The following is a 60948-nucleotide window of genomic DNA, read 5'->3' on the forward strand; positions in this document are numbered from 1 at the left end:
GGCTCCCAGCACCGCACAGCCACGTCGTACAGAGCACCAGCGCCCCACCTTGGAGACTGTGGAGGAGGACAGAGGGCTCTCTGGGTTCTCAGCTCCTGCCAGCCAACCTTACTCCACACACCAAGCTCCAGCAGGAGCCCACCCCAGCTCCCTGAACCTGGAATGGGTAAGTGCAATGCCCTGATCCCTGAAGCCCCAGGTCCCACTCAATTCCCCAATGGGAAACAGAAAGCAAAAGCAAATATGGGGATAAAGAGTGGACACCCTCTCACCATCAATCATATAGGGTTGACCCAAGGAGAAGAAAGGTGATATAAGAGGATTACCCTTCACTGTCATTCCCCAGTCAGGCCTACTGGGCTGTGGCTGGTCTCCCGGCTCTGCTCTGGAGATCGCAGGTACTGGGCCCTCCTCTGCACACTGAACCTCCATAGGTACTTGATCATCCAGCATCAGGCTCTGGGGAAATAGTTGTCAGATCCCAGGATCCCGACATCAAAGTCTGCAGAGAAAAGCCTCAGCCCACTCCAAGTGTACATTCTAATCTTGACCGTGCTCCTGCTGCTGCCTACAAACTTTTATTCCCTTGGGGTCTCCCTATGTGTTCCCTGCAGGACCTCTCGGCACTCCTTGAGGCCTTAACTTCACCCATCTTACTCTCACGCAGCCTGAGTATCAGAGTGAAGACTTGAATTCAGACTTAGTCACTCCAAAGCCCACACTCCTGATTAACCTCTCCCTGGTCTTATCTCCTATGAGCATCAAGGCTGATGGTCCCTCAATATCCCAGTCCAGGCTTCAAGATCCTACCTTCCTTCATTCTTTCTATCTCAGAGGGAAAGAAGTCTCTCCTACATATACCCACCCTTCCCTTCATTCATTCAGAAAATATTATTTAGCCCAAGTGCACGGGTCACTATGGGGGATACTGTAGGGAGTTCAGGATAAGTAAGCATGAACCACTTCACCACTGCCTCAAAATATCTGCAATACTGTCCCAAAGATGTCATAAAAACAAATTGGAATGTGTTAAGTGACCCAAGAAAACTTCAACTAAACTACCACTGACACTGATGAAATCAAGAGGGGCTTCCTAGAAAAAGAGTCCCTCATGGATGAACAGGACTTGAACTATATGGGCATTGGTAGTCCAGGCAAAGAGGACTGAGTATGCCAAGATACACAAGAAAGCATAGTGCAGAATAAGGCATATGTGTGTCTGAGACTCTTGAGCCATGAAGAAGAGAAACAAAACATAAAATCTTAGGGGGAAAAAAACAGACAGCTCAAAGTAAGGTCTATAACCTATTATGTGAACTGGGAAAACACAGGCTATGTCACCAAATAAATGAGATTCAATTTTCTCATTTATAGAATGTAATACTTGCTATTGAGTAATCTCCTTTCTCTACTATCTTATCTCCCTCTGTTATTCTCTATACTACAGAGCCAGAGTAACCTGCAAAATTACTCTAAAAAGCAAAGCAAGCACGGAGACCCCATCTTTAAAGTACCCACTGAATCTCTGCAGCCTTGGGACCAATCCAAACTCCATAGGTCCTTCTATGATCTCACCCTTCCTTATTTCCCCACTAAGTCCCTCCACAGCCCAACTCAGGGACATGCTGATAAACATGCCATTCCCAAGCACCTTGAGGCACTCTCACACCACAGAGACTTTGCACCTGCTGTCCCCTTCCCCAGGAAGCTGACTCCTACTAACCCTTCAGGACTCAACGTAGTAGGGAGTTTTCCTCAACTCCTACCGCACCTATTGTGGCCCTGTATGCTGCTTCTTTCTCTTTCCTTCCTCATTCGGCTATGTATCTCAGGGCCTGTGTATAAGAGGACTTCTTGGTCCCCTTTTGGCACAAAAGGAGAACTTAGATAAAGTACACAGAAGGAAACAAGGAAGAAAGAAAGGAAGGGAAAACAAGAAAATGTGATTGAAATGGCTTTATAAATTATAAAGCACAATGCAAATGTGAACTATATTAATATGAATAAGGAACACATATAAGCTTCAGATCCTTCCTCCAGGAACTTATCAGTAGAGTAGATAAGACCCCTCATAGTGGGAGTGACATATCTGCCCTGCAGATCTGTCTCTGTCAACACACAGTTTGTTTCCATTGGTTGTTTCCACTGTTTCACAGCCTGAAACATGACTCCAAAACATCATTGGCCTAGATGTGATTTTCATGTGTTGAATGAAATGCATTTTTCTCACTAAAACCCTCTTTACTCCTGCCTTTATGGTTCATTGAACTGGCTTTTCTGATCCTTTGACTAGTGTACAGAAGGCCTTTGTCAGACTCACCCAGGACAGCTAACTCCAAATGGTCTGAAAACAATTTCCTGGAACGCACAAGCATCCACACCAGCTCAGCTCACACATGGGCCAGCAGTCCAACACCTTCCTATGAAGTGAGGTACCAGTCCACCTCCCTGTCCCTACACCAATCACAGCCAGGACCTGTAAGACTGGATCTCCCACCAGAATCAGTTGCTTCTCCAGGAGAAACACTGGCCATGGTTTGCACCCTACCACACACACACTCCTTCTGTGCTTAGAGATAACACTCACAGGGCACAGGTAATGAGGTTAAAGGACAGCAGGCTTGGAAAAGGAAGCCAAGAAAGCAAAGAAGGCAATAGTGTGGGCATATGAGGTTTTAGATTCTTCTATGGAGCTTCTTTTGAGCTGATGTCCCTCAGAGCAGAGAGGCAGGGCCTGCTCTAGAAAGAATTTCAGGGCCTGCCCAGCCTTTCCTCCTGTTTCAGTATCCAGGGAGCTAAGCTAGGCTTTAAACCCAATCTATGAACAAACTAGCCTCACCTTAGGTATTGCCCTACCTCGAATTCCACCTACCCAAGCTTATATGGTGGCCTTAAAACATGGTCTTTCATAGTACAGGACCTCTTAGTCCTCTTTGGAAGTGGGAGTTCAATGTAATAATGATTTGCTAAATATCACCTATGTGCAAAGCAATTCACTAGGCCTATGGAAGACAAGAAAAGAGAATAAAATGCAGTTTCTAGGGAGAAAACAGGGGGTTATCCCTAAAAGGCCCTCGTTAGGACTCAGCCCCTGTACCAGAGCTGCCCAAGCAGCCTCTTTTCACCAGCCTAGAGTCCCAAAGGCAGGAAAAAGAAAGAAAAAGACCAGGGCAGGGGATGGCACAGAGACATAGTCTTACCATGTGGGTCACTGGCACTGATATAAGCCTTCAGGGTCTGCTAGGCAGGGTTCTGCTCCTGTCCTTGTGTCAGCATTGATTAAATAGCCCAGCCTGCTTGGTTGGAGGATGAAGTCTCCCTGGTTTACACATGGCCCTTCCCTTTGTCCCCCCTACACACACACACACACACACACACACACACACACACACACACACACAGATACGCACCAGAGAGACAATAAGCTCTGCTCAGGACCCATGAATAGATCCCTTGTTGTAGAGAAGGGGGCCAAGGGCTGGGCTAGGCTGGGCAGCCCCAGCCCCTCCCATCTGCTAACTGGAAGCTCAGAAACAGAGAAAAAGGTTATGGGGAGGAGGGGAGGCCAACTACTGTTGCTTAGCAACCAGGTCCCTTGTGCCAAAAAGTGTGCCCCATGCATACTAACACAATTCCCCCTTCCTGCTGACAGGACTGTCCTGCTGAGAGCGATTGATATTAGCATTCGTTGAAATGTTTCTGAGCCCTCTGGATTACATCTCGCTTCTGTGTGGTTTGGTTTTTCTAGCAATCTGGGGATGTTGCCTTACTTCAGTGCCATTGACCCACATGTGCTATCTCTGCTCCAACCTCTCTCCCCTCCTCTCTTGGCTGGTGGAAAGTGCCTCCTCTAGCAGCTCTGTTGCGGGGGCTGAACTAGCAGGGCCCCTAGCAGGGCCCCCAGCAGGGCCCTGTGTGGACAACCTCCTGTTGTCTCCCCTAGGAACTTCCTCTTAACTCTCTTCTCTTGTAACACCTAGGTTGGAGTTATTTCGATGAAGATGAGGGATCTTTCTCCTCAGGGCTATACCTCTTACCTTAACACTAGGAAGAGGAGCCTCTCCACCCTATCTGCCCTAGGAGCCAGTCATTATAAGAATCCTCAGTGCTACCTTGTTTCAAAATATAAAATATCCCAGCTGAGCCCAGGCTGGTACCTGGAAACCACATCCCTTTAGACAAGGAAGTGGGACAGTCCCAGGGAAGGGAAAGGCTGATGTGGCTTCCTCTCCTCCAATCTTCCTCTCATAGAGCCCTCATATGGAATGGCTAAGAATATGGGCTTCTGAGTCAAGCTTTCATTGTTTCATCTCCCATTTCCCTTAATTACCTCACCTATAAAATTAGGGTAATAGTACCTAACAACATTGATAGAATTATATAAGATATTGAATATTGAATATAACTCTCTTATCTTGGTGTCTAGTATTATTATTATCACTGTTGAAACTCATCCACACAAGCTTTATTTTCCCTTTTTGCTCTCTCTGTTCCCCATACACTTAGTATGTCCTCTGAGCTTATGGCCAGCACACAGAGCTCTTTGCACACAATACAACAAGAGAGGGAGGTCAGCTCTGAACTATAGATGTAGGAGAGGAATGGTGGCCATTGCTGAAAATCCCCTGGTTAGGTTCTGAGGTCACCTAGGGCAATGCTCTTCAGTCTACAAACTGTGTCAGGAAGGAGCCTGGCATGAGGGATGAATAGTCCCAGGCGTGGAGCTAGCATGCTAAAAGGAGAGACAGGAACAGATATAAATAACTGCTATTTGTGAAAAGTGAAATTACCGAGGCCTGAACACAGAGGTATAGGAGAATAGAGGAATAGCTGAATCTTCTGCCCAGAGGGCTTCACAATGGAGGAGACATTTGAACAGAGTTTTGAGAAATGAGAAAACAATCACAGAAAAGGGCATTTCAAACATATCTCAGATGATGTCAATGAAAATGACAGAGTAAAGACCTCTGAAAATTCTTTCCTCCATTAAAGCAGTTAAAAAAACTAGCAAAGAAATTGTCAGAATCAATTTTTTCAAGACTCCGGAAACTAACCAAAAGCTTACAGCAATATGGGAAGTGTTTATTAAAAAAAAAAAAAGGCAACATAATCTTGGTAAGAACAGTCAGCTTTGTGCATTTTAATTTATTCTAATTCCATCACCCTCACTTCAATTCTGCATTAGCCTTGAAAACCAACATCCCATAATTACGATAGAAAATAGCAATCTGGTAGCCACAAAAATGGGTAGAAAAGGCTTAGATATCCTTCAAAACCTCATTCCAGAGAGTTCTCACAATTTGACCTATCTAGTGGTTCCCTGGAAGATCCCATTTGCAAGACTGTCTTTATTTAAGCTGACTTGGTGTTTGCCCTACTTGAAAAGCTGTTTTACCTAAGGGCACCTGTTGAAAACAATTGGCGACAACTATTGGATTTAATAGCTGACATAGGAAGTGGATAATAGTTGAGCCAAACAGTAGTCAACCTAAAATACTCAAAAGAAAAATCTGATGAAGGAGATGCCAATAAGCAGCTTTCAATAGCTCCAATAAATATCTGGGAATCTAGAAAGCCCATATGTTGTGTTAGTCAGCTTTTCATCACTGTGAACAAGACACCTGATAAGAAAGCTTACAGGAGAAAAAAGTTTAAATTGGTTGGTGGTTTCAGAGATTTAATACAAGGTGGGCCAACTCCATTGCTTTGGGCCCAAGGTAAGGCAGCATGTTATGGCAGAAGGGCATGTTGCAGGGAAGCTGCTCAGGACATGGTGGCCCAGGAAGCAGAGAGAGGGAGAGGAAGGGATTTCAGGGAAGATGAACCCTCACAGTACTTCCCCCAGTGACCCACCTCCTCCAGCCATGCCCCATATTCCTACAGTTATCACCCAGTTAACTCAAACAAAGATGGACTAATTAGGTTATAGTTCTCAAAATATAATTATTTTACCTCCAAAATTCTTGCATTAACACAGGAACTTTGGGGGGACATTACATATCCAGATCATAACATTCCACCCCTGGCCCCCAAGAGCTTGTGTCCATCTCACAATTCAAAATGCACTTAGTTCATCTCCAAGAGTCCCATAGGGTTAATGGTTCCAGTATTGCTCAAAAGTCACAGTCCAAAGTCTCATCTGAAACTCAAGGTAAACTCTTGATTATGATCCCCTCTAAAATTAAAAAACAGATCACATATATCCAATATACAGTGGCATAGAGTAAACATTCCCATTCCAAAAGGATAAATAGAGTCATAGAAAGAAAGGATGAGACCAAAGCAAGACCAAAACCCAGCTTGGCACACAGGTCCTATAACTCTATGTACAACAGCCAGGACACATGGCAAGAGACATGTGCTTTCCAAAGGGCTTTGGCAGTCCCACCCCTTTGACCTTGCCAGTTGCAGTGCCTGTGGTTTTCTTTTAGCCTGGCTTTCTTCCCAGCCAATGGCTTTTCTCAGTGGACAGTCCACATTAGTGGCATTTCTTAATTTCGGAGGTCTTCATTCCAGCCTTGGCTTTACCTTCACAACTTCATGCATCACTCTCTCAGAGGAAACCCACAGGGATTCCAAGCCTGCTTACACTTTACTGGGCCTCCCAGGCCTTCCTTTGAAACCTCAGTGGAAGCATCTATAACCCCTTCAACTCCATCATCCAGCATTCCTACAGAACCAGTGCTACATGGATGATGCCAAAGTCACAGAGTTGCTGTACCCCTTGGAATCATGGCTGCAGCAGTCTCTGAGTACCTGCACAGTTGAGCACAGTGAAACAAATTCCTAGCCCCTATAGGAAGGGTGTCCCCAGGCTTTCTTCTCAAAAGCATTTTCCCTTTCATGGCCATATCTTTGCAATGGGTGTGGTCTTGAAAGTTCCTGAGATGCCCTCAAGCCATCTTTCTTATTGTCTCTGTGTAAAGTACTTAGCATCACTTCAGTAGCTATGATCTCCTTAACAACCATGGCCCTAGTATTACTATTTGTCCTATTCTGGACAAACTGAAAGTTTTTAAAATCCTTCAGATCTTCTTTCTCTCCAAATTCTCACAGTAAATCTGGCTAAAATACAACAAAATCAATACCAGTGACTGAATACTGTGCTGCCTTAAAATGTTCACCACCAGATTAATGAGCCAATAACTTTAAAATTCAGCCTCCATGAAAATCTCAGGACATGGCAAAATGAAGACAAGTTCTTTGCCAGAATGTAACACAAATGTCCTCTAGTCCAATTCCTAATAGAATCCTTATTTCCTTCTATAACCTCATGAGCACAGTCCACATTCCTATCAGTATTCCATTCTTCTGAGCTCCAAGAATCACCCACTAAGTTCTGCTTACAATATTCTCGGGCTTTTCCCGCCTGCCTCTCCAAACTTTTCCATTGACTCCATTTCTTGATACCAATTTCTATGTTAGTCAGCTTTTCGTTGCTATGATAAAAATATTTGACAAGAATAACTTAGAGGAGGAAAGTTTATTCTGGCTCAGTTTCAGAGGTTTAGTCCATGGTGGGCCAACTCCATTGTTCTAGGTTCAAGATGAGACAAGACCTCATAGTGCTAAAAATCTTCTCTGTTCATGGCAGCTGGAAAGCCAAAAGAACAAGGAAAAGAGGCTCCAGAGAATGAACCCTTAAAGGGCACTGAGGCTGGACCCACATTGACCCACCTCCTCCAGTCATGCCCACCTGCCTATAGTTACCACAATGTCCATTCAAATTTGGGTGGACTGATTAGGTTATAGCCTCCCAATCCAATAATTTCCCTTCTTAACACTCCCACATTAACACAAGAAGTTTGGAGGAACAACTCATACCCAAACCATAACATTTGCATAGGATTTTACACATGCCCAGTGGTGTGTACATGTGCAAGAAAGACGTAAGGTCCTAAATTATCACCTCTGTCTCACCTGGAGATGAATAGGAAGGCTAAAGTGAAGTAGTAAACTTCCTGTGTGAATGCTGAAGGCATGCACCAACATACATATAGAGCCTCTCTACAAAGACTGGGAGACTTATTAGTTCCAAGCGTGAGGACATTCTCTGTTCAGTCAGTACCTGCATTAAGTTGAGACTTCAGGAACCATACAGGACAAAGAATACAGATTTCACAGAATTCGTTTTGAAAGTCACTAAATAAATGAGCAACAGCATTAACAACAAACCCCAGGGAAAGGGAAGAATCTGACATTCAGAGTTGCTATACTACATTATTTAAAACCCAGTTTTCAACAAGAAATTACAAGATACACAAACGAAGAAGAAAATAAGGCTCTTACATGGGGAAGAGAGAATCAATCAATAGAATCTCTACCTGATGAAGCCCAAATATTGGGAAATCCTGCATATTCTTAAGAGAGCCTGCCCCCTTCTTTTTAATTTTGTATTTGTTCTAATCAGTTATGCATGACAGCAGAATGCTGTCGGATTCATCATAAACAAATGAAGCACAATTTTTCCCTTCTCTGGTTGTACATGAAATAGGGTCACACCATTCATGCAATCATATTTGCACCTAGGGTAATGATGTCTGTCTCATTATACCATCTTTCCCATCCCCATGCTGCCTCCTGCCCCCACTTTGGCCAATCCAAAGTTCCTCCAGTCATCCCATATCACCCCGGCATTATGGATTAACATCCACTTATCAGAGAAAACATTCAGTTTTGGGTTCTTGGGAATTGGTTTACTTCACTTAGCATGATATTCTCTAACTCCATCTATTTACCTGCAAATGCCATAATTTTATTCTCTTTTATTGCTGCATGATATTCCACTGTGTATATATACCATAGTTTTTTTGTCCATTCATCTATTGAAGGGCATTTAGGTTTGTTCCACAGTTTGGCTATTGTGAACTGTGCTGCTATAGACATTGATGTCCTGCATCACTGTACTATGCTAATTTTAAGTCCTTTGGATATAGACCAAGGAGTGGGACAGCTGGGTCAAATGATGGTTCCATTCCAAGTTTTTTAAGGAATTTCCATACTGCTTTCCATATTGGCTGCATCAATTTGCAGTCCCACCAGCAATCTATGAGTGTGAGGGCCTGTCCCCTTTCTAAGGTGACCTGGATGGTGCCCAAGTAGAACATATTAGAAAAATTTCTGTTTAGCATCAAAAACCTTTCTGCTTAGAAAAAGGAAAAGAAAGGTTATGGGTAACAGGGTGAGGAAGTTGGAAATCTCATGAATATTGAAGGGAGATCAGTAGATTAGAGGAAAAAGACCAGAGAAGGGAAAAGAGAAATACTGGGTAATATTGGCCAAATTATATTGTTACATTGTGTACATGTACAAATATAACAATGAACCCCATCATTATGTATAATTACAATACACCAATAAAAATACAAAAATAAAAGAAAACAAAAAGGTCTCTGTTCCCAAATAGGTGTCCATCTCTGATAATTATCATAAAGTCTCAGTTTATAATTTTCTTATGTAATACCTAGCACACAAAATAGTCACAGTTTCTACCCGGTCATTGTTAGTGACACCATTACCTGTACGGGTCCTCTAGGGACCTTGAGGTGAGAGCTCTTAGTATGTACTCTGGGTACAATCTGTAAATAAGAAAAGGAGGTGAGTTACATTTGCCACTATTAAATTATTGCCACTATTACATCTGCCACTATTAAATAACAAATAAATGTATGTATAATATAATAAAATGTATTATAAAACTAAGTTCTTGCCAATTAGAACTGAAGAAAAAATAGCTAGGCGCTAGAGAATGCAAGCTATTATTGTCTTAGAAGCATTCTATGGTGTTGTTATAAGATGAAATGTGCCTTTCCAAATTCATATATTGAAGTCCTAACATCCAGTATATTAGAATATAGCTGTTTGGGAAGATAAAATTCTTTTTTAAAAAATATATATTTTAATTGTAGTTGTACATAATAATTCCTTTATTTTATTTATTTATTTTTATGTGGTGCTGAGGATCAAACCCAGCATCTCACACATGCTAGGCAAGCGCTCTACCACTGAGCCACAACCCCAGCCAGAGATAAAATTCTTTTAAGAGTTCATTTAGATAAAATAAAGACTTTAGGGTGAGGCCTAATCCAATATAGTGGATGTCCTTATAAGAAGAGAAAATTTGAACCAGGGAGAAGGCCATATGTAAACAAAGGAGATGTCCCAGAATGAAATCAACCCTGCTAATACCATAATCGAGACTTCTAGCCTTCAGAACAGTGAAAAAATAAAGTTCAGTTGTTTTTAAGTCAGGAAAATAAGTTTTGGGGGAAGAAAAATAAAAAACAAAAAAATCTCTCTGCTCCAAACTGATGATGTGATGCTTGATGCAGCTCACCTCTGTACCTGACTGAAGGTGATCAGGACTGTCCTGCTTGGCCTCCCCTTGCCATCCTCCTGTTCATCCAGAGTTGGCCCAGGCCCCTGACCATGTGAATCTGCTGACTCTTGGGCATAGCAGCTTAGTTCTTGTCCTGTTAAGTCCTCTTCTGCCCCTTTCAGCTAGATTATCCCTCAAGAAGGCTGGCTTAAGAGAAAGGGCTCAGGCCACTTTTATACTTGGCAGCCAGTATTCTCCCAAACCCAGCCCCTGATTTTGGCCACCTACTGCCATCAGGCTAGCTATGGCATAATCATTCTAGGAGTAGCTTTACAAAACTCCTTGAATTCTGATAAGGATAACTCAAAGCCATTGTTATATAGATTCTAATCTCTATTAATCTGAACAATGAAAGTGGAAAGAGGTCACTGAAGACTACAAAATAATGATTAAAACAAGGTACTGCCAACTTTCTACTCTCAAGAATTAGATTAATAACTTGGCAGAAATGAATACATTACAGTCTCTGCTTTCAAGAGTTTATTACCCAGTTGTGGAGACAAATATGCATACCAGTGGGAATGACCTGAGAGGGGAGGTTGGAGAAATGGACCATGTGGGTTGAGGTAGAGCCAAGTTCTACAATGTCAATACAGTGACTACATTGAAACCCTGCTGCTGGGAGCAGTTCATAGTAAAAGTTCCTATGCTTAAATCTAGGGGTTGGCACTCTCTTCTTCCTCATTATTCTGACCAAAGTTGAGTAGGGACTACCTAAGTGTGAAGGATGATAACCTCCTCAGAAGGGCTCTGAAGTGCCTAGAAGAAGAGCTCACTCAAACTTTCTCCCCTGTCCATCCTTTCTCTTCCCCAAAACACTCATTGGCAAAAACTTTAGCTTTTCTTGGGGTCTAGTTCATAGCTCTATTGTAGTAGGGCAGTGGGATATATTGCAGACAGGCCAAAGAAAGTGCCCAGAGACAACACAGGAGAGACATATGGTTTGCTGAGGAAAACTTACAAGAGATCAGTGACAGAGCTGGGGTTGTAGCTCAGTGGTAGAGTCCTTGCCTGCCAGGTGTGAGGCACTGGGTTCAATCCTTAGCACCACATAAAAATAAGTAAATTAATTAATTAAAGGTATTGTGTCCATCTACAACTAAAATATTTTTAAAGAGAGAGGGGAGCTGGGGATGTGGCTCAAGTGGTAGCAGGCTTGCCTAGCATGGGTGAGGCACTGGGTTCAATTCTCAGCACCACATAAAAATAAAATAAAGATATTGTGTCCACCTAAAACTGAAAAATAAATGTTAAAAAAATAAAAAATAAAAAGAGAGAGAAACTGAGATCAGTGACTGCTCCAAGAATACTAAGAGTTCAGTGGTGACAGGCTGATTGCACTTCTGTCCCTCATGGTGCCTGCCAAGCAGCACCGCCTCTCCCTCACATGTTTGTCCAGTGATGGCTCAACAAGTGACATGTATCCTTTCCACAGTGCCCTCAGTTCCGTACCATCCCAACTCAGAGAGGTTTTATAAGTTAGGCTGCTGAAACAGTGACATCATCAGCATTAGCTTATTTAATTTACTTGTCTGACAGCATCCCAAGGAGCAACTAACTGTTCTGTGTACATTCAAGAAAGTAGCTTTCCACAGATGACACTAACTTGCCCTCATTTGCAGTGTGCATAAAAGAAAGCCAATGTCCTGCTGGGTACGGTGGTGCACACCTGTAATCCCAGTGACTCGGGAGACTGAGGCAGGAGGATCATGAATTCGAAGCCAGCCTCAGCAATTTAGCAAGACCCTGTCTATAAAATACTTTAAAAGGCTGAGGATGTGGCTCAGTAATTAAGTACACCTGGTTCAATTTCTGGTACCAAAGAAAAGAAAGAAAACCAGTGCCTTCCAAGATTATATATTTCTGGCCCAGAATTGTTCATTGTTCCCTTAACTCAGCTAGGTTTGGGGGTACAGAAGGAGTGGGGAGGGTGTTCAGGAATGTTTGTTTGTTTATTGTCTCCCTTTTCTTTAGTGATAATACACCTTGACAACTAGAAATTTATTAATATCTTGGTGTCATATTCGTCTGCTTCTATGTTCTCACCTTCCATCCAGTAACTCAAATTGGATAGCTCTCAAATTTTCCCCCTCTTAGTCTGTCACCACCCTTCCTGTGCATTAGCATCTTCCCCACGATTACTATAACTACCCAACTGATCTCCTACCACTAGTCTATTACATTCTAATCAATCTGTACCATCATCCCTTTCAAGAAAATCCAGAATTTCAACCATCAATATGAAAGAATAAAATAAATGAAAGCAAACCCTTTCTTTTTTGGCACCTTGCTGACAAAGTAACAGCTCCAAGAGCAAACTTAAATACATTTAAAAATCTCCATGATTCTCCCCATAGTTTCCACAACAAAAGCATTCTCCATCTTCTCATTCATTCATACAGAAAGAGTTTATTGGTCCCTACCAGATACTGTTCTAGATTCACTAATGTAAATAAACAAGACAGGCAGAACCTCTGCCCTCAAAGAGTCACAGACAGCTTAATGTGGCCAAAAATTCAACTACATTTTCTGATGATAGGTGAAGAACATGGTGGTGTTAGCATGGCACAGAAGTTCTTTCCAAGTTTATCCAACATACTTCTCTAGATTCATTTTTTCCCTCCCCTTTAGCCCCCTTCCACATTCAGCCACTTTTATACCTAGAACAGTCCCAGAATAAACCACAGCACCTTTGCTCACACTGTTCCCTATTCTTGAAATGCCTTTCCCTCTTTAATGATATGAATCAGTCACTTCAAATCAATAAATATTTATTAAGGATATATGATGGGCAGATGCTGTGCAAACACTGAGGACAAAGTGGTGAACAAAGTCAGATAAAATTCCTCCTCCAAAGAGTTGACTATCTAGAAGGAGACATACATAAACCAAAGGACCATGTAAAATGCAAATTTGTAACTCTGATGAAGTACCATGAAAGAGAGGCAGTATACTGACATCATGTACCACAGATGTCAGTCTCAGGACTCAGGAAAGATTTCCCCAAGAAAAGCATTCAGCTGGGATCTGGGAGGATAGAGTGCATGCCAGACAAAAGCAACAGAGTGGCAAAAGAGAGTGTGCTGCCTTCAAGGGACTGAAAGAACTTGGAGCAGGAATGGAAAAAAGAGATGACCTAAATAGAGGATGGAGGAATGTGGGGCCAGGTCAGGCAGAGCCTTTAGAGCCACAGTAAAGATTGGTCTTCATCCCCAAAGCAACCATTTTTAATAAGTGACCCAAAGACTTGATCAGCTTGCCACCATTTTTTAGACCTAGGTTAAAAGTTCCTCAATGATCCAGGCAGCCCCTGCACTGCAGATCACCTTGGTAGAGCAAGTACCACATCATGGTACATGGTGAGGGCTGATCTGTGTCTATTCTTCAGCTGGGGGCAGAGCCTTAAGAGTAGAGACCAGAATAGGTTTTCATCTTTATAACCTCAAATGCACAATGTATGGCATGTGTTAGTGCTCAGTAAAGGTCTGTTGAATCAATCAACACATGTAGATGCCAATTGGTTTCATTCCCTCCCCTAACCCCTTTTTTTATTTTTATTTTATGTTTTTCTGGTGGTGCTGGGGATTGAACTCATGCTAGGCAAGTGCTCTACAACTGAGTTACATCCCCAGCCCTTAGATCAGAATCTTGTCATCCTTGACCTTCTACACAACCTTAGACTTCCCTTCTATCTCCCATGCTACTGTCCTTCATGTGGCTACCAGTTTTCCTCCTTAAACACAAGTCAAACCAAGCCACTCTTTTTTTATATAAACCTTCACTGACTCCCTATTACTATTGAGGATCAAACTCAAATTCTTCAAGCTAATTATCCAATGTGCCAAAGTTTGGGATTGGATCCAATCCCAAAACTAATCCTTTTGGGTTCATGTTTCACTATATACTTTCTTCTCTGTGTCCTATTTTGCAACTACAATTAAAGCCCTAGTGTATCTTCAAGTAAACCACCTACTCCCACATCTTTGGGCCATGCTCTCAGCCTAGAATGTTCTTCCCTAATGTTTCTTTAATGAGAAAACTATTGATGCTTCAAGATACAACTCAACTGCCAACCTACCTCAAAACTTTGCTCCAAATGCCCCAAATTCAGAATTAATGGCTTTAGTTTGTATAGATATATTTGAGAACTTGACCAGCAACTTGTACACCATAATCCTCAAAACAAAAAAATAGCCTCTTTCTATCCCTGTGCCACAATCTCCCTGTAACCACAGCATGGCAGCAAGAGAGAGAAGGACAAACAAGTGGCACTCTCTTCTCCATGCAGAAGCAAGCATTCCCAGAAGCGAGCACAACACTTCCCTTGTGCAAATATTCAGACAACAAAGAACCCAAGCTGTATTCTAGGAAATAATTTCTAAACCTATAAAGAACCATCCATTGTTTCTGGACTATTTTGCAGGCTCAGAGATAAAATGTAAAGTTTATAATTTACATACTATAAATTATCTCCCCACCCCTGCCAATTTCTTATTATTTAAAGTAGTTTTTCACTTTGTTTAAAAGTAATTTACTTTGGGAACCAGTCAATTTTTTGCCTAAAATCTTAAACTTATTAAGAGAAGTAAGCCAAGTCCAAAAAATCAAAGGCCAAATGTTCTCTTTGATAAGTGGATGCTGATCCACAATGGAGGGTGAAGTATGGAAAAAATGGAGGAAACTTTGGGTAAAAGGGAGGGAGGGTTGGGGAAGGGATATGGGGGCAGGAAAGATGGTAGAATGAGATGGACATCATTACCTTAGGTACATGTATAACTGCACATATGGGGCAACGCTACATCATGTACAACCAAAGAAATGAAAAGTTGTGCTGTAATTATGTACAATGAAACAAAATGTGTTCTGCTGTCATATATACCTAATTAAAATTAATTTTTAAAACTTAAATTTATGAAGTAAATACTCAGTTGAATACAGACCAAGAACAAAACATTAAGACACAAAGGAGCAGCAAAAAGTACTAATCACATGGGGTTGATTAAAATAAATTCCTAAACTTCTGCTCTAGGTCAGTAAAAGCTGTCTAACATTTTAAATCAATGCTTAATGACTAACTTGAGTAAAAACCCTTTGTGACTCAGAGAAAAAAAATTCCCTTTCTCCATGTACAACTTCTTTGATACCCACTTTTTCCCTTCTCTGGTCTTTTCTCTCTCCTCCAAGACTGGCTTTCATCTAGCATCCCAGGTCTTATGGATGCTGATTGCACAGAGTGCAGGGCAGGGCACTGTACAAAGTACTCTTGGAATTCACAGTCTTAACTCAGGATACACACAAGCAAAACACAGAAACAACAAAATACCCCAATAATATGTCATATGGTAAATACAACATAAACAAAATCATAATTTTCTTCATTTTTATACTAGCTTGAGCAGAGATGGCTCCTTTGAAGTTAGTTTGGTGTTCACGGTCATCCTAAAAGGTAAGCTAACTAGAGGTTTCTATAACCATTTGATTAGCATCCATACCAAGAGCAGAGGGGCTGATTTGCCTAAGTTGACACTAATCTGTAAATGACAAATGTACAGTGTTCTGACTGCACATCTAGAGTTCTCACACCCTCTCTAGGACTCACCCCCACAGGCCTGAAAGAAGGATGAAAGATTTATAAGGGCAATGTTCCCAGGAACAAGAAAATGTAAGACTAGGATTTAGCAGGACACAGGGAGAGGTTTGAAAAACCATACCCATCTGGATGTGTTGGGTGCAAGAAGCTGGCAAATCCAGTGCATGGGCCGTGGAGATTTTGTGGTGAAGGGGATTCTCAGGAGCATTTTAAATTTGGGCAGAGCTGAGCTCATAAGTGCAAGATGAGGAAAGGGGTGTGAAGTGCAAAGCCTTGCCTTTTACTCTGGGTTCTTTGATTTTGTAACAGGCATCCAGAATAGAAAATTCTAAATACCTCTTCAGTTTCCCTCTTTTCCTGCCAGAACAGGAACAAAGTTCCCAGGCCTCGAGCTACATCAGGAATGTCTGGAATCAAGATGTGCTCTGCTCTCTGCCAGTCCATGAATCAGTTACGAGGCAGCTGTTCCAGTAACTTGGCTAATTAAATTAGAGTCCACTGAACGCTCTATTGACCTGAAGCTCACTCCAGTGAGCAGGCCCACTTTGAAGGTGACTATATTCACAGCTGTTTGTTAACAGATTAAATATAATGGACAGACAAATAAGGTGCTATAGGAAAATGTCTGTCGATGTAAACAAGGTGTCTAAAGCACAGCTGTTAGAGTGACTTGTAGGAGACTTTTGTTTGGTGTCTGGAGTTGAGTTGTACCTCCTACCCTGCCAATTCATAAGTTAAAGTCCTAACTCCAATACCTCAAATTCAACCTTTTTTGGAGATAAGATCTTTACAGAAGTGATCAAGTTTAAAAAGATCATTTTGATGGGCCTTAATCCAATGTGATTTATAAAAAGGAGAAATTTAGACACAGATACACACAAAGGGAAGACCATGTGGAAAGAGAGAGGGAGATCATTCATAAGCCAAGAAGCAGCATCTGGAACACATCCTTCCCTCAGAGCCTCCAGAAGGAATCAAACTTGCAGACCTTGATTTTGACCTTGTAGCCTCCAGAACTATGAAACAATACTTTGTTTTTAAGCCACCTGACCTGTAATATTTTGTTATAGCAGCCTAAACATTTAGAGACATGAAAGGCAGAAAGACACCTGCATGAGGAGAACTTTTCATAAGAACACCAAAAAGAGCATCAGTTCTGAAGCAAACAAACCTGGGTTAGGACCCTGACTTTGCCATTACCTGTAATTTGTCTTCAATCAAGACACTTAACCTCTCTGTACCTTGCTTACTCATCTATTAAACATGAACAATGATATCACCTCACAGGGTTATTGTTAGGATTAAGTAAGAAAACATAGTCTTTGGCTTATACAGGCCCAGGTCCCCCACAGTCTATCAGCAAGCAGTCACCAATGTAAATTCTAACTACCTATCAAATACCACTGATAAGAAGTATAAGCACTGTAACCTGATATTGCAACACCCTCTATGCTTCCATTCAGCTCTTTCTGCTCCACTTAGTTCATCACATATTTGATCTTTTCCTCTATCTCTGACTACAGACCTCAGCTTTATGCTCAGAAATCCCTCTCCTTCATTTCCCTTGCTGGACTTGGGCCAGAAGGGAGCTCTTTTAGCAGGCCCTAGGCCTGCCTCACACCACCTCACTCTCATGCTCACTCCTCTGGACAACCTAATACCGCCTTCAAGGAAAAAAAAAAAAAAAATTACTTGTGTTTTTATTGCCTGGTTTAAAAAGTAAATAAATGTTAGTTAAACCCTCCCAAATCTACTAAAGAAAATAATCACAATCATAATAAAACCAAATAGAACCCCCCTCCACTAAAAGTAATAATAGTTATCATATAATAGAGCCCCATTGGACCAGAAATATTGATAAATTGCCTGTTCTAATTAACTGCCCATTCCATTTTACAAGTTACCCTATCAAAACTGAACAGAAACTTTCAAAGAATTAGAATCTAAACCAAACATATCAAATACCAAATGCACTGGTGGTTACTGGTTCAAAAGTTTTGCAGATTTGGCAGTGTTTCAGAGACACTGTCAGAGCCTCGATTACTGATGAAGGATTCTAAAAACAAGAAGTAGAGGTAATTTTTGCCACCAAATGGCATGAATTGAAAACAAGTTTTATATGTGTATAAAAACACAAATATCCATATAGCCAAGAAAAGTTCTTCTGGGACCCTAAATCAAATGCTTCTTATGGTAGAGGAGTCACTGGTTACTTAGGAGGAGGCTACTCCAGTTCATACTGCAAAGGGACCACCTCCCTTCTTCTCCTTTGGGCTGCATCACTCATACATTCTGTGGAGTTGACCTGACATCACTTCTAAGTGTTAAGCTTTTCCACTCAGCATTAATGCTTTTCCACAAGAAGCATTAAACACTATTCCTGCCTTCAAAGGAGGCAATTTAGTTGGAAAACTGTCTAATGTTACAGAATTCTAAATTATGTACATTGATTTTGAAGTGCTTAACACTAAAAATAGATATTCTATGATCATTACCCTTGCTGCATGTTGTACACAGATTACCAAATTTACTCTTCTCATATATTGGGTCATGGTATTATCCCCATTTTATAAATGAGAATTTTGAGTGTTAAGAGAGAAGTTTAACTATCCCAGGACCATAAAACTAAGTAAACATAGACTTGGGCTTGAAACCCACAGCCCACACAGACACTACTGCTCCAATACTACCTTTTCTACCCTTCTTACCTAAGTCCCTGTTGACTAATAGGCCACAGCTGAAGTCCTGCAAAGGATCAAACATGCTCCCTTCTATCCTATTTTCTCCTTCTCTTTTTATCCCCGTACTCTATCCATAGTTCTTACCCATCTCTCCTGAGATACAAAGAGATTTTAAAAACAGAATAAAGGCTTCTCTGGTGCCCTTTTCTTCTATTTTGAAACTAACTTCAGGGAAAAGCAAAAAAGGTGGCACTTGCTTTTGTAGGTTCATTGGAAGAATACTATTACTCTCAATGAGAGTGTGCTGCCTTTAGATCTGTTTCTCTTCTAACTAACCTCCTCTTCGCTTTTGCTGCTTTGCTGATAGAAAATAGTAAAAAGACAAACAGAACCCAGAAAGTTAATATTCTGTTGAATTCTCAAAAATCCCCAGTTAAATTCTCATAGTTGTTGATAAAGTGAAACAACAGGCACTTGGGTTAAAGAGAAACAGAGAAAAAAAATCAGAAGTACAACTGCCACATGTATATTCCACAGTACTATCCAGGCAAATGAAAGAGATGGCTGATATTTTTCTAACATGAACAATAAGTTGACACAAGAATGTAGGGGATCAGGTCTCCATAAGTCTGCTGAATATCAGAATTTCCTATATTTTTTCTAATTGCCTTACACTTAAAAATCTAGTTGCCTCTGATTTTCATAAAGTTAAATATTCAAAGAAAAGAACTTTTGGACTGGGGTTGTGGCTCAGAGATAGAGCACTCACCTAGCATGCATGAGGCACTGGGTTTAATCCTCAGCACCACATAAAAATAAAATAAAGATATTGTGTCCACCTACAACTAAAAAATAAATATTAAAAAAAGAAAGGATCTTTTTATCCAAAACATCAGCTAGAAAGAACAATTGGTAGTTTCACAATAGAATAAAAAAGAAATGGTATAGTCTAGGCACAGGCCCTGGTTTTAGGAAAAGTGTATTTCAAAGTGCACAGAAAAATACCAGAAATTATCTCATGGCTGTACCCTTTAAAATAAAGACATTATACTACTGTGGATAAAAAGGAATGTGGGGAGAGGGGCTTTCAAGATGAAAAACTTAACCTTATAATAAAATGATGACATAGTTTTTTTTAAAGTACAGTTGTACAGCTGCAGATGGAAACCAGCAATAAATTCTATAACAAAAATCAAACCCCCCAATCTCAAAAAAAAAAAAAAAAAACTTAACAGGCCATTCATAAGCAAAACTGTAAAAATAGTTTCAATATGGAAAAAATAATATCAGGGAGGTCAAAGCCTAGAATGTGCTGATATTTATAAAAACATTATTTCAAGAAACTTTATGAGGGGAAGGGATTTGATCAGTGAGGGGAAAAAAAGGGAAAAGAAAAGGGTTAACTGAAGCAAATAATTGGGGAAGAGGTCAGTTGTTTTTAAGGTATATAATACTTAATACTCAATATTCAGGGAATGGGAATGGAATTGACATAGGGTAAGCCTGAAGGGAGAACTGAGAAAGAAAGGGATACAGGAAGCTCCTGGGTATAGAAGTGAGGAGAAACACCAGAGATAATAATAAACAAAGTTCAGAGACTACAGAATGAGCTCAAGTCTGAAATACACTATATGACACTTGCTTCCGTGATCTAATGTGTTTACTTCTCTCCCCTCTTACCTCCTACTCACTCCCTTACTCTCCACTATTCTGAGCTCACAAGTATACCACCCATCTTAAAGCCTTTGCAAGGCAGGCTTAATTGTCTCCAATATCCACATGGCTAGCTAACCTTCTCAAGATGGTACACTGACTCATCATACTATTTAGAATTGCCACTCGCTCCTGCTCCTTCTCAGAGCTCCTAATCCTCAATCACCCCTACAGGTGCTTTTCCCCCCCTAGCACTTAGTACCTTTAAACATAGTATTTAGTTTAAATTTTGTGTTTATAATTTGTCTTTCACTAGAATTTAAACTATAATAGGGGGAGGGAATTTCTGTTTTAGGCTTGCTATTGTCATCCAGTTTTTAGAACAGTGCCTGCCACCCAATAAATATTAAGTGAAATGAATATACAAAGTCTTAAGCCTGTGGCACAGGAGGACATTGGTATTTCTGGCCTTGATACTACTCTCTTCAATAGCTAAGACCCATTTACTCCTTCCCTACTCTCTGCGCTAAACAAAAAAACTAGGACACCTGATTTCTGAAAAGGAGTGAAGAACTTAAACATAGCTCATCAGAATTATTGCCCTCCTCCCCAACCTCTAGGCAGAGATTTCATAACTTGATTTGGAGACATCTAATGCTATTTCTAGTCATAGCTTGTGATATCACAAAATTCTTAACCAAACTTCTCCCAACAAAGTGAGGGATTTATTTAAATCATATAATAATTGAAATTCTCAAGCTGGGGCTTTGCAATTTTTAGGAATTTTTAGGCTTTGGCAAAATGCACATTTTTAGGAGACAATTATTACAAAACAAAGGTTCAGAATCAGTATTAGGAAGAATATAGGCATCAAAACAACACACAATTCAGAAAGATCATTTTATATCAAGACTTTCTGCACAAGAAGTAATGGCCTTCCTGCATTTCTGGCTATCTCCCATCACTAAGAAGTCACTACTATACACATCATCATTTATCCCTAGCACACACACACACACACACACACAAAAAAAAAAAAAAAAAAAAAGGCATGGAGCTTGGACAAAATACTTCTTTGGGCCAGATTTTTATGATCACAAAAATACTCTAAGGTGTGCGTCTGTATATTTGTGTGCCACTTAGTACTTTCAGAAGATAAAATCTTGGGAAATCAGATGATAGAATGAAATGCCACAAAAAAGCTAAGAATCACCTCCTTAAGTGATAATTATTAGCAAGCATGGCAAAGGAATTATCCATCTCCCCTTAAATGTTAATCAAAGAAAACAGTTTGAGCTATCCCAAATGATTGTTCAGCAACATACTGAAGCTTACAGTATAAATGTTGCTCAGAGTCAAATGACCTTTCAAGAGCTGACCAAGACCAAAATATAAACTGAGGGTAAAATGGACAGGTTCTCTAGTTTCTGTTTCCACAGATCAGGCCTACATGCCTTGTGATACTTCCAGGCCTGAGGAAAGAGTGCCATCTGCAGGATCTCTGTTTCAAAAATTACTGGTCAGGTGACCAATTCAGCATTCACAGAGAAACAAGAACCACTATCAAATCCCCTCATGGATTTGGTTGTTTGCAGACTTGCCTTTTCAACAATTCTTTTTATTGCAATCTTGAGATACCTTTTTATGAATTTCATTTCTTAGTCACTTGTACAATCCTGACTGCTCTTAAAAAGAGGTTTCTTCTACTTGCCCCATAGATCCACTAAGTAAATTAAGACTCTTACAATTCCCTAACTCCCATAATCGACATACTTTTTCTAAAAGTTCTCTCCCATTCCAACTCAGGTTTCCAATCAGAACAAGTACCCTCAAGGACCCTGTAAGAGCTGCCAAACCCAGCTCCCATATGTTCAATCAGGTAATCTGTCCCTAATCAGAATGAACATCATCTTAATCATCAGCTATTAGCTGTCTCAGTCAGAAAACAGATGAAGTCTACCTGCTCTGTACCATGCTCATAGACTATTCATCAGAGGAAACAGTTCCAAGATTGAGCCTACGTGGCCCAAGAACTTTAGTAATGCAGTTTTCCATGTTGCTGGGAGGAGGAAAGGAGAATAGCATATAAGAGATCCCACCCCCAAATTGTTGTACCTGTCAAAACAATAGGAATAGCATCTATGAACAAAAGAAATCTGTTGTTTTGTGTAACATCTTTGTGATACATTTATTTCAGTTCTGCCCTTAGTTCACCACTCCCAAAAATGTGGAGAAGAGAATGCTACCTGAAATTGTGTGAATTTTCAAAAACAGACATTTTCTTTTAAAATAGCCCCTTTTTCCTCTCTTAAGCCCACTTTTTTGTTCTCAAAAAAACTGAAGCTGGTTCAGACCATTTTTTGTCTGTGAGTGCTCAGAGTAGGACCTGCAGAGTATAGACAAATAGCTTGTTGTTAACCCAGCTGAGTTCTATCATAAGAAATCTAGACTTCTTTGTTTAGTTCTTCTATGATCCTTAAATGGGAAAAGAAAGACCAAGCAACCAGAATGACTTGATTAAAGATCTTGGCTGAATCAGAACTAAGTACAAGAAGGAAAAGGCAAAAGGAAAAAACAATGTATGTTTTTGGGCAAGGAGACTAGAAGACTGAGGACAAAGAAATCAGGCCAATTATACTGGGAATGTCCTTCAGACAGAAGCTGTCTCAAAAACATGTAAAGATCACACCCCTATTTCAGGAGGGGAAACTATTATTTAGTACCAAGAGATATAATCCAGTGTCCTAGAGAGATCCGGGATAACACCTTAAACATAATACATACTGACAGTGGAAACAAAGACTTAAAACAAAAATTGAGCTGATGAATCAGCTATGTCCAACAAATAAAGGATTCAGCTATATAGCCCAGCATGGGCATCTCACAGCATGTGCATTCCAAAGGAACATGGGCAATGTAAAACCCTTGACATTTGCTAAGGTACAGAAATAGTAGAGTGTCAGAATGAGGCTGATGGAGGACCTAATAAGAAAATAAAAGTCAGTTGAAAGAGCAAAACTTTCCAAAACTTAAAGTCCTAAGGGACTTAGGAATTCTGAAAAAGTGTCAGATAGTATTACAAAGAAAGGAGATGACAAGTCAGTACATCTGTGAGGGTCATATACGTCAATTTTTTAAAAGTACAGAAGAAAAAACTTTTGTCTCTTTTGTCAAAGCCCCCTTGTTATCAAAGACACTCACCCTTTAACTCTGAAAGATATTATTTACTAGAAAGAAATATTATAGGTCTCCCAATTCCTGCAAAACCAAATATAGTATCCCTATCCACCCCCCCCAAAAAAATCTCTCATAAATTCTTCATTCTACGTCTTGGATTCTCTTGGATTCCTTTTTCCAAAATCAGGGCCTAAAATTACAATGTATACAGCTCCCAGAGAGTCCTGGAATCAGCATAAATACTGCCCCACTGTTTCTTATTTATCAAAGGAGAATGCCTAGAAAGTCAATGAATTGAGGTGCTTCACTTGACATCTTAATATCCAGTTTTTCAACAAAGTCTCATACAGGCCAGGAGGTAAGACATCCTTATATAAAGTCAAGCTTCCATGAAATTCTGGTTCACCAAAACCAAAGGGTGATCCCAAGAAGTCTTGTGGAGTAACTACACCAAAGAAGGAATCCACATAGTCAAGTTATGGCTTTCTCAGGAAGATCGAGCTACTTAATCTTAGCAAGGGCAGCGGCTCTTCTTTCTGTGTTCTGGAACAAGGCACGAATTAAAGCTTTTACTTCACTGGAAGAGAATGCAGTTGCCAGCGGCCCTTTTCCATCTGCCCACCTGCAAAAAACAAAGAATTTTATCTTTGAAGTGTAATGATTTTAAATTTTATTTCATCCAAATGTTTTGTTTTACATGGAAATAAAATAAATTCTAGGTATCCTTTCTCTTCTTTACAGATTTACCCATCAATACCTTAGATGTTCTGCTCATTGGCTACATCTGTTATCAGTACAGCTGGATAAAGAAACCAAGAGATAAAGACATAGCTATTAGCTCTTTTACTCACTAAGGCTCCTCTGAACTTGATAATTATAACCATATTCTCTCAAGCCTTGGACTCTAACTACTTAAAGTGAACAACAGAGAAAACCTGTTTCAAATAAAAAAATATTGGTATTAAAAATATAAAAAGAATTCCCATAAATCAATAATGAAAAAACAACATAATAAAGGACAAAAAATATGAAGAGGCATTTTACAATACAAGAGATATAAATTACCAAGAAAAAGATGCTTAATCTCATTAGTATTTAGAAGAATTAAAATGACAATGAGCTATTATTTTACACTTGATTATCAAATCTACTAATTCCAAACACTGGGGAAATATGAAGAAACAGGATATATAACTATGAAATATGTGTACCACAGGATATATGGTGCAGCAATAAAAATAAAGTGTAGCTATATATGCCATTATGAATATATTTCAAAGACATGATATTGAACAAAAGGAGTAAGTTAAAAAGGATTCCATTTATATAAAGTTCAAAAGCTGACAAGTCTAATCTTTTCTATTGTTAAGACTATGTGTAAATGTAAAACTATAAAGAAAGGCAAGGGAATTATATAAAATTTAAGTGAGCAGTTACCTCTTAATGAAAAGCATTTGGAGAAGGACATATAGGGGTTTTCAAAGATACCATTTATATTTTTCTTTAGTTATGTAATAAACATATTAATATTTATTCTTTTTATTTAAACTGTGAAAATAATTATCCATGCTATATTACTTCATATGTATATTTTTCAATTAAAATGTTTAAATTATACATGAACTAAAGGTGAGTTTTGTGTGTGTGTGTGTGTGTGTGTGTGTGTGTGTGTGTTGGTAAAAAAGTTCCAATTAGTTACTAGTCTTACATTTACTGAACTCTCTAGGAAGGAAAAAAAAAAATCTTCCTAAATATAAAAAAGAAGTTGAGATGTACCAGTACTATAGTTTTTCGCATTAACAAGGAACTAATGATTATTCTCGAGCTGCAAGAAAACCATTTAAAAGCAGCAAAAAGAAAAATTCCACTGCTCTCTGGAGCATATTGCCTAAAGACATTTTTCTTACCCATTAAGGGTTTATAAATAAACAAATTAAAACTTTGTAATAAATGTAATTAAAAGTATCCTGATGTGATTTTTTTTCCTAGTAGAAATCTCATTTATATTATTTTAGAATGGACAATATGTGCTGCAAACTACTCAGACTCATCTAGGATAACTGGTCTAATATATCTGGATATCTGCAGTAAATCAAGCTAAAGTAGACAGACAAGTGACTACAGAGTTGGAGATGGATAACCTTATGTCCTCTAAGGGAATTCTTTATGCAAGGTATACTTATTCATGAATCACTACCATCAACACAAAATCATTAATGCATGTATAACTAAGTCACCAAGTACAAATACTTGGGGTCCTTCATCTATCACTATTTTGCATAAGAAATACAGTTTATCACCATTTTAAGTAGAGATGTCCTAGTTCTGCACAAAGAAAACAACATATTCTGTAAGTATCATGCCCTCTGTATATTATGATATGATGTAACATACATTTATGGGGCATAGCCACATTAATCAATAGTGTTGGGCAAAAACATCATTCACTATATTTAAGAAAAGAATCCATTCCAGCATATAGCACTTAACCTCTAAAACTATTTATCCCCTGCAGAAAAACAACTGGTGAATCAAAAAGTGGTTTGATGCTGCATATTTCTTTAGTTATACATGGACACAATATTCTTTATTTTGTTTATTTATTTTTATGTAGTGCGGAGGATCAAACCCAGTGCCTCACATGTGCGAGGCAAGCGCTCTGCCACTGAGCCACAACCCCAGCCCTGATGCTGGATATTTAAGACATAAAAGTAATTTCTCTATTCATATACCAAAATCATTATATCCACTGTTGATCAAAGTGAATGAAAATTTCCGTTCAGGAGCCCAACGGAGTGGCATATGCCTATAATCCCAGAAGCTCAGGAGGCTGAGGCAGAAGAATCCCAAACTCAAAGCCAGCTTCAGCAACTTGGTGAGGCCTTAAGCAACTCAGCAAGACTCTGTCTCTAATTAAAATATTAAAAAGAGCTAAGAATGTGGCCCAGTGGTTAAGTACCCTAGGTTCAATTCCCAGTACCGCCGCCCAAAAAAATTCCATTCAGGTATAAAAAAGTTGTACTTATTATAAATACCAGATCATTTGTATTGCATGCCAAAACCACGTTCATGATCCAAATAATATAAATGAGAAGTGTTTATATTTTATCAAATATGAGAAAGTAGTAATGAGATCTACATGATGATAGCCCATAAAAAGGCCTCGACTACTGAAACTTTTTCCTGAATAATAATAAGATACAAAGAAAAGCACTGCTATCACTGGTGGCACTATTATTCTTTTATGGCTGTGAAGATATACACGCCTCTATAGAAGGGTTACACGCACCGATCTCCAATTTCTTGCAAGCTAGCTTGTAGCATCATCATCAGTTCTTTGAAAGGCATCCATTTTGACACATAGATGGGAACCTCTTCTTGATATTTCTTGTTCTTGCTTTCTTCAGACAGAGGTGCAAATACTTGGGGTCCTTCATCTATCACTGTTTTGCATAAGGTATACAATCTATCACCATCTTCAGTAGAGATGTCCTAGTTTTGCACAAAGGGAACATAACAGAATTTGAACAATTCAGTAATAGGGAAAGGGCAGAGCCATCTTCATTACAGGCTGTTCAGGTGGGTCACCTATAGCAATGTGCTTTCTACCCCATTTAATACAACTTACTAGATACTAGATTCCTTCAACCCTCTGAAAATATTCATGTAACTAGAATGACACAAAACACGTTTCAACAGATTGTCAGTAATTTAGTTTGCCTACATGAAAGAGTTCATTTCTGTAGGAAAAACTGGTATAGCATCTTGCAAAGCAGGGGATTTATTATAAATGAGGATTTTGTGAGTCTATGCTTTAGAGGCTTCAGCTGGCCAAGACCAGGCAATTTTCCTTGTAGGATCATACATAAAATCCCAACTGCAACATTTTCCAAAAAAAGTGCTATCTGCATAAGACTTTATTCACTTTACTAAATGAAGGTATTAACTTGCAAATGCCATACAATACATCTTGGGACTACTGCCCAGTTTCTTATTTCCTCACTCATAATTTGCAGATGCTAGACTTGAGAAGCAGTACAATCTTAGTTTCTTGTCTAGGTATAAAAGAGATTACCAAGTCTCCAGCAAAACATAATTAAGACAAAACTGAAAAAAAATAACAGCATGAGTCACATATGAAACATGAACAATTTTTTTCCACCATAAGTGTTGATTAAAAATGAGATTTCAACATCACTTTTTTAATAGTCACAATTTAATAGTCACAATAGTATTGCATCTCAATTTATATCTGGGGAGGCATATAATGGCCCTTACCTCAAGGGCAGTGATTCTGCTAATGATCTCAGAAATTGCTGTATTTAGTAAAGTCCCCATGGCCTTGCAATATATATTCACTGGCAGGATATCTTGCCACACAGTTCCAAGTCTCTTTAGTTGGTGCAGTACCTGTCAGAAGAATAGAGCTATTTACATAGGAGAGAGATAGTTGCAACTCATCTTCCAGATTTACATTTATAATTAATGTGTTTCTGGGGAAAGAGGTATATGCAAAGGTGAGGTAATAATATCTGCTTCTTGAATATTTAACCTTAATAATATCCCTGGTAGCTAAAACGTACCAGGATGGGAAAACTGCAGTAAAAAGATAAAGCACTTAAGAGATGAGCATGGATAAAAGCCTATATTTCAAACTTCTCCAATACAAGTTCATGAGCCAACTACAGACTTACTTAATTGTCAATTTAGTGTGTCAATGGAGAGATTAGCTTCCTGTTGTCTCGGTAGGGCAAAAGAATATTTTTAAACATAACTGTGAATGGTATCTAGATTATCCAGTGGAGGTTATAGGAAATCAAGAAAGCTACTTGTTAGGTACTCTTATGCTTAAAAAGGTATCTAAGGGTAGAATACAAATTTCAGCGCTAGCAAGAGCCTCCCACCTGCCGGATTGCTTTACTTGCTGCAGAATAATTCTCTTCATCGTCCATGTTTGAAAAGTTCCTAGCACTTGACAATCTTTCCAGAAGTTCACCTTTCTGTGCCCGCATTTGGGCCAAAAAGCACTCTGTCCCTATGATAGGAAACCAAAACACAAAATTCTAAAAGACATATATTTACACACTGCAGAAAACCAGTAGAAAAGGAGAGACAAGCATAAACCATATATCTGATATATCCACATGAAAACAATTGCTAGGTAACATCACAAAACTGTCCTAATAATATAGAAAAATAATCACTAACACAGTTAGCCAAACCCACTCTTAGGAAAATAGATAAATCCTTCTCAATAGTTTGCCTAGAGTCTGAGTCAGCTAAAAAATATTACTTACATAGAAAAAGCTACTTATTATTGTGATATATCTATACCAGAGAAGGAAAAAGTCAAGAAGTGAAAAGCTAAGTGAATCATATAGATTCTCTGCTTTTCTCGGCCTATCATTATAGAAAACATATCAATTTAACCCACATTTCATTTCTTTTGACCAAAGAGCTATCTTTGGTTTTGCAAAAAAATAAGCACTGGTATTAGTGAGCTATTACCAACAACTGTCATAGTATAAATCTTATTGTGTCATTTCAACATAAATGATTTGGTGAATTCAATGCATATCAGCAATGAAGTCTGGAACTCTAATGTACCAGGAAATCATAAATCATGTCTTAAAAAAATAATGCTTCTAGAAAATCAAAAGGAAATCAGTAGAGGAAAGGGCCTAAGGGGAGGAAGGAGGGGAGAGAGGAGGGAAGAGAGGAGAAGAGGGAAGACAGAAGAAGAGGGAAGAGAGGAAGGGAGGGAGGAGAGGAGGGAGGAAGTCCTGAGGAGTATTGGCCAAATTACACTGTGTATTGTGTGCATGTACAAATAAGTAACAACAAATCTCATCCATATGTACAACTATGATACCCAAATTTTTAAAAATGTAATGCTTCCATAAAGACTGCATTCATTTATAAAATTAAATAACCAGAAACATATACAAATTAAATGCCCTTCCGCTTTCAAAAACATTGCAGGAACACCACCTAATTTCTAACCCCCTCATTTATAAATTACAAAGGTACTAGGCTGAGAAGCTGCATAATCCAAATTTAAGGTATCAATTACCAAGTCTTCTGAAGCCAGGTACAAGATCCACAAAAGTAGTAGTGCCATCACAAAGAATGGAGGCAAGGCGTAATCTGAACTGATGCCCCAGGGTCAGCAAGTGGTGAGCAATATACATACAGTTATTATGGTGAATAGCAGCCAACTGGGGAAGTTTTTGAAGGTTCTCCCTAGGCAATGAGGAAGGGTAGAAAACAAACCATCTATTATTAAAGTCAAGGTTGATGACAAGTCACTACTCCTCTAAAGCTGTCATGTCTCAATGCTTTAATAATTTTCTATTTTGTAGATGCTGAACATTAACAAGATACAACCTCATCATTCCCACTCACATTCAGAGTTAGGTTGTTCTGCCTGTGTGACCTTATCCTATAAAACTATCCCAGTGATTAACAAACAAGAAAAATCGAGGGGATCAAAAGTTTACCTGAGTCAACTCTTTGTACTGGAAACCTAGCAAAGGTATGCATACTGCTCTTAAAATTTAATTCTGGTAAATGTCTGTAACTACAGGTTTACTTCTCCTTTCTCCAAATTCCTATTTCATTCATGTAATGAAGCATTTAATATTTTCTAATTCACAAGTTTTTAAAGCCACCTAGAGATTAGGGTCACAAGAGAAATAAAGTTAAGCCAGGCGCTGTAGCACAGACCTACAATCCCAGAGCTTGGGAGGCTGAGGCAGGAAGATCATGAGTTCACAGCCAACCTGAGCAGTGGTGAAGTGCTAAGCAACTCAATGAGATGAGACCCTGTCTCTAAATAAATACAAAATAGGGCTGGGTTTATTTAAAAAGCTCAGTGGTGGAGTGACCTAGAGTTCATTCTTTAAAAAAAAAGAATGCTTTAAAAAAATTTTTCAAATAATAAGGGGAGGGAGGCGAAAGCAGAGTCCTTGGCTATGAAATAGCTTTCTTGACATTATTAAAAACATTTATAAAAAACATTCAAATTATTTCATTTAAATAACAGAACTTCTGAAGGCTTACAGTTGAGTAACCTTTCAGAACATAAAAGAAACCTTTAAAGCCCAAGACATAAAGTGAATAAATACAGCCTAAGATGCTACAGAGAGTGGCTAATCATACTTCACAATTAAGAAGCATTCCTTTGGGGCTGGGGTTGTGGCTCGGTGGTAGAGCGCTCACCTAGCATGACGAGGCCTTGGGTTTGATCCTCAGCACCATATAAAAATAAGTAAATTAAATAAAGGTATTGTATCCAACTACACCTAAAAAATAAATATTGAAAACAAAATTCTCTTGTATCTTATGTCCGCAAAACTGTGAATGCCAAGGGAAAATGTAGTATGTTTACTGGATAGCACTGTGAAATATTGACCTTTCTGGGTTTTTCTGGCACTAAGAATTGAACTCATCCTGAGCCACATCCCCAGCCCTTTCTATTTTTTATTCTGAGTCAAGATCTCACTAAGTTGCTTAGGGTCTTGCTAAGCTGCTGAGGTTGGCCTCAAATTTGTGATCCTCTTGCCTCCTCCTCCCAAGTGAGAGTACAGGCATGTGCTACCACATCCAGCATCTTTCTGTTTTTCAACCAAGATAAGTAAGGCAATTCTTAAAATGTGTAGGCATTAAAACAGGCAAGGCTCTTTTGAGTTTTTAAATTTGCATTATTTACTGTAAGATTCTGTTCCCTTATTAATAGTAAATATCTAAGTCCTTTAAAATGGTTCACTGCATTTTATTGTGAATTTCAGTAACCAAAATATCTTTGGTGAAAATATTAAATAGTAGTTTTAAATAAATAAATATTTTAGTCATACAACTATTATACAGAACCGAGATAAAGTAGTACTTACTTATGATATGTTGGTACAACATCATGGAACAAATGAAAGATATTCCTCACTGAGTAGAAAAGTTGGACAGCACTAAAAGGAAAATTAAAATTTAAGAGATATACATAAGGATATACTATAAATGAGAAAAAATTTCAAACTAAGTACACTTCTAGTGAAGGTCATCAATTAAAAGTACAGTTGCAGGGAAAATACGCCTTGATCACTGCTGGAAAACACCACTCATCTAGATGGAAATATATTCTCAACCAGTATTTACTAACTAAATTAGAATTCTAAAAACTTGGATATATTAATAGTCTTTAGAACAGTAGCATTCAACCCAAAGCCTCTTTTCCATTTATCATTTTCTGTTCTGCAAGTACCCAGAGTATCCTTTTAGTTACAAATGGAGCTAAGCCTCAGGCAAATGTCACCTACTCACTGATACACACTGCAAAGGGCAAGGTATCAATAAAGGCACTCACTTGGTTCTTTTAGAATCAGCCTGACTTTCAGCTTCCACTTTTTTCTCTTTCTTTCCCAATGCAGAGAGATAAATCAACATTTTCTAGGGATAGAATCTAGCCCTCAAGACTTTTTGCCCTTTAAAACACCTCAAAATATTAAAATGCATTTTAAAAGAGCAAATATAAAACTTGTAACACTTCTCTCTACACAAGAGTGTTTTAACCTATATACCTTAAATAACACAAAGGAATTCCACAAATATTTAGGAAAACAAGTCGTGGTTGCTATACTCCAAAACACCTTCACTACCAATTATCATGATAACTGACTAAATTCATTCATTTTTGTTATATATATCATCTGAGGTTTGACAATGTAGAAAGAAAGGTATTGTACAGTAGGTGGTTTTTGTTTTATTGGCACAATTATACATAGTAGTGAAATTCATTATACCACATTCCTATATGCATAATTTATATCAATAATAGATAATTCAATCAATAAATAAGAGATAATTTACTCAATCTCATTCCCCAGTACCTTCTCTTTCTCTCCATTCTTTCCTCCCCATCTGCTTGCTCTACTCTACTGATGTCCCTTCTATTACTGTTATTTTAATTAGTGCAAAATAATTATATATATAAATATAAATGGAATTCACTGTGGTATATTCGTACATGAACATAGCATAATATGATAAATTTCCTTTCCCAGTTACTTCCCTGTGTCCTCCCTTTCTTACTCCCTCTCCACCCCCTTCTACTACTCTGTTCAGTGGTTTCCCTTTATTTTCATAAGACCTCTTTTTTATTCCTTTTCTCTAGCTTCCACTTTTGAGAAAAAATATTGACCCTTGACTTTCCAAGTCTGGCTTATTTCACTTAGCATGATATTTTCCACTTCCATCCATTTATCAGCAAATGACACAATTTCACTCTTCTTTATGGCTGGATACAATTCCACTGTGTATATAAACCATATATATATAAGAATATATATATCCTTATCCATTCATCTACTGATGGACACATAGGCTGGTTCCATAACTCAAGTATTATAAACACTGGTATGAATGTATCATTGTTTTGGATAAATACTAAGGAAGGCGTGGGATAGCTGGGTCATATGGTAGTTTCATTCCTAGTTTTTTTTGAATTTTTTAATATTTATTTTTTAGTTTTCACTTGACACAACATTTTTATTTTTATGTGGTGCTGAGGATCGAATCCAGCGCCCCACGCGTGCCAGGCAAGCGCACTATCGCTTGAGCCACATCCCCAGCCCTCATTCCTAGTTTCTAAAGGAATCTCCATACTGATTTCCAAAATAGTCAGACTAATTTGCAGTCCCTGTGTTTTTTTGTTTGTCCTATTTTAAAAACCATTTCTTTTAGTGGAATGAATGTCTATAAACATTCAGAATACAAAAATAGTGTTTTCTATCTGCTTTCTCAAAAATTTTTAAAAATATTGCCCTGTATCTCTACTTTCTAGCCTGATATATTTCAGGAGAAAGTCATGAAGAAATAGTTACTCCTGAACTTATTTATTTATTTTTTAAATATTTTATTTTTAGTTGTAGTTGGACACAATACCTTTATTTTATTTCTATGTGGTGCTGAGGATAGAACCCAGGGCCTCACACATAATAGACAAGCACTCTACCACTAAGCCACAACCCCAGCCCTCTCCTGTGTTTATTTTGCCAAAAGAGTATATACTTCCTTTATAAGCAAGCATGCATTTTTACTTCCTACATGTAATTAAAACTAAAAGGACTCATGAGTAGGATTCATTAAAGCCATGGAAGTACCTTGGTAAACATGTTTTTTCTAGAGCAAAATAAAATAAAGGGCTATGTTTTCATACAGAGATTATAAACTACAGATCAGAAAATATGATAGGATTATATTATTGTTTTTTACTATGAGGACAAAAATTTAAAAAAAAATGCTAAGTACAGATTCAAACTAAACAGGCTTTAGCCTTTTGTAAACCTGCTCTACAATCCACTTTGCCTATTCCCTATTTTTGTCTCAGTGGATTCTAGAAGAGCTTATTAAATAAAAAGATTCAGTACAAAGTGTAGAGTCGCGTCTAAGGTACCTTCAATACAATGTACATTAGAGGTTACCTTGGAAGGTGAAGCCAGATTTGAGGTGTGTACATTCTTTTTCTTTTACTTTGATCAACTAACGAATTATTAGTGCTTTAAAAATAAACATTTTAAATGTAAATTTGATTAGGAACTAAATTTCAAAAGGTAAAAAACTAAAGAAAGAAAGCTGGAACATATGGTACAACTATTACTATTACCTCCACCACCTGTAATATTCAACATTTGAGTACTAATCATTTCTAGGTAATATTCTAGGTTCTTTACATGTACTTTCTCATGTAAAATTATTTCATTTTCACCATAAAAAGTAAAAATTAAATATTATAGTGTTTTACTAAGTGATTAACAATTTTCAGTGTGAGATAAACTTACATGTCCATCTACATACGCGCATCTATTTTTATACCTTGTTCTAACATCTATATTACTATAAATAAAAGTTAGAGGTTAATATATATCTATGTGCTACACTGCGTCTTTTTAGAAAAAAATAAATAATTTAAAAAACCAAAGAATTTCAGCTAATATTCTTAATAAATGTCTATTCAGATAAGCATTAACCAAAGCAATGCTATTTTCAGACAACTTGGAATTCATACCATTGGTCACTACTGGTTGTTGCCTCTAATAAAGTCTGATAAGCAAGTTCCATTAACTTCTTCACAGATTCACTGATACGACATGTAGGCAAAGAAAAGGAATGTTGATCCAATGTATTTTCAGGTTCTAAATTCACTGCTTCATTATACTCAGTTTTGGATACTTTTTGTACTAAAAGCTTGTTATCCTCATCAGGACTTGGTAAGTCTGGCACACTTATCTTAGAATCAGGAGTAATCTAAGATTAAAACAGAAATATAAAAAATGCATGTTTTCAGAATAATTCAAATGCAAGCACAAAGCAAAGAATAAGACAATGGTGACTTCCATGAAGATAAAGCTGTGGTTCTAAGGAATAATTAAAACATATCAGTAGATAAGGCATTATTTTAACAACTGCTCAATCTTGGGTGACAGCATGTGGTAAGAAATAATCAATCCCTCTAACTACAAAATTCTTTATGGAAAAGTAAAACTGTGCAACTGGACCAAGACTTCATGTCTACAGGTCTACAAAGTTGAGTACAGTGGCATGGACCTATAGTCCCAACTACTCAGAAGGCTGAGGCAGAAGGATCACTTAAACCCAGAAGTTCAAGATCAGCCTGGGCAACATAGATTCTGTCTCAAAAGGACAAAATTTTTTAATTAATTAATTAAAAGAAAAATAAAACTAGATGCAGTCATGCATGGTATAATCCCAGTGACTCAGAAGGCTGAGGCAAGAAGATGACAAGACTGAGGACAGCACTGGCAACTTAGTGAGATTTTTGTCTCAAAAAATTTCAAAAGGGGCTAGGGATGTAGCTTGGTGGCAGAGTATACCAGGGTTCAATCCCGAGCAAGAAGAAAGAAAGGAAAGAAGGGGAAAGGAAGAGAAGAAAAAAAAAACCTTCAAAAATCATCTTTCAAGCTGGGGATATAGCTCAGTTGGTAGAGTGCTTGCCTTGCATGCACAAGGCCCTGGGGTTCATTACCCAGCACCATTAAAAAAAAAAAAAAAATCATCTTTCTCAGACTAGACTATTGATTATTAAGACCAGTATAATTCTGTGTTTCATTAACTACATTATGAGCACATACGTTAATTTAAGGAAAAACTAATTCAGATTATTGTATTCTACCCCTAAAAAACAAAACTCAAAATCAAAACTGAAGAAGCCTCCTTAACATTTACATGGAATGAGGATTACTAGACTTGGTTGGGACTAAACTGATGAAAGAAACTGAGGTTGAGAGTCTGGAGACAGTGATATCTTGTTCTTGTTTGGGTACTGGGATTGAATACAGGGGTGCTTTACCAGTTGAGCTACATGCCAACCCTTTTTATTTTTTGTTTTGAAGCAGGGTCTCATTAAGATGATTAAGGCCTTGAAAAGTTGCTGATGTTGGCCTCAAACTTACAATCCTCCTGCCTCAGCCTTCTGAGTCACTGGGATTACAGGTATTCACCACTGTGCCTAGTTTGAGATGGTGACAGTTTTTAATCTAACTTTCTGCAAAGTCATTTAATGTTTTTTTTTCAATTTTCTCACAAAATATACTAATAATGGCTTTCAAACTTTGCTTCTCAAAGATGCCTCAGGAACCAAAAAAAAAAAATAAAAAAAAAAAAAAGAGGTAGAGAGAAAGAAAGATATTACGCAGGTAGAGGCAGGAAGTTTCCCAGTTCCACTGTAGAAATAGCAAGCAGCTCTGCTCTGCACATACTGGACCTGTTGGGAAATTTTCTTTTTTCTTCTTTTTTTTTTAATTTTTTTTTAAGTTATAGATGGACACAATACTTTTACTCTATTTATTTTGAGTGTGGTGCTGAGGATCAAACCCAGTGCCTCATACTTGCAAGGCAAGGGCTCTGCCACAGAGCCACAATCCCAGCCCGGGAAATTTTCTGTTAGAAAACAATCCAAGTTTAATAAAAATGTTTAAGTCAGCAAACCTGACTTCTAAATTCATAAAATGATATAATAATTTCCACTTCTGAGGGCTATTATCAAGCTTAAATGAGAATACACTGGGTGTGGTGAAGGAGGATCACAATTTCAAAGCCAGACTCAGTAATTTAGCGAGGCCCTAAGCAACTTAGGGAGACCCTGTCTCTAAATAAGATACAAAAAAAAAAGGCTGGGGATGTGGCTCAGTGGTTAACCGCTCAGAGACCCAATCCACAATGCAAAAACTTCACAAAAAGGGCAAAGGACTCAAAGATGGAATAATGTAAAAGCTAATATGGTTCTCTCAGGTCAAAATATAAAAACATCTTCAAAAATGAATTGTACTGGGCCAGGCATGGTGGTGCATGGCCATAATCCTAGCAGCTCGGGAGGCTGAAACAGGAGGATCATGAGTTCAAAGCTAGCCTCAGCAAAAGCGAGGTGCTAATAAGCAACTCAGTAAGACCCTGTCTCTAAATAAAATACAAAACATAGGGCTGGGGATGTGGATCAGTGGTGGAGTGCCCCTGAGTTAGATCCCTAGTACCACCGCTGCCTCAAAAAAAAACAAATATACTGTTTTATGAATATTGTGCTTTTCATGACAGACCAAAATTAGTCCTTGTCTTTCGTATTTTCCCTAAGGTTGTAAAGATGTACTAATTGATACATGAACTAATAGGAACACTGTGCCAATTTTGTAAAAATCTCAATGTTTGAATCATTTATTCAGTGATAGTATTTATCAGAAAGTATATCCAGCTTATTCAAAAAACCAATGATATGTCATGAGCTTTGTAATGTTGTGAACAACCAATTAAAAAAAAAAAAAAAAACCAAAGAGTATAAAGCCACAAAAGCAAAGAAAAGTAGTAAAACTTTCTGTTTGCATCTTCTGGTTAGAAAGGCCAAACTGAAATTATTGAGCTTCTTCATTAGACAGCCAAATGCAATACTACTCTGCCCCTTACTGATTTAGACTCCACCGCGGTACTTAATACTCTTCTTATAGCAACAAAGTGTATTAAATTGAATTTAGGATAATAATATTTACATATGTGAACTGGGTCCTAATACTGATTCTTTAACTCCCTGAATTATTGTATGCAAATGATTCACTGGGAATATTCCCATATAATTTCAAAGTTATTACATACCAAGGCAAAGCCTTAATTTGTACAGGCTTTAGCAAAGTGAGGTTTCATTGCTTCTTGGATGATATTTAGTTTATATTTTGTTTAATATTATTTTCATAGGAAGCAAAATCTATGACTTACAAACCTAAATCATTTTTACATCAAAAAGCTACTCTGTCAGCATTAGAGTTATAAGTAAATGTTATCTTTTGGGGAAAACAATCTAGTATTTAGCCATATGACCTTTGTTTATTATGAAGTTAATGTTCAACAGTTACTTTTGAATAATTTCTTTATCTTCTGTAATGCTATCCTAGTGGCAGAGCTCATTAATTCATATATGCCTTGATATCTTATAGGATTTGTGGCTTCCAGCTAGTTAGTTCTTTGGGATTTTAAGTCTTTTGGGAGTGGGGGGTACAAGGGATTGATCTCAGAGGCATTCAACCACTGAATCATATCCCCAGCCCCTTTTTTTCTTTTGGTATTTTATTTAGAGACAGAGGCTTATTGAGTTGCTTAGTGTCTCGCTTTTACTGAGGCTGGCTTTGAACTCAAGATCCTCCTGATTCAGACTCCCAAATCACTGGGATTATAGGTGTACACCACCACACCTGGCAAGATACTGATTTCTTTATTTCTTTTTTTTTTTTTAAATTTATTTATTTAATTTTTTTTTTAGTTTTTCGGTGGACACAACATCTTTGTTTGTATGTGGTGCTGAGGATCAAACCCAGGCCACACACATCCCAGGCGAGCACGCTACCGCTTGAGCCACATCCCCAACCAAGATACTGATTTCTTAACCTAGGAATTCAAACACTGATCCTTTTGAGTGAAGAATTTGAAGTTTTTTTAAGACCTCTTTAGGAGCAGTCATCGCAAACTAATTATGAACTCCAAGCTCCCTTCCCAGGTAACTGTTGAAAGCAATGGCATCATAATACTCCTCTGGAATGGCTAGAAGTGATTATGATCTTTTGATTAGGAAAGCTGTCACTTAATAAAAAATTATACTGTTTGCCTGCTAGTCATGCATATCTTGAAATCATTTTGCTATGTTTATAATGAAGAATCTTCTTGGTAACAAATTATTAATTTTTTGAATATTACTAATTATCACTGCCACCTATTTCCTAAGCCCTTTTCTTGCTTTGTTTTTCTTCATGTTATATAACAACCAGCATTTTGTATATTTACTATTTGTCCCTTTCTAAGAAGTATGTTTCATTAAAGACTATTTTTTTTTCTTTTGGGAAAATGAGAATATTTAGGGGACTGTTTTAGAACTTATATATATATAAGACTATGAAAAGTAAACTGAAATTATTTTAGAAAAGCTAAAAAGAGCTTTTCAAAGTTGGAAAATTTAGGGCTGGGGATATAGCTCAGTTGGTAGAAGGCTTGCCTCGCATGCACAAGGCCCTAAGTTCAATCCCCAGCATCACCAAAAAAAAAAAAAAAAAAAAAATTCAAAGTTGGAAAATTTAGATTTCATTCCAGGGTCTAAATGCCAAGAGCAAGAACCAGGACAGAATTCTGAAGTAGTTGTTAACCAGGGACAATTTTGGCAACATCTTGAGATACCAGCATCCAATCAATTGAACACATAATTCAGGGATGCTGCTAAACATCTCACTAGACAGCCCTGGCCTAAAGGAAGCTACATATTAGTACATAGGTACAAAGGGAAAATGTAATTTCCTAGAATGGCAGAAAAAACTGAATAGGAGGCTCAGAGATTATCTAGTTCAATTATATTACATTACACAAGAGGAAAAAGAAGTGCAAAAGGATTAAAAGATCAAGCCCAGGACAGGCATGGTGGGGTATACCTACAATCCAGGTTATTCATAGGCTGAGGCAGGAGAATCACAAGATTGAGGTCAGCCTGGACAACCGAGTTAATACCGTTTTTCACATTTTTTAAATAAATAAATAAAAAGAGTTGGGATGCAGCTCAGTAGTAGAGTACCCCTGGGTTTAATCTCTAGTATCTCAAAAAACAAAGATCATCAAAACTAGAGTCACAGAGTAATGAGAAATTCATTAATAATACTGCTTACATCAAGAAGCTATATAGAGGTTACTGAGATATACTAATTCACTTAACAAATATTGAGTGAATAGATTAGCAGTTAGTACACAGAGGTATGTGCCAGGAACTTTCACTGGAGATAATGGCAGTAAACAAACAAAAAAAAGAAAGTCTCTCATGAAACATACTTCTTAGAAAGGGACAAATAATAAATATACATACTGGCTGTTATGTAACATGAAGAAAAACAAAGCAAGAAAAGGGCTTAGGAAATAGGTGGCAGTGATAATTATTAAAAAACGAGTTAGAGCTGGGTGTGCTAATGCATGTCCATGTCTACAATCCCAACTACTCAGGATTAGGTAGGAAGATCACAACTTCAAGAATCTCTGGGCAACTTAGTGAGACTCTTTCTCAAAAAGGGCTGGGAATAAAGCTCAGTGGAACAGCGCTTGTCTATTATGCACAAGGCCCTGGGGTTTAATACTCAGTAGCTCCCCCTCAAAAAAAATAGTGGGGTCAGGAAGGACTTTAATAGAAAAGTCATGACAGAAACGATGGTACACTCCTGTAATCCCAGCAGCTCAGGAGGCTGAAGCAGGAGGATCAAGAGTCAAAACCAGCCTCCGCAACAGTAGGCGCTATGCCAGGCCATGAGACCCTGTCTCTAAATAAAATACAAAATAGAGCTGGGGATGTGGTTCAGAGGTTGAGTGCCCCTGAGTTCAATCTCTGGTACCCCCGCTATCCCCCCTCAAAAAATAGAAAAGTCATGTGGGTATCTCCAATAAAAATGTTACAAGCAGAGGGAACAGGAAATTCAAAAATTCTGCCACCAAGTAGAGACCTGGCACATTCAAGCATCCCTATGAATCCAAGTGCCTGGAACAGTGAAAGAAAAATGCGTAACAGATGGAGTTAACCAGGTGTGGTGGCACACACCTGCAATCCTTGGGAGGCTGAGGCAGGAGGATAGCAAGTTCAAAGACAGCTTCAGCAAAAGCACAGTGCTAAGCAACTCAGTGAGAATCTGTCTCTAAATAAAATGGAAAAAAGGGCTGGGGACGTGGCTCAGTGTGGAGTGCCCCTGAGTTCAATACCCCATATCAAAAAAAAAAAAAAAGAGAGATGGAGTCAGAGAAGACATGGATCACATAAGGCCTTGCAGGCCACTGGAAAGTAAGTGGGTCTTTTTCTAAATTAGATGGAAAGCCGCTGAATTTTGGTAAGAATGACATAATCAGGTACTATTTATTTTAAAAGAAACCCACAGCACAGTTACTAGCACTGAATAGTTTTCAGCTCTCATAACAAAATTACCTGAAAATGTGTTAACATCTGTGGACTTCATATGGCTAATTAAATAGTTCATTGAAACAAACATGAGAACAGGGTACCAGAAAATGAAGCATGGCAAAGAAGGGATTAATAACAAACCCAGTCCCCTTCAGCAGAAAAATGGCCGAGAATCTTTTATTAAGGAATTGCCTCAGTCTGTCTTAAATCAAGTAATAACTTGCATTTAACAAATAATATTTTATATAAAAACAAACAAAAAATGCATAGAAGTATCTAAGGCCAAAGGAATAAATTACTCTTAATGTAAATAAATTAGTCCACTGCCCTTGCAATTAATTACTTAAACCCTAATGTTTTATATTTATATAAAAAATATAAATTTTTAATTTTTATATATATACGGTTTTTTTAAGTTGTTTTTTTTTTTTAAAGAGAGAGTAAGAGAGGGGAGAGAGAGAGAGAGAGAGAGAGAGAGAGAGAGAGAGAGAGAATTTTTAATATTTATTTTTTAGTTCTCGGCGGACACAACATCTTTGTTGGTATGTGGTGCTGAGGATCGAACCCGGGCCGCACGCATGCCAGGCGAGCGCGCTACCGCTTGAGCCACATCCCCAGCCCCTTTTTAAGTTGTTAATGGGCCTTTATTTTATTTATTTATTTACTTACTTATTTATATGTGGTGCCAAGAATTGAACGCAGTACCTCACACATACCAGGCTTATTCTAATGTTTTAACTGTTTTACTTCTTATCTTCAAAACTAGTCCCCCTCTATTAGTTTAAGAGATAAAGTCATCATTTTCACAATAGGATACAACCTCTGAACATAATAAAGTCTAAGTATATATGTCACAAGCTGTGGACTTAACCCTGAAATAATAATCTACTAATTTCAACAAAACTAATCCATTACATTTATGTAGGCTTTTTCGGTTTATACAACACTTTCAAATGCATTATCTTTCTAGACCTCACAATTCCTGATGAAGAAGTTGATATCAGGTAAGGAATTCTGCACGCTGTGCTGGTCACATCCTGCAGCACGGCGGTGAGGTGATTCCGTCCCCCAGGGGGCCCTAAAGTCTGAAGCGGGGAATAATGGCCGCGGGCGAAGCTGCCCCAGAAGTAACCGCCATTTCCCCCAGCAAGCGGGCCCGGCCTGCAGAGGATGGCGGCTTGCGGCTCCGCTTTGTTCGACTATCGGAGCACGCCACGGCCCCGACCCGGGGGTCCGCGCGGGCCGCAGGCTATGACCTGTACAGTGCCTATGATTATATAGTACCACCTATGGAGAAAGCCCTTGTGAAAACAGACATTCAGATAGCTCTTCCTTCTGGGTGCTATGGAAGAATAGCTCCACGTTCTGGCCTGGCTGCAAAATACTTCATAGATGTAGGAGCTGGTGTCATAGATGAAGATTATAGAGGAAATATTGGTGTTGTGTTATTTAATTTTGGCAAAGAGAAGTTTGAAGTAAAAAAAGGTGATCGAATAGCACAGCTCATTTGTGAACGGATTTTTTATCCAGATATAGAAGAAGTTCAAGTGTTGAATGACACTGAAAGGGATTCAGGAGGTTTTGGTTCTACTGGAAAGAATTAAAATATAGGTCAAATATAGAAAAATGTTACTTTCTCTTAAAAATAAAACTTTCTGCTTAAAGTGTTAGTATTTTGCACGACTGAAAAGCTAGCTTTAGCTTCTGAAAGTTTATTTTCTTACAATAAAGGAAAGAGTTTCTTTGTTAGTATCACATAGAAACTTTCTTGTATTTTTTTCAGTTTATGGTTGTATGTAAATCTGTGGTAATCTAATGCAAAATTTTTAAAATCAAATGTACATTAATTTCAAATTTTAAAAAATGTTCAATAAATGATTCCTTTCAAATTATAAAAAAAAAAAAAAGAAGTTGATATCAGGACTATTTTAAAGAGAATAAAACTCACACTCAAAAGATTAATAATTTTCCTCCATAAGCCCAGCAACTATCATACTTACTCTCTTCCACATTACCACACATGTCTCAAAAATGAGCTGATTCCTAAATATAATGTAGTACAACCCTGGTACCTTCACAGTGTTGTGGATTTCAGATGTCATTAGGTTTCTAGCTGCCACAATCACATCCTGGCACTTTTTGTTAGCAAAATGAGAATTGATATTACGAGCATATTTCAGCAAATCAGTAGTATCTCCTTTTAAAAATCTCATCTCCTTTAGGGCATTTTCAAATTCTTCAGTGGATTGTATGATCTGGAAGAAGAAAACATAAGAAAAAGAAAAGAATTATATGTAGTCATCCCTCAGTATGTGTGGGAGATTGGTTCCAGGACCCTTATCAGATACTAAATTCTGTTGACATTAAAGTCCCATATATAAAAAGGGAACAGTATTTGCATATAACCCACACACATCCTCCTGTATACTTTAAGTCATCTCTAGATTACTTACAACAATACAATATAAATGCTATGTAAATAACTGCTATACTGTATTTAGGGAATAATAACAAGAAGAAAAGTTTGTAAATATTCAGTAGCAATCAAAATTTTTTCCAAACATTTTCGATCTGTAGTTGGTTGAATCCAGGGATGCATAAACCACAGACACAAAGAGTCAACTGTACAAATATTCCATTTCAATGTTAAAATTTCAAACCCAACACACAGAAAAAGTAAGAACCAAATGGTCATTTAGGTCTTAAAGCAAACCATCAGTCACCACGTTTAAAAATATATAGTTTTCCAGTCTTAAATCTATTAGGAAGAATATCTTCAACAGAAATTTGACTCTGGTAAAGGTGCAAAAATCTTTAAAATAAATATACCTTTTTTAATTCAGGGAAACACTAAAAACAAGCCAACAAGTGTCACACAAAACCTACTATAATTGATACAAGTATTAAAAAAAACTTTAAAAATACATTTAAATAAGAAAACATACTTCCTCAAAGAGGCAAGAAGTCAGAAAAGAAATGGAGTTATAGAAAATTTGTTTCTACTCTGTATTTATAATTTTTTTCAAGATATAACCAAAGAACAAAAGATCTGAAAATAAAAACAAAGCCAACAACAATCAATAGTGTCCCAAAACCTTCTATAATATCTCTGCTCTTTACCTCTTCATATTGCTGTAGCTTGCTGCTATTTGTTGGAATAGAATAAACCAAGCAGTTTTTGATGAGACAGTCAGACAAATCCTCCCAGATTACATCACCAAGCATCTCAGCCAATATGATCGTAGATGGTTTTTCAATTTCTAAGTCAGTGTCAAGAGGCAAATCTAAATTCAAAAAACAAAGGTTTTAAATGAGAAACCATTTACAATCCTCAGATATTCTTAAGCTGCCTAGTTTTCCAGAAATCTTTCATTTTAAGATGATGGGAAAGAAAATAGTCCAGATAACTCTATGCCATCTCAACTATGTTGTACAATACATGACATACAATGATTTTTATTTTCACAGCTCAACTGAATTTTGTATACTAAATCACTGCTTATACTCTTTAAAAAGGTACAAGCCATCTACATTATAATCACCTACTTTTAAGCTTCTGATCTGATTATATGACAAACAGAAGATCTGCACTCAAAAATTAAAACTAGAGTAAAATCCCACTTTACTAATGAATAAACATACTTTTTCATCTCTGCATAGGATCTGTTTATCTTAAATAAATTATCAACAAATACTTTAAAGTTACATCTAGTCTACTAAACATATTTCAATGCCTCCTCTATAATTATCTCATGGTAGTGTTATCCAACACATTTTGAAAAGGTTATATTTAAAATATCCTATTAATTGCCAGGTGTGGTGGTGCACATCTACAATCCTAGCAACTCAAGAGGCTGAGGCAGGAAGATTGCAAGTTTGAGACCAGCCTCAGCAACTTAGTGAGGCCCTAAGCAACTTAGCAAGACTCTGTCTCAAAATGAAAAATAAAAAGGACTGGGGATATGGCTCAGTGGTTAAGTACCCCTGAATCCAATCCCCAGAACCGAAAAATAATAAATAATACTTAAGAATATTGGCTGTTGAGCCAATACAAAAGGCAGAGGAACAATAAATGGGACCAGGTATTTTGGATCTAGTTCTGACTTGTCAAGAAAGACCTTAAGAAATAAAAATCTTAGAAGATGACCATATTACCTTCAATACTTTGTTATATCTAAAGTTTAGGCCTATACTGTCCAATACACTAATAACCAGTCAAAATTTGCTACTGAGCACTTGAAATATGGCTAATATTACTGAGGAACTAATTTTTTTAAACAACTTTAATTAATTTAAATTCAAGTTTTCAAATGGAACAGGGAGCCTTGTAGTAATGGTATAGTCTGTAACCTTTTTTTTCTTTCTTTTTAGTACTGGGGCTTGAACCTGGGAGCACTTTACCACTGAGCTACATCCCCAGCCCCTTTTTTTTTTTTTTAAAGAGAGAGTGTGAGAGAGAATTTTTTAATATTTATTTTTTAGTTTTCGGCGGACACAACATCTTTGTATGTGGTGCTGAGGATCGAACCCGGGCCGCACGCATGCCAGGCGAGTGCACTACCGCTTGAGCCACATCCCCAGGCCCCAGCCCCAGCCCTTTTTACTTTTCCACTAAGTTGCTTAGGCTGGCCTTAAACTTGTGATCCTCTTGCCTCAGCCCCCAACCCACTACGATTAGAGCTGTACACCCTCATGCTTGGCTTAAAGTGAACAATCTTAAGGAACATTTTCAGTAAAATTAGTCATTTAAAATCATAAGGATCAACAAAAAAAATGTGATTTTTACCAAGATCTAAACTTTTTAACTTTGGCCAGTTACAAAACGACTTGGATTCTTATGCCAAATGAAAATAATTTTCAGATGAAGAAATTACAAAAGAAACTATTATTTAAGTTTTCTTCATTAATTATGAGGAAAATATATTTTCAAACATGTGAAAGAGGGGCTAGGGATATAGCTCAATTGATAAAAGTGCTTGTCTCACATGCACAAGGCCCTGGATTCAATCCCCAGCACCTCCAAATAAAACCTAAGATTTTTTTGCGGGGGGGAATACCAGGGATTGAAGCTGGGGGCACTCAACCACTGGGCTACATCCCCAGCCCCATTTTGTATTTTATTTAGAGACAGATCCCACTGAGTTGCTTAGTACCTCACTTTTGTTGAGGCTGGCTTTGAACTCGTGATCCTCCTGCCTCAGGTGTGCGCCACCATGCCCGGCATGAAAGATTTTTAATTAAGCCAGCATAAAATATTGCCCATAAAACATAAGATCTTTCTAACAATATCAAAGATCAACTGATTCACTTTGTGAAAAAATGCAAATACTTTTCTTTAGCTTTAGATAATACTTTATAGATACACTTTGTCTAAAAGGACTTCCAAATATACAGAGAAATGCTGTCAATTCACAGCCAACATCAATCTTATGGCATATATTTTTTAAATCTTTCACATTTGTCAAAGAAAAATTTCAGTTAGACATGAAAAAATTAGTTTCTATCACAACAGTGTTCCAGTGCCATGTTGGGTTAAAAAAAAAAATCCAGATTTACTGGAATCTTAAAACAAGATACTGATGATTTCCTTATTATTTCATTCCACTGCATGATAAATATTTGTGTTGGAAGTTTTATTCTGAAACAGACTATATGAACCATGTAACAAATATAGCTGTTAAAATCATTCAGTTTATAAATATGCAAAGATTATAAGTTATCCCTGGTTTAAGGAAATGTCGAAAGAAACAGAAAACAGAAAATATAATGGATCCTATACTCTTTAATGCTCATTAGTTAAGTTTGCAAGAGATTTAGAAAGATTTATTGCACTATTATCTTCAATATTTTCTTAAAAGAAAAGGAATGCTTGCCAAACACTCAAATAATCTAAAATACAAAATGGCAATGTACTTGTTTTGCTACCGATATCACATTATATATAAATAAAGTATATGTAAATTTTCCAACTTATATATAAATACACAAAGACTTTCCAAGGACTGAACTGTCCCCACAAAATTCATATTTTGAAGTCCTAACACCCAATGTACAGTATTTGGAGTTTAGGGCCTTTAAAGAGGTAATGAAGGTTAAATTAGGTCATTATGGTAAATTCCTGATTCAATATTACTGGTGTCCTTAATAAGGAAGAGACACACCAGAGATGGGAGAACACTGAGAAAATGTCATGTGAGGCACAGCTAGAAGGCCACAAAACAAGGAAAGAGGCTTTAGGAAAAACTAAACCTGCCAATAACAGAAGAGAAATAATGATAAGGGCAACTTAAAACTATGTAATTAAAAAAAAAAACTAAAAATGTTTATATTGGTAATAATATGTAAATGTATTGTAAAGAATATGAAAATCCAACTTGTATCACAGGAATAAGACCTGATCTGGATGGTTCCATGTAAAATAAATAACATTCAGTAAAGCAGATACTGCAGGGAAACATATTTTGAACAAATTTTTAAAGAACTACCCTGAAAATTAAATTTGCCTTTGGGTAATAGTATTTAGTACAGATGGGTGATGTACAGATTTTAAAAAACAAAACAGAACACTTCCAGGTACTCAGAGTTGCCCCCAAAGCAGAATGGAATACCTCAAAAGGAAGTGAGCTTCCTCTCACTAAAGATGCTCAGGGTACTATCAGACCAACTGAGGGAATGATAAAGAGGAGAGTAAAGCATCAGAGATATCTGGATTTAATCAGCTCTGATTCTTTCCAATTCTGGGGTGCTTTAAAACTCTGTTTATATCTAATAAAAAACGTTGTTTTTGTTTTATGGTACCAGGGGAATGAACCCAGGGGCATTTCACCACTCAGCTACATCCTCAACACTTAATTTTTTATTTTTGAGAGAGAGTCTCATTAAATTGCTGAAGTTGGCCTCAAACTTGCAATTCTCCTGTCCCAGCCTCTTGAGTCACTGGAATTAAAGATGTGCACTATCATACCAGCCTAATAAATTTTAAACTGCATTTTTCCCCAAGTAAAAAACCTAGGAACAAGAAAACTACCTTGCACTATTGCAGCTTATATAAGGCTTAGGATTTTTTTTTTTTTTTTTTTTTTTATTTCTTCCTGACAAAACTTTACAAAAGAAGCCAGGTGTGATGGCACTACTCAGAAGTCTGAGGCAGGAGGACTACAAGTTTGAGACCAGCCTGGGCACCATGACAAGAACATTCTCAAATTTTTTTAAAAAAGGTGAGTGAAGATAAAGATTTTTCTCAATGGTAGAGTGTCTCTGGGTTCAATCCCTAGTATTGCAAAACAACAATATAAACCATACAAAGACTTTCTTGCTTTACAAACGAATTACATATATATAACTAAACAGTATATGAGTGTCCGGAAAGCCTAAAAACAATAGCATTTTGTGTGTGTGTGTGTGTGTGTGTCTGTGTGTGCGCGTGCGCGCATACCTTGGGGTTAAACACAGGAGCATTCTACCTCTGAGCCACACTCCCACATCACCACATCCCCACATCCCCAGTCCTTTTATTTATTTACTTATTTTCTCCTTTTATATTGAGATAGAGTCTCACTAAGTTGCCCAGGCTGGCTTCAAACTTATGATCCTGCTGCCTCAGCATCTAGAGTCACTGAGATTATAGGCATGTGCCACCATGCCCAGCTACAGTACTTTTTAATTTTCTCCAAAGTCAAAACATTGGCTAAACTATTCAACAAGACAATGAGAAAAGCAAAATGAAGATAAGTCAAATTGATTTTAAAAAAAAAAACAACAGTAATAAAATAAAACACCAAAAAAAACTTTACTTCTAATAGGATGATAAATAAAATAAACTGATTCAAAGCAACACAGAAACTGGTTATTCTTAATGTGAATAAACATCTAACCAATAGGCTAAGCTGAAATGTAACTTATTTTTTATGTTAAACCCAGTTTGTTTGTTTACATCAGATTAATGGGATTTTCCCACTGAAACTTGTAAAACATTTAGTTAATATCTCCTCCTGTAATTAATGCAAGATTCCCAAAATGTAATGTTACTAGAAGTTCAGTAAGAAAATTAGATCCTGGCATTTAACTAAATTACAAATACAGAATTTGGTGGTACCACTGATGACAAGACTTGTCAATATAGAGCAGGGAAGAAATGCAAAGTAGGCAAGAAATAAGAGGGTAATTACTTTGTTCCTTTAGCATCACTTACTTCTGATCCTCCCTTCATTCACATTACAGGCATTTCAACTTTAAAATAACATAATATTTACTTTATAAAACAATATTTGTTTTTCCAAAGTATAAAAGCACTATTTTGGGGATACATACCTAGAAGCTGTTTCTGAAGCACTTCTAGCACAAGTCGGATCTTTTCAAAAACTTCGGATGGTGATGGATGTTCCAAGTCAGTCACGAGAGATTCGAAACGAACAATGACTATATTAGGCTGGCTTTCTATCACTGCATAAAGGGATGGGCAAGATGCCAAAGGCCTAAGGATATACTTCAGCAGCATCTGACCTAAAAATCATATGAATATTCACCAAAAATCATGAGGAAACTTCTAAAGAGTAAACATGCAAAAAAAAAAAATCTATTATCTATATAGTTCATTCTCAAAACCAAAATACATATACTATGACTTTGTGCACTACAAGTATTCCCACTGAAATTTTCTGATTTTAAAAAACAAAATAAGTAAATAGAAACTATGTTTTTTCTAAAGGAAAAAAGAAAAGATACAAGCCCTTTTTCTCCTTTTAATGAATCATGAGGCAAAATACTGTCATAAATATTCTCCAGAATATACTTTATAATCTTGTCATCCTTTTAACACTAGGCCTCCTGTGCCTTTAATATGAATGAAACAAACCATATGTTTTACCGAATGATTTAAGCTTAGTGTGTAGTTCTCCAAGGATAGAAAATGCCAACAAGACAGAACTCATGGATGGCATAAGGGTCTTCTCCTCTTTTGGGGATTGTTCAGTACACAAATGAAGTTCTGTTTGCAGGCAAGATTCTAAACTGCTGGTATCTAAGAATAAAGGGAAAAAAATATCAGCTGCTTGAGCAATACACGATCTCATTTCTACTCCTCAGAGCCTATCTTCCACTGAGATTTCTAAGCATGTAGTTTCATTACAATATATTTTAATACAACCAAATATTAATTATGACATGCATGTCACTGGCATCACTTTAAAACAGGAAATGGTTTTTTTGGTATGTCCAGAGAAACAAATTAATTCTAAAAGATGACTGCCTAAAAGAAATGCTTAATAAATATATACTGAATGACAAACTGAAAGCAAAGAACAAAAAATGAGTTCCTAGTTCTATAGACCTCCTTTTCTATGTTCTTTTATTTTGGTACCAGGGCTTGAACTCAGGGGCACTTGACCACTGAACCACATCCCCAGTCCTATTTTGTAATTTATTTAGAGACAGGGTCTCACTGAGTTGCTTAGCACTTCACTTTTGCTGTGGCTGGCTTTGAACTCATGATCCTCCTGCCTCAGCCTCCCAAGCCACTGGGATTACAGGTGTGAGCCATTGCACCTGGTTTCTGTGTGCTTTTTTTTAACAAGAGATATATCTGCCTGGGCTGGGGTTGTAGCTCAGTGGCAAAGCACCTGCCTCACACCTGTGAAGCAATGGGTTTGATCCTCAGCACCACACAAAAATAAATAAATAAAACAAAGTTATTGGGCTAGGATTGTAGCTCAGGGGCAAAGCACTTGGCTCACACATGTGAGGCACTGGGTTTGATCCTCAGCACCACATAAAAATAAATAAAATAAAGGTATGCTGTCCATCTATAACTACAAAAAAATTATAAAAACAAAGTTACTGTTTCCATCTACAACTAAAAAAAGATACACCTGCCAAACAAGTTGTAATATTGTGACAAAAAGCCCAACACACCTGCCATCTTCTCTTCAGCCTACTTGTAAGCAGAATCCAAAATTGTTTTCCAAAATTACTTCCTTCAAAATACTCATATTTCCCCCAAGAACTGAAAAAGAACTGAGCCAAACCCATCTTCTACCAATAGTCCCTCTTGCTCTGCCCCTCCTGCCTTCTTTCCTCAGCAAGAGAGAATGGCTAAATGGTTTCCTTAAGCTTTCCATCTAAGACAACTGCTGGGATTAGTTCTGTTGAATTAGGTAAATTCTATGAGGCTATAAGAAACTTCACATGGTCTCAACCACTACCTCCTTCTCCATCCCACTCTTACCATGTAGACCTTAACCACTAATCATCCATCCTCACTTTCCTACAAAAGGGGAAAAAAAGGTGGAAGGAAAGTAAAGTGAGGGCACTTCAGGGACTCCTTGTTTATCATAAGGTTTCAACATAGACTTGGGGGACTAATAACTGAAACTTCATCTTCCAATACAAAATATTCAGAATATATTCAGAGTTCAAACTGGTTCTGGCAGATTAAGCAAAGCAGTCCACCTGAAGTCAGAAGCACCTTTTGATGATGGGAACTTCCATACAATCAACTTCTGCCACTCTTCTCCAAGGTGATAAAGTATGTTCTGTTTCTGTATTGTGAGCTCCATGCTGAGAGATTTCAATATTTTTAAATCAAAGCATTTTCTGGATTTTAATAACTTCAAACATTTCTGTGCCTGGTAGTGGAATGGAAGCATTGTTAAATACTCCACCTGGACTCAGAGAAATTAAGAGTATATTTGTATAATAATAAAGAATACACAGAACACAACGTATACAAGAACAAGGATAGCACTAATTGGTTATGTTTTACAGAAAGCTTTTAGTACCTCTTCCAGGTGCTGAGCAGCAGTGACATATTTCTTCTCTGTTAATGCACAATTATATTCTTCAATAGCAGTAGAAAACTGAAAAGAGAAGTCCAAGTTATGAAGTATTTTATTGTATACCCCCTAGTATTTCAAGTCTGTTTTTTAAAAATATGAAAAAAGCAGGGCACAAAGGTGCTTGCCTAGAATCCCAGGGACTTGGGAGACTGAGACAGGAGGATCATGAGATTGAGGGCAGCTGTGGCAACTTAGTGAGACCCTGTCTCAAAAAGTAAAAAGAACTAGTGGTAAAGCACTTCCAGGTTCAATCCCAACTGAACCCATAAAATAAAATACGAAAAAAAATTTTGGTCAGGAAATATGCACTGAACAATGAGAACTGGAAAAAAATTACTTTCTCACCATCAAAACATTAACATTTGAGCTGAATTTACCAACCTCTTGTAGCTGTTTAAGCAAACTCAGGACTACTGAGTCTCTTTCCAACTGTTGTTTCAAGTCTGAAAATTCAGCAGTCGATACATGAAGATCACGACGGACCTAATTCATACATACAAAATAAGTACTTTTAGTGGCAGATGTCATTCAAGGAAGAAGTTATTTTGTAATCAATAATATTAGCAAATTATTTTTAAAAATAAAAATAATCTCTCTAGCTTAAAAAACAAACTTTTAAGCTATACCATACCTAAGAAATAAAACCTTTACAGCTAATCAATAAGCTAGTAGGTCAATATAATTCATGTTGAAATTTAAATACTAGTCTCAATTGCAGTAAAATCACAGAAGGTATTGAAAGAGAACTTAGAGGTCCACTTAGTCCAAACCTTTATCCTGTGTAAGAATACCCATCCCACATGATCCCAGTGGTGCATGCCTATAATCCCAGCAACTAGGGAGGCTGAGGCAGGAGGACTGCAAGTTCAAGATCAGCCTCAGCAACTTAGCAAGGTCCTAACCAACACAGTGAGACTTTGTCTCAAAAATAAAAAATACAAATAATGAGGATGAAGTTCAGTGGTAAAGTACCCTATCAACACAACTTCCTCATGAGATTTTCTATTCTTAAACAGTTATCTTTCAGCAGATTTCATCCACTTAAATTACTAGTAAGGTATTCCCAGTTGCCAAAGTGATATCTGTAACTGAAGAGTTTTAACTATTAGAAAGATTTCTTTTTTTTTTTTCTTTTTTAATCTTTGGGATGATATTGCACACCTATAACCCCAGAAGCTCAGGAGATTAAGGCAAGCTGATTACAAGTTTGAATTTAGCCTGAGCAAACTAGAGAGAATCTCTCTCAAAATAAAATAAAAAATTATCTATGTTGGCATAGACTATCTAGGGTAGCCAGACCTTTAGGCTGTAGAATAAGTTTGCTAACCTAAACTAATATCATTTTTTTAATGTATCTTGAGTCATTATATTTCAAAGTCTTTTTTTCTTTCTTTCATTTTTTTTATAATACTCTAGCCTTCATCTTAATACAAACTAACTGTGCAAGTCCATCTGGACATCCTTCAGGTCCCTTCAATTTAAATATCCCAAATCTTCAACAAACACCTACTCTTTCTCTATATTCTCTATTTCAGTGAATGGTATATCAATGAGCTAGTTCCCCAATTATTCTTAACCCCTGAACCTTGCTTTCACTTGCCATATCAATATATCCCAAAGATCCTAAATCTTAAATGTCACCAAGATTTGTCCATTTTTCTCATCTCCCTTACTAATGACTTTAGATCATCAAACCATTTTTCCCGAATTATTTTAACAGCATCTAACACTCTGCTTTTCCATTTCCCAAGCTCATTTCCCTCAAGTACTTTCTTCAAACTGCATGCTGAATGGGACTCCTAAAATTCAAATCTAATGTTATTCCCTTCTTAAATTCCTCCATGGCTTTGACAATGCCATCCATACTACTAACCTAATACAAAGTACTTGTTTACCTTTCTAATCTCTTCTCACATCCCTTCCAATGCAGTTCATAAACATCAGTCATATGGAATATTTGCAGTCCTCAAAAGTGACAATTCTTTACTACCTCCATACCTCTGTAATGTTATTCCTTATGCCTACCTAAAATTCCTTATGCCTTCCCTTGTGGCCTAACCACCTAATATTCAGGCCTTGGTTTGGAGACTATTTCGGGCGGGAAGCCATTCTTGGCTACATCTCCTCTAACTAGATTACTCCTATTTACTACTGCATTACACTATTTTACTCATCTATATCTGAGACTTATCTTTGAAATAAAAACAATCTCATTAGCAATGATCACAGTATCTTACACCTTGCAGGTACTTGATAATTATGCCAAATATCTGAACAATTTTTCTTTGCAACATTTACTTACTAAATTTAATTCCCCTTCTTAAGCCCTAAATATGTATCTTTTTCCCATATGATGGGGGTTTAAATATTGAAAATGTCTCTTCCTAAGGCTTACTATCTTCAGTTTCTTGCTTCTTTCATTGTTCTTCAATGGTAGTGTTCAGAACCTTCTCATCCAGACCAACCATCTTTCAAACTACAACAATCAGAAATTAACACATTTCACCAGCTATAATCTGCCCACAAAAGGTACACAGAGCCCCCATTAATGTCTTCTTTTAGTCACTCCATCTTTTTTCTCTTTTTGGTATTAGGGGTTGAGAGGGGCAGTTGAACTGCTGGGCCGTTACATCCTCAACCCTTTTTGGGACAAGATCTAAGACACTGAGACTGGCCTCAAACTTGTAATCTTACTGCCTTAGTCTTCCACGTCACTGGGATTACAGATGTCCACCACCATGCCTAAGATACTTCACTTCTAACAGCATGGTCTAACATTGCATTACTGACTCACTGAACAAATAATCAATGAAGTACAAATACACTCTGGGAATATTCTTTCAAATGTGCCATGGTTGTAAAGTAACAGATCTGGGGTAAGCAGTGCTGGTGATTGAATCCAGGGGTGCTTTACCACTTTTTTATATTATTATAAGACAGGTTCTCACTAAGTTGCAAAGGTTAGCTTCAAACTGCAATCCTCCTGACTAGGCCTCCTGAGTCACGGGGATTACGGGTGTCAGCCACTGTGCCCTGATTTATTTTTATTAAAAACACTAATTAGGATGATTAAAATGATCATGAGTGATTGTTAGGGCTTCTAACAGACTTTCTATGTAACCAACAGTTTTCTCATTCGTGAGTCAAGTTCTACATAGAACTTTAGAAGAAAACATTTGTTCTTTAATAACTATCACACAGGGAACAGTGTCCTGTTTCTTCTTGATGGTAAAGACTTAGAAAATACCTCAACATCATGATTTTGGTATCAAGATCCCTGAGAAATAATTTTATAGACACTTAAGGTTAGATTTTGTTTAAATATCTAGTATCAGCATATTTTCTTCCAAATGGTATTTTATTTATTAATTTATTTAGGTACTGGGATTGAACCCAGGGGCACTTAAACACTAAGCCACATTCCCAGCCTTTTTAATTTCTATTTGAGACAGGGTCTCGCTAAGTTCCTTAGGAACTCTTAAGTTGTTAAGGCTGGCTTTGAATTGCAATCCTTCTGCCTCAGCCTCCAGAGCTAATGTGATTACAGGTGTGCAACACTGCACCCAGCTATAATGCTTATTGTTTCTAAAAGAAAACTGCAGGGAAAAAAATCCTGGTGAGATAATAGATGAGCAAATAAATACTTTTAAAAGTATACTTTAAAAAGTTTTATAGGGCTGAGGATGTGGCTCAAGCGGTAGTGCGCTCGCTGGCATGCGTGCGACCCGGGTTCGATCCTCAGCACCACATACCAACAAAGATGTTGTGTCCGCCGAGAACTAAAAAATAAATATTAAAAATTCTCTCTCTCTCTCTCCCCTCTCTCACTCTCTCTTAAAAATAAATAAATAAATAAATAAAAAGTTTTATAATTATTATTTTTATTGATGCATTATAATCATACATAATAGAGGAATTCATTGTTAAAGCAGATATTTGTTTCCAAATTGGCCTGCTTATTTACTCCTGCTTACTAGAATGATGACAGGACCCCAGCAAACATGGTAAACATTTCTAAAATCTGCCAGACTCTACATAAGAATTATTTTAAGCACTAGGCCCACAAATTGATACTGTACAAGAAGGGCAAATATCCTGTTTGCTCAAGGAAAGTAGCTTGATGGCAGCAAGTAGAGTGACTATGGTAGGCAAACCAAACCAACTTTCCAAGAGACAGCCAAAGACAAGGAAGATTGTGCTGAAGCTTCAAAGTGTTGAGGCCAGATACAAATCTAAGAGAATGCTGGCCATTAAAACACACATGTGGGCTGGGGATGAGGCTCAAGTGGTAGCACGCTCGCCTGGCATGCGTGCGGCCCGGGTTCGATCCTTAGTACCACATACAAACAAAGATGTTGTGTCCGCCGAAAACTAAAAAAATAAATATTAAAATTCTCTCTCCCCACTGCCCCCTCTTTAAAAAAAAAAAAAAATTAAAAATAAAACACACATGTGGGGCTGGCTGTATCTCAGGGAAGAGGGCTTCCCTAACATGTGTGAGGCTCTGAGTTCAATCCTCAGCACCACATAAAAATAAACAAATAAAATAAAGGCATTCTGTCCATTTACAACAACTACAAAAAAAAAAAAAAAAAAAAAAAGATGCACGTGCTGGCTGTGGTGGCGCACACCTATAATCCCAGCAGCTTGGGAGACTAAAGCAGGGGACCACAAGCTAGAGGCCAACCTCAGCAACTTAGCAAGGCCCGAAGCAATTTGTGAGACTCTGTCTCAAAATAAATAAATAAGTTCTCTCTACTTTCTGATTGTCATGTCCTGAGCTTCCTTCCTTTGCCGCGCCCTTCTACCTTGATGTTCTACCTCACCTTGGGCCCAAAAGTATGGAGCTGGCTGTCTATGGACTAAGACGTCTGAAACCGTAACATCTCTACAGTAGAATTCAACCACAGAGGAGAATTACTAGCAACAGGGGACAGGGGTACAGAGGGTAACATTTCAACGAAAGCAAAATAGTAAAAATCAGGTTCACTGGGGCTAAGGTTGTGGCTCAGTGATAGAGTGCTTACCTACTATGTGTGAGGCACTGGGTTCAATTCTCAGCACCACATAAGTAAATAAATTAAACGTCCATTGACAACTAAAAAAAAAATTTTTAAAAAATCAGGTTCATCATGGGAGTTAATACAATGTTCACAGCATGTTCCAGAGCCATGAACCCGAGAGCTCAATTACCTGAAGAGTTTAGAAATTGGTGGGGGGCGGGGGGAATCAATAAAATAAGATGGCTCCCTTGAAAAATAAATAAATAAATAGATGACAGATAGGGCTGTGGATATGGCTCAGTGGTTAAGCACACCTGTATTCAACTCCCAATACAAAAAAAAAAAAAAAGTTTATTATTTTACAAAATGTTTCAATTCGCCTATAATCATTTGGTTTAACTTCCATTTACCAATAAGGAAAGTGATGTCTTGAAAAGCTGTATAAAGCCAGGCACGTGACACACACCTGTATTCCTACTGACTCAGGAGGCTGACATAGGAGGATCACAAGTTCAAGGCCAGCCTCAGCAACTGAGTGAGGTCCTAAGCAACTTAGTGGGACCCCACCTCAAAATAAGCAATAAAAAGGGCTGGCTATGTAACTCAATAGTAAAGCATACCTGGGTTCAATCCCCAGTACAGGAAGGAAGGATGGAAGAAAGGAAGGGGGCAAGAAGAGAGGGATGGTAGGAAGGAAGAAAAGTTGTGTGGAACTAAGTTGTCTTAGAAATCAGGAAGCGGAACTGCCTCCTTATAAACCTACCCAAAAAATACAAAACTATTCTAGGAAAGTAGAGATATATGGTTCAATGGTAGAGCACCTGCCTAGCACGTGCAAGGCCCAGAGTTCAATCCCCAATACTGCAAAAATTTTTAAAAATTGATAAAACATAGGCACAGTGGTTCATGCTTGTGATTCCTCCAGCCTCACCAGCGGCTGAGGCAGGAGAATCTCGCACTTAAAACTAGCCTCAGCTAGCCTCAGCAACAGCGAGGCACTAAGCAACTCACTGAGACTCCATCTCAATACAAAAAATACAAAACAGAGCTGGGAATGTGGCTCAGTGGTTAAGCATCCCTGAGTTCAATCCCCAGGGTCCCCCCAAAATTGCTAAAAACAAACTATTCTTACCTCACTCTCTATTCTGGATTTCAGCAGGTCAATATCATCAGATAGTTTATCCACCTGGGCAACAAGGTCCTGTGCACTCTGCATACTAGGCAGAAATTCACTGTACTTCTTGCTGATCATATTGCATACCTCACCCTATAATATTTGAAAAAAATCATAAACAGTGAGATGAGTAGGGAACTAACTCTGCTAACAATACATAGCTCATTTTCTAAGAGTCATCTTGCATGTGGGAGTTTTCTTAACAGTTAACTCACAGCACTCACCTTCCCTCCAAGCTAATGAGCTTCTTTTAAAAACACATTTCTCCCACCTTTATGTGGCCCATACATTACCAAACATCAACAGTGCCCAAAAATTGTATAAATGCTGGAAAAAAGAAAGGTGAAGCCAGAAGTTCTCATATTGAATATATCAGACTGTATCCACCAATTTTAATCAGATATCTAATAGAAAAGTAAACGGATAAATGAAATCAATTATATGTATATCTCAATCTATTTTTATCTTCTAGCCTATGAAATTTTAAGGCCTACTCTCAAAACCCAAAATAATGAGCTTCATTATCTCCTTTAATTGAGATTATCTTTATAAACAATCTACCCTGCATTGAATTATTTAATGCTTTGGACAATACAAAAATAAATATGCTTTTAACAAATTCCTTTTTGCTAGGAAAGATTCTATACACTGCAGTAACCAAAAAAAAAAAAAAAAAAAAAAAAATGACTGAAACGTAATAGTCACAAAATCCTCCAGAAAAACAAATGAGAAAAATCACCTCTGGGATAAAATGAGGTTATTTTTAATGCAGGAGATTAATTTGAGATGGAAAATTAAAAATGGGTAGAAATACATTGAAAAATGGCAGAAAGATAGAAGTAAATAATATGAGCAAAATCTGGGAACTAGAAAAAACAAATTGGACCTGAATGGACCATAGAAATTAATTTCAATTGGTTTAAGATTTAAGATGATAAAGGAAACTAGTCAAAGGAAATGTAGCTTAGGTCTAGAAAGGTAGGAGTCTTGAGTGTCATAAGGTAGCTTAAATAGGCCCTTTCCATAACATTAAACAGTGGTGAAAACCCCTAAAATCATGTAATGGAAATGTCAGTGATAGGTATACTTAAAATTTCAGAAACCACTTTTGTATGATCAAGAGTTGTTAAGAAGCGATCTATCTTTTGACTTAGTGGTGTGTGCCGAACTTGTTCCCTTAGTCTAGACTTAAGCAGGTACATAAAAGTTTTAATGAAAGTCACTGAAGATGTGGACCAATACTGGCAAGGTAATATCAGTACAAAATGAAACTGTGTGGCCAGAAGTGGCAGGTCCATGTATAATAATGGCATAACCTTCAGCACGGCCTCAAGTACTGGGGGATGAAGAATAGTTTTAAAAACATATTCAGAGTTCAAAAAGAAATTTCAGGGAGGAGGACGACGCAATCCTCCCAAAGCTATTATTTCCACCCACAAATGGAAGACTGGGTGGAGGAGATGTAACACTCACAGATGGGTGACTGGTCTAGTCCTCTGTACCTCTCAGACGCTCCCTCTCAGCGCTTCCAGCTCCACCTCCCGCTGTGCTGGTCTTCCCCAGCTCCTTCCCCCGGGTGCACCCGTCCCCAGCCTAACCACTCCCTGACCCTCGCCAAACACCACCCCTCTCTCCCGCAGTCCCAGTCCTCCTCTACGCCGGGCCGCCCCTGGACTCCGGTCGGAGCGCTCTCCCCAGCCCACACGCCTCTCCTCCCACGCAACTCCCCCATCCGGACCTCCCCGGTTGGCCCCACTTCGGAGACACCTGCTGTCTGTCCGGCTCCTAGAGAGTCCCTACACATCCACCCGGCGCCCCTTTCGGGTCAGAAGGCGCCAGCCCTCACTCACCTTGATCTCCTCCACCCTCCGGGTCAGGCGGCTGATCCGGGTGCCGAGATCCTCCTTCTCCAGGCTCCCCGAATGAGCCAAAACCTCCGTCACGAAGGAAGCCATCGCTAACACGGGAACCTACGCCGACGGGTCACTTTCTCACAGCCACCGCGGCACTCCAGTCCCGCCGGCAGCCTCCGCGCGCGGCCTGCCGGGAAACGCAGTCTGGCGGGGCCCCGGGCGCGGCGCGCCAGCGCGGGCCACACTACAGCTCCCAGCAGGCCCCGCGTCGCCCCGGGCGGGGCTTCCGCGGCGTTCCGGGATTGGAAAACTGAGCTGACGCGGTTTCCTCCTTAGCTGCATTCAAACGTTTGGTCGCTTCCCGCCGCTTTTTTCCTTGACGAAATGAATTTTTTTTTTTTTTTAATCTAAACCAGTCAAGTGAACCTTCCTCAACTTCACAACGTTTAGAGGTGAAATAATCTAGCTGGAAGATCTCAGCTTGATCCTTCCTTGATATTCCCCTTCAGTGCCCCCTGGAGCGGTGCGTGGAAGTGGAGTCGCCTCATTATAAATAAAAGGATATTTTGCAATTGTCCTCGGCATTTGTAGTTTATATTAAATCTATGCGCATTATATTGCATTTGTGTGACACATTACAGAATTATAATTACTTAGGTATAAATAACTTCAGTCTTTGTGCACTAGAACAAGATACTTTACTGTGTTTTGTTTTTTGTTTTGGTAGTGATGGAGATTGAACCCAGGGGCGCTTCACTGCTGAGCCACACGCCTGGCCATTTTTTTTTTTTTTTTTTGGAATGGTCTTGCTAAGTTGCTGAGACTGGCCTCAAACCTGACTTACCCTCCCCAGTCTCTGGAAATATGGAGGATGTTCTTTCACATTATACTATGTGTGTAAATGAGTTCTTTTTTAAAAAAAAATTGAAGACGGGCGCGGTGGCAGTGAAGCATGCCTGTAATTCCAGCGAGTGGGGAGACTGAGAAAAGAGGATCCCAAATTTGCAGCCAACCTGGGCAAACTTAGTGAGACCCTGTCTCAAAAAAATAAAAAGTGCCGGGATAGAGTTCATTGGCAGACCACCTCTGGATGGAGAGGCTGAAGTTATGGCTCAGCGGTAGAGTGCTCGCCTCGCATGTGCA

The 60948-nt window shown here is 38.0% G+C and overlaps 3 protein-coding genes across 3 annotated transcripts in view; 1 reads left to right on the top strand and 2 right to left on the bottom strand.

Annotated features, from left to right (window-relative positions):
* Window positions 1-453, bottom strand: part of Tmprss5 (transmembrane serine protease 5) — a 13720-nt gene extending 13267 nt beyond the window's left edge. The window contains exons 1-2 of the mRNA XM_026392568.1: window positions 357-453; window positions 1-56 (exon numbers count right to left, since the gene is read on the bottom strand). The exon at window positions 1-56 is cut by the window's left edge and continues 43 nt beyond it. Of these exons, the coding sequence (XP_026248353.1) occupies window positions 1-56; window positions 357-453 (153 nt within the window). The remainder of the gene's footprint in view (window positions 57-356) is intronic.
* A 20789-nt stretch (window positions 454-21242) lies between these two features.
* On the bottom strand, window positions 21243-59965 carry Zw10 (zw10 kinetochore protein). Its single transcript, XM_026392562.2, has 16 exons — window positions 59803-59965; window positions 57911-58045; window positions 52157-52258; window positions 51719-51796; window positions 51406-51565; window positions 49810-49962; window positions 49254-49445; window positions 44064-44227; window positions 43016-43198; window positions 34539-34777; window positions 31372-31443; window positions 29553-29722; window positions 28384-28514; window positions 27758-27889; window positions 26769-26971; window positions 21243-24101 (listed from the first exon to the last, which is right to left on the bottom strand). The coding sequence occupies exons 1-16, from the start codon at window positions 59905-59907 to the stop codon at window positions 23981-23983; spliced, it is 2340 nt and encodes a 779-aa protein (XP_026248347.2). The 5' UTR covers window positions 59908-59965; the 3' UTR covers window positions 21243-23980.
* On the top strand, window positions 41997-42802 carry LOC113185397 (deoxyuridine 5'-triphosphate nucleotidohydrolase, mitochondrial). The gene has a single exon (XM_026392504.2). The coding sequence runs from the start codon at window positions 42044-42046 to the stop codon at window positions 42545-42547; it is 504 nt and encodes a 167-aa protein (XP_026248289.2). The 5' UTR covers window positions 41997-42043; the 3' UTR covers window positions 42548-42802.
* Window positions 59966-60948: the final 983 nt, after the last annotated feature.

This window comes from Urocitellus parryii, chromosome 4, assembly GCF_045843805.1.
Source record: "Urocitellus parryii isolate mUroPar1 chromosome 4, mUroPar1.hap1, whole genome shotgun sequence".
NCBI classification, from domain to species: domain Eukaryota; kingdom Metazoa; phylum Chordata; class Mammalia; order Rodentia; family Sciuridae; genus Urocitellus; species Urocitellus parryii.

Excerpts from the sequence above, each read along its gene's own strand:
- LOC113185397 (XM_026392504.2), top strand. The coding sequence starts at position 42,044 with ATGGCCGCGGGCGAAGCTGCCCCAGAAGTAACCGCCATTTCCCCCAGC.
- Zw10 (XM_026392562.2), bottom strand. The coding sequence starts at position 59,907 with ATGGCTTCCTTCGTGACGGAGGTTTTGGCTCATTCGGGGAGCCTGGAG. Across the intron at positions 52,259-57,910 it reads AATCCAGAATAGAGAGTGAG|GTCCGTCGTGATCTTCATGT; the intron begins GTAAGAATAGTT and ends TGTATGAATTAG. Across the intron at positions 44,228-49,253 it reads GCTTCAGAAACAGCTTCTAG|ATTTGCCTCTTGACACTGAC; the intron begins GTATGTATCCCC and ends TTTTGAATTTAG.